The sequence below is a fragment of the Balaenoptera musculus genome, chromosome 5 (genome assembly GCF_009873245.2).
Source record: "Balaenoptera musculus isolate JJ_BM4_2016_0621 chromosome 5, mBalMus1.pri.v3, whole genome shotgun sequence".
In the NCBI taxonomy this organism is placed as follows: Eukaryota; Metazoa; Chordata; class Mammalia; order Artiodactyla; family Balaenopteridae; genus Balaenoptera; species Balaenoptera musculus.
The window spans coordinates 123,249,803-123,321,891 of NC_045789.1; the positions used below are offsets into that span (position 1 = coordinate 123,249,803).

General features: G+C 37.0%; 1 protein-coding gene across 9 annotated transcripts; it reads right to left on the reverse strand.

Annotated features, from left to right (window-relative positions):
• Positions 1–9,401: 9,401 nt before the first annotated feature.
• On the reverse strand, positions 9,402–53,424 carry ANKRD50 (ankyrin repeat domain 50). Of its 9 annotated transcripts, none has more exons than XM_036853076.1 (5): positions 53,289–53,424; positions 50,826–51,779; positions 24,185–24,414; positions 14,025–17,572; positions 9,402–12,485 (listed from the first exon to the last, which is right to left on the reverse strand). In XM_036853076.1, the coding sequence occupies exons 2-4, from the start codon at positions 51,335–51,337 to the stop codon at positions 14,028–14,030; spliced, it is 4,287 nt and encodes a 1,428-aa protein (XP_036708971.1). In that variant the 5' UTR covers positions 51,338–51,779; positions 53,289–53,424; the 3' UTR covers positions 9,402–12,485; positions 14,025–14,027. The 9 variants fall into 9 exon arrangements, with proteins under 9 accessions (XP_036708971.1, XP_036708973.1, XP_036708975.1 ...); XM_036853078.1 differs by having other exon boundaries at positions 50,826–52,103; positions 53,289–53,390; XM_036853080.1 differs by having other exon boundaries at positions 50,826–51,710; positions 53,289–53,381.
• Between the last annotated feature and the right edge of the window lie 18,665 nt (positions 53,425–72,089).

The window sequence follows — 72,089 nt, forward strand, 5'->3', positions numbered from 1 at the left end:
GGAGCTGGAGGAATCAGGCTTCTGGACTTCAGACTACACTACAAAGCTACAGTAATCAAGACAGTACGGTACTGGCCACAAAAACAGAAATATAGATTGATGGAACAGGATAGAAAGCCCAGAGATAAACCCATGCACATATGGTCACCATATCTTTGATAAAGGAGGCAAGAATATACAATGGAGAAAAGACAGCCTCTTCAATAAGTGGTGCTGGGAAAACTAGACAGCTACATGTAAAAGAATGAAATTAGAACATACTCTAACACCATACACAAAAATAAACTCAAATGGATTAAAGACCTAAATGTAAGGCCAGACACTACAAAACTCTTAGAGGAAAACATAGGCAGAACACTCTATGACATAAATCACAGTAATGTCCTTTTTGACCCACCTCCTAGAGCAAGGGAAATAAAAACAAAAAATAAACAAATGGGACCTAATGAAACTTAAAAGCTTTTGCACAGCAAAGGAAACCATAAACAAGTGGAAAAGACAACCCTCAGAATGGGAGAAAATATTTGCAAATGAAGCAACAGATAAAGGATTAATCTGCAAAATATACAAGCACCACATGCAGCTCCATATCACAAAAACAAACAACCCAATCCAAAAATGGGCAGAAGACCTAAATAGACATTTCTCCAAAGAAGACATACAGATGACCAACAAATACATAAAAAGATGCTCAACATCACTAATCATTAGAGAAATGCAAATCAAAACCACAATGAGGTATCACCTCACACTGGTCAGAATGGCCATCATCAAAAAATCTACAAACAATACATGTTGGACAGGGTGTGGAGAAAAGGGAACCCTCCTGCACTGTTGGTGGGAATGTAAATTGATACAGCCACTATGGAGAACAGTATGGAGGTTCCTTATAAAACTAAAAATAGATCTACCATATGACCCAGCAATCCCACTACTGGGCATATACCCTGCAAAAACCATAATTCAAAAAGAGTCATGTACCAAAATGTTCATTGCTGCTCTATTTACAATAGCCAGGACATGGAAGCAACCTAAATGTCCATTGACAGATGAATGGATAAAGGAGATGCGACACATATATACAATGGAATATTGCTCAGCCATAAAAAGAATTGAAATTGAGTTATTTGTAGTGAGGTGGATGGACCTAGAGTCTGTCATACAGAGTGAAGTAAGTCAGAAAGAGAAAAACAAATACCATATATTAACGCATATATATGGAATTTTAAAAAGCGGTTCTGATGAACCTAGTAGTAGGGCAGGAACAAAGACGCAGACATAGAGAACGGACTTGAGGGCATGTGGGGGAAGGGGAAACTGGGAAGAAGTGAGAGAGTGGCATGTACATATATACACTACCAAATGTAAAATAGATCGCTAGTGGGAAGGTGCTGCATAGCACCAGGAGATCAAGTCGCTGATTTGTGACCACCTAGAGGGATGGGATAGGGAGAGTGGGAGAGAGGGTCAAGGGGGGCGGATATGGGGACATATGTATATGTATAGCTGATTCACTTTGTTGCACAGCAGAAACTAACACAACATTGTAAAGCATTTATACTCCAATAAAGACGTGAAAAAAAAATAAAACATAAAGAGTGCTAGAAATGGTAAAAAATGGGTAAATATAAAGTTTTGGGGTTTTTTTAATCTTTAAAAATAGCTGAATGTCTAGAGCAAAAATAGTAAGAATACATTGTGGGGTTTAAGTCATGTGTAGATATAAAATATATGATAACAATAATGCAAAGTGTGGGAAAGAGAAAATCGAAACATATTATTATAAGGTTGTTAAACTATATGTAAAGTGTAATCTTATCTGAAGGAACACCGTGATAAGTTAATGATGTATACAGTAGACCCTAGAGCAATCATTAAAAAACAAAATTAAGAGCTATAAATAATAGCTAATAGTTGGAATAACATGGAACCATAAAATAATACTCCAAAATAAAACCGGAAAACAGAGAATAAAGGAACAAAGAACAAAGGAGACAAACATAACACAAGTAGCAAGACAGTAGACAAACTCAGTCATATTAGATATATTAAATGGAAATGGTCAAATGTTCCAATCAGAAGACAGATTGTTAATTGGATAAAAAGAAGCAAGGACCAACTACATACCATGTATAAGAAACCCACTTCAAATATAAAGAAATAAATAGGTTAAAAGTAAAGGAGATTAGGATTGACATATATACACTACCATGTGTAAAATAGATAGCTAGTGGGACCCTGCTGTATAGCAGAGGGAGCTCAGTTTGGTGCTCTGTGATGACCTAGAGGGGTGGGATGGTGGGAGAGATCCAAGAGGGAGGGGATATATGTATACATATAGCTGATTCACTTCATTGTACAGCAGAAACTAACACAACATTGTAAAGCAATTATACTCCAATAAAAAAAAGCAGAAAGTAAAAGGATGGAAGAATATACTAGGAAAAAAGACTTCAAAGAAAGTTGTAATGGCTGCATTAATATCAGACAAAAGAGACTTCAGAATAAGGAATTTTGCCAAGGATAAAGGGGTACATTGAATAAGGATAAAGGGGTCAATTCATCAAGAGGGCACAATGGTTCTAAATTCATTAACAAAATCTGAAAGATCTGAAACGAGAAAGACAAATCTGCAATTATAATTAAAGATTTTAGTACTCCTTGTTCATTCATCGATAGAACAAGTAAACAAGAAAACGTAAGAGCTGAACAATACTTAACCAACTTGACATAATTGACATATATATAACATTTCATCCAACAACAGCATAAGTGTTTTTTTCAACTGTACATACATGAAACATTACTAAGATAGGTGTATTCTGGGCCATGGAACAACCTCAACAAATGTAAAAAGATTGAAGTCATAAAAAGTATGTTCTCTAATGCCAATGGAATAGCCAAGAATGAATAATCAAAATGTATCTTTCTAGAAAAATCTGAAAGTATACCCAAATATTTAGAAAGCAAACAATACATATCTAAATACACTTGGGTCAAAAAGAGAAATCACAGGGTAATCAGAAGATACTTTTGACTGAATGCAAAAGAAAAAATATGCCATTTGTAGAATGTGGTTAAAGCAGTGCTTAGAGGAAAGTTTGTAGCATTAAATTATTATATTGGAAAGAAGATCTCAAATAAATAATCTAATGCAAATTTTTTTTCTGTAAATGGAAAGATAGTGAGTAATTTTGGCTTAATGGGTCATACATACAATCTCTGTTGCAACTATTTAACTATATTTTCATAGTGTGAGAGCAGCCATAAGGAATATGTAAAACATGGGTATGACTATGTTCCACCTTATTGGAATAGAAAGTTCTTTGTCAGCCTTTTAAAAAATTTTAGCCATTCTTGTGGATATATAGTTAAATCTCATTGTGATTTTAAATTGGTTTCTCCTACAGATTGATGTTGAGCCTCTTTTCACATGTTTATTTGCCATCTGTATATCTTCTTTAATTTAGTATCTTTGAATATTTTGCCCATTTTTTCAACTAGGATGAAATTAGGTTTTCTTATTATTGTGTAGTACAAGTTCTTTATTTTAGACACAAATGTTCATTTGATGAAAATACTATCCTTTCACTATTGAATTACTTTGGCATTTTGTTGAAAGTCAATGGAACAAATATGTGTAGATCTGTTCATTAACTCATTTCTGTTCCATTGATCTATCTCTATCATTATGCCAATACCATACTATCTTGATTACTTTTACAGTAAATCCAATTTTTTTCTTTTTTCAACGATATTTTGACTACCCTAAGTCCTTTGCATTTCCATGTAAATTTTCAAATCATTTTGTTAATATCCACACAAATACACTGCTGGGACCTTGATTATTATTTCACTGAATCTATAGATAATTTGGGGAGAATGCACTTCTTATGAATATTGAGTTCTCTGATTCATGAAGACAATATATCACTCTATTTCTCTCAGCAATGTTTTGTAGTTTTCAGTGTATATTTGTTGCACATATTTTGTTATATTTATCCCTAAGTATTTCAATTTTTTTCTGATGCTTTTGTAAATAGTATTTTAAAAATTTCTTTTTCCAATTGTTTGTTGCTAGTATAAATAATATTTTTGTGTTTGTGTACTGACCTTGTTAAATTCACTTAAATAAAAACGAGTGAATTCTGCAAGATTACCCATAAAAGTTAGTACACTAACAAAGAACATGTGTAAACTGAAATTAAAAGCTCAATCTGTAATTGCTTCAAAGAACATAAATTACTTAGATATATACTTAACCAAACATTTACAGGATCTGTAAATGAAAAATTACAAAAGCTGATGAAAGAAATCAAAGATCTAAATAAATTTACTTAGCTCTAGACTAGCTAAAATTTCCACTGAGAGACACAGGCGCTAGAAAATCTGAAAAAAGTAATATGGGAGGAATCATGATACTTTATATTAAGGCTTACTATATATCTACTGCAATCAAGATAGAGCAGTATTGGCAGAGTAAGAGACACACAGATCAAAAGAACAGAATAGAGAACCCAGAAATAGACCCACAAAAAGATGCTGAACTGATTTTTGACAAAGGTGCCAAAGCAAATCAGTGAAGGAAGAATAAACTTTTCAACAAAAGTTGCTGAAGTAATTGGACTTTCATAGCCAAGAAAAAAAATGAACTCAACCTAAACCTAAATGTAAAATGTAAAAACTGTAAAACATTTAGAATAAAAGGACAAAAGTCTTCGGGGTCTAGGGCTAAGAAAAGAGTTCTTAGGTTTGACAGAAAAAGCACAATCCATAATTTAAAAAATTTGATAAATTGGAGGGCACCAAAATTTAAAACTTTTGCTCTGTAAAAGAGTATATGAAAAAAATGAAGACAAGCTACTGACTGTGAGAAAATATTGCAAACCATGTATCTGACAAAGGATTAGTATCTAGAACAAATAAAAAACTCTAAAAACTCTACATTAAAAAACCCCAAAATATCCAATTGGAAAATAGGCAAACAACGCAAACATTTCACTGAACAGAATATATAGATGGCAAATAGACACATGAAGAGATGTTCCACATCATTAGTCATTAGAGAAATTCAAATTGAAACATGAGCTACTACTATATATTTATCAGAATGGCTGAAATAAAAAACAGTGACAACGAATTCTGGCAAGGATGTGAGGAAATTGGAGCACTCACACATTGCTGATGAAAATGTAAAATGATATAGTTACTCTGGAAAAGTGTGGCTGTTTCTTATAAAATTAAACATGCAATTACCATGTGACTCAGCAATTGAAGTCTGGGCATTTATTCTAGAGAAATGAAACCTTATATTCACAAAAAAAATCTATACACAGATATTGATAGCAGCTTTATTCATAACAGCTCAAAACTGGAAACAGTCCACATGCCCATCAATGGGTGAATCATCAAATAAACTGTGGCATGTACACACCATGAAATATTCAGCAGTAAAAAGAAAAACAACTACTGACACACGCAACTTAGATAAACCTCAAGGGAACTCTGCTGAGTGAGAAGCCAAGCCAAAAACATTACATACGCTATGATTCTATTTATTTAACAATTTTGAAATAATAAAATTATGAAAATGGAGACTGGATTAGTGGTTGCCAGGAATTAAGAATGGAGGGGCTGGATAGGAAGCAGGTGAGTGTAGTTACGAAAGCAACACAAGGGATCCTTGTAGGCACGGAACTGTTTTGTATTTTGACTGTTGTGTTGGATATAGGAACATACACAAATGATAAAACTGAACGGAAATAAATGTGTGCATGTGCGCGTGCACGCGCGCACAGATGAGAACATGTAAAACGGAAATTGGAATAAGATTGGTGGATATTATCAATGATAATATCTTGCTTGTGATATTGTTCTGTAGTTTCCCCAGATGCTACCATATGAGGAAATTAGAGAAAGGGTACATAGGGTATCTATTATTTCTTACAACCGCATGTGAGGCTACAGTCATCTCAATGAAAATTTCAATTAAAAAGACTGACAATTCCAAGTGTGGGTGAAAATGTGGAGACACTGGAAATCTCATCCACTGTTGGCGAGAATGCAAAATGGTAGAGCCACCTTGTAAAGGGTTTCATTAATTTCTTATAAATGTGAAGGTATACGTACCTTGCAACTCAGCAATCCCACTCCTAGATATTTACCCAAAACAAATGAAATCATATGTTGACACAAATATCTAAATGCAAATAAGATATTTCTAAAAAGGCAAAACTATTAAGAAATCAGACTAGTGGTTGTCAGAGGCTGGGGGTGAGAAGAGAGAATTGATTTCCAAAGGGCATGTACAAAGGAACTTTATGAAGTGATGGAAATATTCTATATCTCAATTGTGGTGGTGTTGATATTGTATACATTTGTCAAAACTCATCAAACTATCCTTAAAAAGGATGAATTTTATTGTATGTAAGTTATACCTCACATTAAAAAATTCAGCAAGACTTATGAATACATGATCAATATACTGAAACGATTTCTGTATATAACAAATAGAAAATGAAATAAAAATACCATTTACAACAGCATCAATGAGCAATAAATTATCTAGGAATACATCTAATAGATGCACATACCTCTACACAGAAAACTAAGAGACATTACTGAAAATAATGAAAGATACACAAGTTCATTGATTGGAAGACTAAATGTATAAACAGATCAATTCACCCAGCTCCAAATTGATCTGCAGATTCAATGCAATCTCAGTCAAAATCTCTTGGCAAGTTTCTTTTTGAAATGACAACTGAGAAGCTGATTTTAAAAGTTCTATGGAAATGCAAAACAGTGCTAAGAAGAGCCATGGCAATCTAGAAGAAAAGAGTGGGAGGATTCACACTACTAGATATTAAAACTTCTAAAGCCACAGTAATTAAGTGTGTCTGATATTGGCTCAAGGATGGACAAAAAAGATCCACCCTTATAAGAATACCTGATTTATGACAAAATGATACTAAAATACAATGAGAAAAAGATAATGCTGGATTAATTTGATAATTCATCAAGGTAAAACAAAAACCTATTAGAAGAAAACATAGGAGACTATCATCATGACCTTGGGCCAGGCAAATATTTATACAATAGGACACAAAAAAGCATAACTTCTAAAAAATATTAAATAAGAACCTCTATTAAAACATGCCATTATGAGAGTGAAAGGGCAAAGCACAGAATCAGAGAAGATATCTGCATTGTATATATTATAACAAGGATTTATATCCAAAACATAAAAGAATTTCTAAGAACCAAGAAAACCAAGGGGGAAAAGGGGCAAATTTCTTCACAAGTCAGCATATACGAATAGACAAAAATCATATGTAAAACGTCTAATTTCTTTAGTCATCTGGGAAATGCAAATTCAAACCTCAAATGCAATACTAGAATACAATCAAACAGAATGACAAAAAAGGAGAAAAGAAAAAAGAAGAAAATTAAACAATACCAAGTATTGACAAGGATGTAGAGCAATAAGAGACTAGTGTGTATGGCTGATGTGTGTAGAAATTGATACAATCACTTTGGAAAATTGTTTGACATTATTAAAGCTAATCATACACATACCATAAGATGCAGGAATTTCACTCATCATGAAAAAGAAATGTATACATATGGACACCAAAAATATGCACAAAAATGTAACTGCCTGCAGAATTTCCAAGAGCCCAAAACCAAAACAATCCAAATACCCATTAGTAGTAAAATGGATTTTTGAAAGTATGGTCAATTCACACAATGCAATATTATACAACAGTTTTAAAAGACAATACTATAGCAACGAAAAGGGGTACACCACTGTTACACATAGTGTGGATAATTTTAGAAACATAACATTAAGGGAAAGAAAATAGCACAAAAAGGACATATTGTTTGATTCCATTTCTATGAAGCTTAAATAAATAGTCAATACTAATCTATCATGAAGAAAGGCAGAATAGTGGTTTTCTTTGTTGGGGGTAATGTCTAGGAAGTGGCAAGGGAGGTTTCTGAGAGTATGATTACAGCCTACTTCTTGATCAGGGCGATGGTTAAACAGGTATGTTCACTTTATAAAAATGTATAGGACAGGAACTTAGGATTTGTGTTTCTTCCTGTGTATGTTATATTTCAACCTAAGTTTACAAACAAAATAGGAGTAACAGACACTCATTAAAACTGCAGCATCAGTTCTTTTGGGACATACCTTTGAATCAATTTAGAACAAGAATAAGTAGAAAGCTAGATGTACACAGGGGCTGTTTCTAAACATTAAAAATATATTCTTCTAAGAATACGGTCATTAGAATGTAGCTAAATTTTGCCAGTGTGGTAATGACAGTGTGTATTTAAGAGTAGAAATCTAAATATGCAGTAAATTTCAAATGACTCCATTTTAATATTGGATAATTCTAATTTTACTATATTAACAAGACAAGCAAGCAGAGACCCTATCTTAAAGATGAGATGAGTGCATATATTTGCATGATGAATAAAATTTTCCCAGAAATTCAGGAATCTATGCCTTTGATATGTATCTCACTACTATTAGTTGGATTCCCTCCAACTGTTAGGCCAAAGGAGTGAAAACATTAGTCATTGCCAAGTTCCCAGTGTATTTCCTTGGACCACCAGCTAGAAAATTCCATGTAAGTTTATTTAGTCAACCAGTCTGTTTTAAAATTCTTCTATGTACATCACCCATTTGTGTTTTAAAAAAAAATTATTAAAAATTTTTAGAGTAAGACTTTTATTATTCCAACAATTTTATAAAGAATGTGAGGTAATGACTATAGAACCCTGTAATTATTGTAAAATTACCTAACAGAACATGCCTTGTTGGCCCTTTTAGAAACCTCTATGGAGTACAGACACACACACACACACAATACTGTGTTCTGGTGGAAGAAGCAGAAGGTCTTGAAGAAGTGACTTAAGTTTACTGAGTGAAGCATACATAGAAAATTATTTAGAAAATGAATGACCATTGTTTGCAATAAAACCCCAAAATATCAAATTTAAGATGCCCATGATATTCTGAGGATCAAGGAGCACACACACATGCACACAATTTATTGGATTACTGCAATTTCAGAGGCAGGAAACCTGACATGGTGAGATACAGTATGTTTTTGGGGGTGGGGGGAGAATATTAAGTCCTTATAGAAACTTTAGGAAGATACTAAGGCTAGATCTTTTTGTTTTTCTACCTTCCTTTGAAAGGTTTTATATCTCATTTCTTTCTTTGTGAAATGTTTCCAAAATTCATTTGCTCAGTATGTACTTAAAAGAAGTTAACTTAAAACAACTAGCAGTTGTTTTTACTGCAAGCACGTTCATGGATTTTCTATTGGTTCAAGGATAAAATTAAAACAAGATATCCTCTGTAAAGCAAATATATTTATTATGCACTTTCATATACATAGGGATTTTTGCTTAATATAATACAAGGAATAAAATAAAACTTTTACAATGTGAAATTCAATGTACATTTTAGGCTATTTACATACCCCAAACCAAGGGAAAAATGAAAAAAAGAAAAAGCATTTGTCTGAAACTACATTTGCTGAGAAGTGTAAGTGGAGGACGTTAAAGTAAAACAAACATTTGCATAGGCAAACAACATTGGAAAAAGTACTTACTCCTGTTTTTTTAATCAGTGAACTATTATTGGTGAGGATCCCAGTAGGCATGGGGGTGAGGGTGAAGGACATAACATAACTGGCTGTACTTTGCAGGACATACTGAGTTCTGGTCAATTTTCCTTCCAAAACCTTTCCTACAAACATGGAGATTTTATTTTTCATTGCTGTATTTTTTATCACTTCCTTTATTATCAACTCATGACTGTTAGGGAAGGAGCACACATGGAATGGTATAAAACTGTTATAAGCACATGGCATCATGGTTGTGTTGTGGCATCAGGTGATTTACAAAATTTAAACATTTTTATTTTAAAAATAGCTATTTAGGAGTTTTATATTTGTGGGACTATTTTTACTCTCTTAATGAAGCAGAAGCTATTGTCGGTCATGGTATTAAATAAATCCCCACAGAAACAAATAAGCAAAGCAGGGCATCTTCAGCCCCCTTTTCATCCTTATTCTAACTGAAAGCCATTGCTGTTCTATTCCAAAACTTAATTAATATAAAAACATCCAGAGGAATATTTACTTTTGAAAATCATATTTTTCCAACAGGTTCTCTTCCTACCAACTGTTTCAAGTGTATACAGTATGGATATGAAAACATTTAGCTCTTCAGAAGACATAAATCCCTTATGTAATGAGTCATATCTTTGCCCTTTGGCCACAAGGTGCATTTTTGTAAAAACAATAAAATTAAATAAATACAATTCCAATAATTCAAGGTTTACTAGAAAAACTGGCAGCTTTCAGGGTTCTCTTTCTAAAGAAAAATATACCTAATAAGAAATTGGAGCTTCATCTTCTAAAATTACGTAAATGTACTGTATTTGAGATATGAGTAAAGTTGGTTATAATAATAGGATGTGTTCATATTTATTAACAGAATCATTAACACTTTTAAGGCTACTTTGCAAGAGTCCTATTAAGTGTATTTAATCAATGTCCCATAGGGACAAAAATTCAATACTTGAAACATTCACATTCGAGTAATCAATATTGCCATGTCACCTTAATATTAATTGAACTTATTTCCTATTCTTGATTATGACTTACTGATGACATAAACGCATGAGTTTTGCTGACTTTAAAAAACAGAAGCAAAAATAAAAGCCTCATAGGAAGATCAAGTGAAACATTTATCACAACCAATTATACATTTCTATTTCTGTGAACAATGTATCATGTATATGTCCTTCATATGTGAAGATGACATTACTGACCTCAGTTACTAAGACATTTTCTAAAGATTTTTTCCAGTAGTAGCAATGGTTTTGTGCTGAATCTCCAAATTCTCTTCCCTTATTCCTCCTATGCACATAGAAAGAACAGAATTTCTGGGTTTTGTAAGATCCCAGGGCTTTTTCAAAGATCAAACCTACAACCTTGGTTTCTAAACAATAAATTTTAATCTTTCCAGACATGCACACAACCCACTAAGCTAGCTCAACTGGTTTAGAGTCCACCCAGGAGGCTAAAGCTCTGGGTCACATGCTCATTTGAGTGGTCAACTTTGTTTTCCTTGGTTACAGACTTCACCCTTAACCCTGGCATCCATCATTCTGGAAGCGATTGTTCAAAGAGAAAAACAGGAAAGAGTATGTGGACAGAAAAGTGCAAATCCATCACTACCATTTATCAAATAGCAGTAAAAAAAAAAAAATACACCTGTGCTATGGCCGATAGGTTAGTGGTGTCATCAGTGAAGGAAAACATGTGTTATATTCATCAAGAATATTCATCCAACTAATCACTAAAATTGATCCAATTGATTCTGAGTGGGGGCTATTTTGGTCATGCAGTGATTTACAAAATAGAAACAACTGAGAGAGAAGCTAGCATCACAATTTACAGTGGTAGATATTTTATTTAACTGGATGGAAGAGAGAAGGGTAGTCAATGAATTGTTCAGGGATCAAAAATCTACCCTCAGATAGACAGGTGCATCTCCCTCTACACACATGCCACTGAGGCCTGGCTCTGTCCCTGAGAATTTTCATGCCTCAGGAATGATCATCTGTCTTCTTGAAGGTGGAATGACAAGTGAGTGGAAGGTGAAACTGCATCCCAGTGAATGAAGCAGAACTTTATTCTGCCTATAGTCTGTGTGTGTGTTTTCTTTTCTTTCTTTTTTCTTTTCTTTTGCTTTTTTCTTTTTTTTTGACACCTTTAGCCAAAGATTAGGAGGATTCTACCGGGAAATCCAAATATAAACTACTTGGAGCAGATCCCTAAAATACTAGACATTTTAAAAAGCTTTCATGAAACTATTTTTTCACCTCGATGTGGCATTAAATAGAAACACATTTTTAACCAGTGCTGAAGGTGTAGTGAACGTAAAATAGTTGCATGATTTATTTTATTGAGTGACATTTTTAAGGATACAGGAAACAAGCCATACACTACAACAAGGCAAATACAACTGAAACAGTAGGCTTAAGTTTTGTTTGCCACAGAAAGAAAAAAATAAATACAAAGAACACTGCCTTTTCATATATATTTGATCATGGCACATGCACATTTATCAAATCTTAACTTAAAATACTTTACTCAAAATCTTTTTCAGCTTTTATCAGGGAACTGCAGTATGTATCTGCATTTAAAAAAAAAAGTGCTTACGCTTGGGTAGTGAATACAAAGCACACAAAATGAGATTTTTTTAAGTACAGAGGGTTACACTGAGAAGGCAGCCTTACTATTTAGGCACATTACAGTATTTAAGGTAACTGTACTGCAGATATCACATTCTTCATTTTTTTTTTTCAGCAAATCAACAGGCATTTTATGTTTTCATCCAGTAGCTGAAGAGTCACTCCAATCACAATGTCTTCTGTTTCACAGAATAGGAAACTAATGCAAAAGTTAAAAAAAAAATTAATTTCTATATTATACTTATTATCTAACTACATCGTTTTAAAACCCTACAAAAGAATATATACATATATTTACTATGTAAAGCACAAAAGTAGACCTTTTAGAGATTCATTATTTAACATATAAATCACTTTTAAAGATTCCACAAAGTGTTTACCTTAATTCATATGTTTTACTGTATAATATATATCTACACTTAACCTTTACAAAAGATAGAATGAGTTGGAGGGCTGTACCATCAGAACTAAATATTTTTAAAATAAATCACATTGGAGAATATATTAACTACTTTTAGACAAATTATTGTTGAATGAGATTTGACTAGTCGTCTGTAGAATCACAGTGAAGGGTGTTTATTATTATAAGGTATAGGAAATGTATTTATAATAATGTTTTACCTAAAACATCCCTAAAAATATATCTCCAAAGACAAAAAAGCAAAAGAAAGATTTCAAGTTTGTTAAAGAAAAGAGTACAATTTTGTTAGAGGATGAAAAATGATTAAGCAAAGTGGGATAAATATACTTGTAGTATAAGTTAGCAAAAATTCCTAGTGAAATCTGAATTTATCTCGAATATGAGAAATGTATTTCCGAAAAAGTATCCATAATATAAAATTATGCATCTGTTTTCCCATTAACTTCCCCTATGTAATTACTGTAGCATCCACTGTAGTGAAAAGGAGGGAAAAAATGTTTTTATTTAATAAATATAACTTTATTTTGAGGTTTTAACATTTAATTCTTACGTCTAAATATACTGGGTCCTAAATACCCTCTTGCCAATACATCCATTTATCATCTTTCCACACCTATTCTTGATATGTGTAAATTTTACTTGGAAGATTCTTATGAGATTTGTCATAGTAAAAATTACCTTTCATGATTAAATCTTTTATTTCTTCCAGGGTGGAAAAAGGAAGGAAATTAACATTCACTAACTACCTACTAAGCACTATATACACTACCTTATTCAAACCCAAAAGGGAATATTACTGAAATAGCCCCTGCCTCTGTTACCATCAGAGAACTTTTAAGAGGGGAAATGACTGTATAGGAAGGAATTCTTAATCTGAGATCCATAAATAGCATATTCATTCACCCACTCATTCATTCATTCACTTACTCAACACATTTCTACTGAGAAACTACTATAGGTCCAAGCAGTATTCCAAGTACCTGGAATACAGTGGTGAACAAAAGAGATAAAAATCCCTGCTCTCACAAAGCTTACATTTCAGTAGAGAGGAGACAAATAATAAACATAATAATAAATAAAATATATAAAGCATGTTAAATAGTAAGTACTGTGTCTAATGTAAAGCAGGAAAGGGGGAAAGGGAGTGCTGGAGGTGGGAGAATTCAAATTCCAAAGAGTGATGAGGGAGGTTCTTGCTGAGAAGACGACAGGAATAGTGATGAGGTGGGGGAACTGGCCGTGTGGATTAGGGAAGAGTATTCTAAGTAGAGAGAACTACACTTTGGACATTTATTCTTTATGTTGATGAAATGTTACCTTTTATAATGGTGTTTCCTTTTTATAGTTGAAGCTTGGGTCAGAACCCTCAATCTGAAGCTTCAGGGCTTGTTTAAGGCTTAATTCCGTCTCCGAGGAAGGATATCCTTCCAGCACTTCCTGATGCCCTCTATCCTGTACTGTTCGTGGGACTGAAACCCTACCAAGAAAAACCTGGTTGCTCTGAAGATGATAATTTGGATTTGTCATTATTCCGTTTCTCTTCTTCTGTTCCCCACTTTGTTGGTGAATAAGAAACTGCTGTTGCGATCGACCAATTTCTTGCTGAGCTGAAGGTATAATTTTGCACTGCGATTCTGCTGGCATCTGTTTAGATGGTGCACTAGTCCCAGATTTGGCTGTAGGTCCTCTTTTATCAAACTGAGTCATTTCATATTCTAGAACCTTTGGCTGTGAAGAATTATTTTGTTTAGCTTTTTTCCCAGCTGACCCAGATTTGCTGGCATTTTCTGATTTCCCCCCTTTATTTGTTTTAGTTGACTTCAAACTGGGCTTTACTTGACTCCACTCAAACTCACTGCTTGGTGAATGATGGCTCTGTCCCAAGGACTGTGTTGTGGAAGACGGGGAAACAATTGACTGTCGACTTCTACTGCGCGGCAACGAATGCTGCTGAATTTGTTCTGTAAATGACAAGCTGTGAAAGCTGTCAATTGGCACTGTTTGAGCCGTTGCTGTAGATGAAGTAGTTCTCAAAGATGAATTTTTTGAGCTTTTCAGGGAATTATTTGACAATGACGACTTCTGCCGATCAACTGTCGAGTCTGGCGATTCTGAAGGAGAACTGAATGCGTGAGCTGGCCCATTCGGTAACCCACGCAGCGAAGGCTGCACGTCCCCTCCACCAGTACTGCCAGAGCTATTTGATTTAATTGTTAATGACTGCATTTTTGAAGACACTGACTGTAGAGGCTTTTGCTCCATTGTGTGGACAGGGGATGGAGAACAGCCATTCAAACTGGATGCACCATATTTTTCTAATAATTTAATTATTTGAGAATGTCCATTTTTGGCTGCAACACGCATAGCAGTGCGTCCAAATTGATCAGCATGGTTTGGATCAGCACCGTGCTCTAATAAAACCTGCACGACATCAATGTGCCCTTCCTGGGCCGCAATGCAGAGCGCAGTTGCACCTTGATTACAGGTATGGTCCACCATGGCGCCATGCTCGATCAGAAGCTGCACCACTTTTACATGGCCCTGCCAGGCTGCAGACTGCAGAGCAGAGCGCTTTTCATTGTCTGCAGCGTTGACGTCAGCATGGTAGGTGATCAGAACCTGCACCATTTCCAAATGGCCTTGCCAGCAGGAAACATGAAGTGCTGTCCTTCCTTCAGCATCACTTGCTTCTACATTTGCACCATTTTCTAAAAAATATTCAGCCATTGTAAGTTGGTTTTCTAAGGCCAAAATATAAAGTGTAGGCCTACCATCAGCATCTTTGTAGTTCACATCAGCTCCGTGGCTAAAAAGTAATTCAACAATGTCCCTGTGTCCTTCTAATGCAGCAACCCGCAGTGCATTTCTTCCATCATAACCTCTGTGATCAATGTTGGATTTGTTTTCCAATAACACTTGAACACAATCATAATGACCCTCTTGCGAAGCTAATATGAAAGGTATCCGCCCATCATTATCGATTTCATTTGTTCTAGCACCTTGTTCAATAAGTGCTTCACATATTAATCTGTGACCTTCAAAAGCTGCCATGTGCAAAGGTGTCCATCCAGCATCATCCCTGTGATTTTCATCTAACCCCCTATCCAGTAGAGTACGTACTACTTCAACATTTCCTTGGGCTGAAGCTATGCTGAGGACTGTCCTCCCTTCACTGTCAATGCTGTCCACAGCTGCACCCCAAAACAGAAGTGTGTTTACAACCGAAGCATGACCCATAGAAGCTGCTGCTAACAGGGGTGTACGACCATTGTTATCTGTGTGGTCGACATCTGCTCCCCCCTCTAGAAGCAAGTCAACCACATCAACGTGTCCTTCATAGGCAGCCACCAGCAGTGGAGTCATGCCATCTTTATCACAATGATCCACTTCAGCACCTCGATCGATTAAAAGGCTAACAACCGATGCATGTCCTTTACTTGCAGGAACACAAAGTGCAGCCACAGAGAGTGCAGTCCTGCCATCGACATCCTCGTGATTCACTTCTGCTCCATGGTCCAGTAGGTGTTCCACAATCTCTCTATGTCCCATGTAGGCTGCTGCTATCAAAGCAGTTCGACCTTCATTATCAGCTTTGTTGACTTCAGCACCATGTTGTAGCAAGTTCAGTACAATATCCTCATGTCCTCCCCAGGCTGCTGCTCTCAAAGCTGTTCGGCTATCAGCATCTGCACAATCCACTTTGACGCCAGCATAAAGTAGTGCAGAAACGACCTCAGTATGACCACCCCAAGCAGCAGATCTTAATGCTGTCCAGCCATCCTGATCAGTATGATTAATATTTGCTCCACAACCAATCAAACAATTAACCACCTTGGTATGTCCTTGTCTAGCAGCTAGGGTAAGTGGTGTGTGCCCATGAGCATCTTCTATCTCTAAATCTGCTCCCCTAGAGACGAGTAAATTCACTACATCAAGGTTGCCACTGTAAGCAGCATTAGCCAGTAATGTTCTCCCATTTGAATCACACTGATTTACTGATGCTCCATTATCTAATAATGTCCGAATGGAATCCTCTCTTTCTAAGGCTTGTCGGACTATGCATGACGTGCGATCATCTTCACTGTTGACATGAGCACCAGCTTTCACCAACAGCTGTAGCACTTCTTGCTCCTTGGGTATTAGTGTAGACAGGGAGTCTCTGACAGGTGTACCATTCCATATCATCCACAGAGCTAACTCAGCTGTCTCTAACTGTAAGTTTGAATTAATTAAGTGCAATGCAAATTCTTGTGCTTCCAATGGTGTTAAATTCTTGGCTTGACAGGTATAACTCATAGCCAACATTCGGTGTCCTTCTGCTGCATTGCATAAATACTTCTGAGTGCAGTGTTTCACATCCAGAAGCCACTCTGCAAAACTATAGTGAAACAGTATTTTAGTATCTCCTAGTCCATCAACAAGAAGTTTGGAGAGGACATCTAACTTGCGCTGAAAGTCTTCCAAGCTTAATGACATACTTTTGGTCCATACTGCATGATATAATTCCGTTATGGTCAGAGGTCGGCAGGCTGCAAGAATCACATTCAAAATAGGCTGAACCTTTGCAAACTGTTTTCTTACGAAAAGTCTCTGACACAGCCAGAGATACAGACCATTTAGAGTTCCTGGGATGTCACGAATCTCTCTTAACATAATAAAATTTTCTACAACTCCATCGAGAACTCGTTCTAGATAAAGAAAGCATCCGCTGCTCTTAATGTGCAGTTGATTTAACATCTCTGCAGTTTCTTTTGTGAGGTGTTGTCGCAAAGCTTCTTCTTGATCTAAGCGATGAAGAATGTACTGCTGAACATCCTTAACAATATATGCCTTCCGAAGGTCATCTAAACTTATTTTTCGAAAACCTAAGGACAAAAAAGTAGATGTCAATTGAAAATGATTATCAAAGTTGCCATATATTCAAAGAGAATATCTTCAACATGTGACAAACTGAGAAGCAAATAAATCAATAATAAGTCAATTAACACTAATAAACCAGTCAATAGATATCTAGAAGTATATGAATCAGTTTTCTTTTCCTTCTGGAAAAACACACTGATGGCAGATAAATGATTTCATTTTCCTATCCACAAATGGAACTATTTCTTATTCGTTTAGTGGCTCAGTGCTCCTCTCAACTTCCATGATAAGAGATACTAAACTGAGCATTAGACATCTTACATACATAGCCAAGCACATCGGGAAGATTTTCTGATTCCCCCAAATGATTAGGAAAAAAAGTTGCAGGAGACATAAATAAGGTTTGTTTGTTTTTGTAAGCTGATCTTTTCCATGTGAAAAATTTACATATTTCTATCCACATAACTGAAGGTACACTAGTCTTAATTATGGAATTGAATATTTGCATATAGTTAGAATATCACCTGTCGCTGCCTTTAAATTACATTATTTTACATGTTACCAAGTTAAAATAATTAAATCTTAGATTGTCAATAAACAGCTTGAATCTGAAGATGCAACTTGGTCAAATTATGCTAACAAAATTTCAGCACTGTGATAATATAGCAACTTAATAAACTTCAAACCAACCTAAAACCATACTAGTTACAGCTATTCAAAACTCACTTTAAGTTCTTTAAAGGAAACCATAATATCATCTTCCGAAGGGAGATGGTATCCTGTTTTATAGACATGGATAGACTAGACAACTGTGTAATTCATCTTCCAGAAGAAAAAACTGCTAAGTGAATGAACTCTCTTAAGAGGAATAAATCTAGAAATTCAGCAAAGATTAGTGATGGTCAATTAATACTGAGTAAAATACTCTACTCAATTGAATAAAGCAAATGTATATATCACCTACTATATGCCGGGTACTATGTGAGGAGATGAGACTTTCACTTTGTGGTTAGAAGTCAGTGAGGACCAAGGCAGATCCGCATTCTGAAAGACTATTCTAACATCACTAAAGACGAACAGGTGGAGTCAACACTAGAGGCAAAACCTCTTACGGAGGCTGTGATAAAGTCTACATAGGAATCACTAGGACTTCTCTGGTGGCGCAGTGGTTAAGAATCAGCCTGCCAATGCAGGGGACACGGGTTTGAGCCCTGGTCCAGGAAGATCCCACATGCCGTGGAGCAACTAAGCCCGTGCACCACAACTACTGAGCCTGCGCTCTAGAGCCCATGTGCCACAACTACTGAAGCCCGCGCACCTAGAGCCTGTGCTCTGCAACAAGAGAAGCCACCGCAATGAGAAGCCCGCGCACCGCAACAAAGAGTAGCCCCCTCTCACCACAACTAGAGAAAGCCCATGTGCAGCAACGAAGACCCAATGCAGACAAAAAATAAGTAAATAAATAAATTAATTAATTAATTTTTTAAAAAAGGGGTGGTGGTGGTGAGATGAATTGGGAGATTGGGACTGACATATATACACTAATATGTATAAAATAGATAACTAATAAGAGCCTGCTGTATAAAAAAATAATAATAAAATAAAATTCAAAAAACAAAAAAGAATCACTGAAAACCTCAACAACCAAAGCAGTAGCAGCAACAGATAAAAATAAAAGTTGGATCTGGAAATTACTAGTAAGAGCTAGATTACGTAGAGCTTAGTAAGTGTGGAGAAGGAAAGAGAACAGGAGTCAAAGTTGACATTCATTTGTGGTGTGGCCAAAAGCATGGAAAAAGAGACCACTAAAGGACAAGTAACAGGTTTGGAGAGAAAGTTGATAAATTCAGTTTTGTGACACTAATCTTGAATTACTTAGATGAAATGGACAAATTTACTGAAAAACACAACCTAACAAGAATGACACATGAAGAAATAACACATTTGCATACCTCTAAATCTATACAAAATGGAATCTGTAATTATATATATTTACATACATTCAATTGATTGATTAAACATATAACTGATTAGTCTCAACAGAATTAATTTCAAATGATAAATTTTAATTACGAAAAAAGACACTCCTGATCTGAAGAATTTAAAACATGCCTAGAAGTGTATAACATTCTACATTTATCAGTGATATGAGATAACTTGCCTCCAAACCTTTTTTGTGTGTTCATTTGCTTTTGACTTTATAAATTCATTAAAACAATTTAAGCTGGAAAACACCTGGCATGTTGCTAATAAAAAGGATTTTAAAAAATAATAACTACCACCTTACGTTGTACAGTGTTTTAAAGTTTCCGAAGTGATCTTGTAGATAATGATTGGCATGAAAGATCATATTGCCTATTATGAATAAATATCTGTAATTTAAACCTACGTAACTAAGATAGCATGATTGAAACTTGAGGTAATTAAGACAGAATCTAGGCTAACCCTCCACAGTAACAGGTTTGGTTCTTGGTTTGGTTCTGAAAGAAATATAAGAGATCAACATTTATTGAGAGTCAATTATTTTTAAAGCAGCACTTCCAGTACTTATCATACATAACACTTCTTATGTCAAGCCTGTGAGATAAGTTGCACCTGCCAATTCTAATTTGGAATGCATACATCGCAATTCAAAATCCATATATTTCATTAAAACATCAGTAGAAAGCAGAAACATGTAGGACATAATATAAGGAATGCTGAAAAAATTTTTTAATAAGTGAAAAAAATGCTATGTTCATGGACAGAATGAAAGCATATTTTAAATGTCAAACTTTTCCTAAATTTTAACTAAATGTAATAATTTTTTGTTTACATCATTGGTAGTTATAATTTTTAAAAAGCTGTTCAAGTCAATCTAGTGGAATAAAAGTTAAAACACATATTTTAGAATAATATTGATGGCAAAGATGACTGGGAAGTAACTGTACAAGAAAATTAAAAAAAAATTTTTTAATTAATTTATTTATTTATTTTTGGCTGTGTTGGGTCTTTTGTTTCTGTGCGAGGGCTTTCTCTAGTTGTGGCAAGTGGGGGCCACTCTTCATTGCGGTGCGCGGGCCTCTCACTATCGCGGCCTTCTCTTGTTGCGGAGCACAGGCTCCAGACGCACAGGCTCAGTAGTTGTGGCTCATGGGCCTAGTTGCTCCGCGGCATCTGGGCTCTTCCCAGACCAGGGCTCGAACCCGTGCCCCCTGCATTGGCAGGCAGATTCTCAACCACTGCGCCACCAGGGAAGCCCAGAAAATTTAAAATATTAAACCAATGTGACAGTTGCATAAAAATGCCAACAGACAGTTTAGAAGAGCAGACAGATGGTTTAGAAATACATCAATAACACACACACACATATATGCACATATGCCTACACTTAAGGTAAAAGAAGCACTGACAACTAGTGGTACAGGGAGTTAATAAACAGTGCTGAGAAGATCTGTGATTTGATAAAGTATCCAGGTTAGAGTCTTATTTCACACCATTCGGTAGAATATATAAGAATAAAAATCACTAAATGTAAAAATAAGAATATACAATAGTAAAGGACAATACATTAGAGTGAATATAATGGACTTCAAAAGAATTACTACAGTTTTAAGAAGCTGAAGAAAATAGTTGCAAAGAATAAAAAAAATATGAAATAAAAGCCCTCTTAATAATCAATAAGAATATCACTAACTTCCTGGAGGAAACCTAGGTAAAGGTGAGAAAGTAATAATTCAAAGGAAAAAAAAGAGACAAATTGATAAATTAAGCATAAGGGAAGGATTCAATAGTAAATAAGAAGTATAAATAAAAATGAGATACTATTTTTCACACACTAAATCTGCAAATATGAAAATATAATTCAATACTGGTGGAAGTTCCGAGAAACCAACACTCTCAGGTAGAAATATGTAACATATATCTTTTGAAAGCAACTTGAAAATATGTATTCATAACTTTAGTAATATTCTTCAATGTTTACTCCCAAATTCCAAACCTATCATCAATGGAGATGTGATCTGATGCTTATTACAGCTCAGCATTTTTAATAATCAACAACATTTGAGAAGAAGGAGTATGGTAAGAGAACAAGACCATATTCAGTTCCTCCTTACTCCTTCTTGGTTCACTGCTTTTTCCACCAAGACATAGTTCAAAGAAACACAAATTCATTTATTTGCTTTGTTCCAAGCTCTGATCTAGATGTTGAGGAGATACAGTGGTGGACAAGACAAGCAACTTTCCTGTTCTTATGGAGGCTGTATCTTAGTGGAGGAGACACCCAAGTAAGAAAACATATGTAAAATGTAAACAGCTTTAAACAGTAATAAGACATAGGAAGAAAAGTGTGTGACTAAGTAGTTGAGGTGGCAAAAATAGAAATCGGATAGAAAAATACAGAGAAGGCTGCAGGAGACTGGTATTTGAGAAGAGATAGAAATGTTAAGACAGTAAGAAGTTCAGGAGAAGGTCATTCCAGTCAGAGGGAACATCAAGCACAAGCCCCTAAAGCAGAAAATGCAGATCTGAAAATAACAAATGTGAACTGACGAAAACATAGAGAAAAAGGGAAATCTCATGTGTTGCTGGCAGGAGCATAAATTATTTCAAGCACACTAGATAGCAATTTGGCAAAATTAACTAAAGCTCAAAATGTACACACTCTATCCTCTAGTAATTCTGTCTAGGTTTGTAATGTAAACCTTTAGCACACGCGCACAAGATGTGTTCGAGTACGTTCATGAAGCATTTTTTGTAATATGAAAAACTGAAATAATTAAATGTCCATGAATAGGATAATGGAAAAACTGGAGATTTATTCATGGGAAGGAATAATATACAGCAGTTAAAACCAATGAACTGGGTTTATAAGTAGTAATAGGAATAGGGCTCAAAAATAATGCTATAAAACAAAAGGATATAGTGATAATAATAATAATAGCAGCAATACACTTATGAAGCACTTATTATGTACTAGGCATTGTTCTAAGTGCTTCACATGTAATTTGTCATTTAGACTCACAAAAACTCTGTGGGGAAAGTAATAGGAATGTGTAATCCTCATTTTATAGATAAGGGCACTGAGGCACAGGTCATATTGGTAAGCTGCATAAGGTCACATAGCCAGTAAATGGGAATAGCTAGGATGGTGTATGCAGTGTTTCATTTATGTGAACTATAAAAATATAATATACAGAATATAAATATGAGTTGAAAGGACAGAAAATAAACTAATAATACTGGTTGTCTCAAATGAAGAAGGGAAAGAAATGGGATGACATAGACCAAAAGGGGCTTTAACTTTATCTGGACCTGACATACTAAGAGCTACATTAAGTATTAGCTGTTATCCTGTTAATCCCCCAACTTTTATCAACTAGATTTTCAATAACAACAGAACAGAATAGTATAATGGAAATCAAATCAAAAGTGCTGTTATTAGTAGCAAGGGAATCTAAAAGAGGGAATAAATCTGGTTAAAGGAAACCATTTTAACAAATTAGTAGGGTTTCACCATTCTGTAAAATGTATAGAACTATTTACAAGTGATATGGCTAATTAACCAATAACTTAATTATCTCTCCAATTACACTATAAATCCTGTGAGTGGTCCTTGTTTTATGCTTTTATTTCCCATAGCACAAAGAAAAAAAGGGCTTTACATAATCTAATAGGAGTAACCACAACTTTATTGTGGTAGTAAAAAGAGAAGAAAAAGTAGAGTCGGGAAACAAGAAAAGTAAAGGAAAAAAACCTGATCAGGTACTTTTATACATTGTATAGATTGTTTTCTCACACATCAGAAAAGGGTTAAAAAATGGATCTACTTCAAGAGGTATCCTAAATGGCTGTTGACTCTGTCTCTCCTCTTAAACCAGGAAAAACGTCTTAGAGAAACTGCCACTGATTTTTAAATAGGCATATTCACTACTCTCAGTCTAGTTAGAAGAAATATCATAAGCTGATCAGGACACATCAGCATAAAAAATGCAGCCCTACAGATATAAAGCAGCTAATATGGCATGAAATACTCGTAACCTTTACTAAAGATGTTAGATAAAGAATCTTGAAAAAAACAAAAGGTACTATTAAATGATCTTAAAATATTCTATGGCTTGTTTTTAATACAACCTTTAAAAAGTACAGTTGAAAACAGCTGATAGAACAGATAGAACAGCTGACAGAATAGCAGAAGCAATGACCAGATTTTCAACTGAGTACTCTCCTCTAAGAAAGAAACACATGTATTTTTTTTTTAAATCCTAATGTGATTTTTTTTTTGTTTTTTTAATTAATTAATTAATTTATTTATGGCTGTGTTGGGTCTTCGTTTCTGTGCGAGGGCTTTCTCTAGTTGTGGCAAGCGGGGGCCACTCTTCACCGCGGTGCGCGGGCCTCTCACTATCGCGGCCCCTCTTGTTGTGGAGCACAGGCTCCAGACGCGCAGGCTCAGCAATTGTGGCTCACGGGCCTAGTTGCTCCGCGGCATGTGGGATCCTCCCAGACCAGGGCTCGAACTCGTGTCCCCTGCATCGGCAGGCGGATTCTCAACCACTGCGCCCCCAGGGAAGCCCCACATGTATTATTTAGTTCATCAATGAAAAACATTTGAAGACGGCAGGAATTACGCTTACCGGTAAACATTTTAGTAACAGCTTTGCTCTGTTTTCGGGCAGAACAGAGAAGTAATAGCCATGGTGGAAAGAACTCGTGGTGACCAGCTAAAAGCTCTGCCACAGTCCCAGATAAGCTGGTAGATGTCTGTTCACCTTCGGTAACATTACACCCTTCATCCACAGAATCCACAAGCAGATAGAGGCTTTGCTGGGGAGGCTTCATTCCCAAAAGAGGGAGCAGGACACACCTGTAAAACACATCCATATGAGCATTTTGAATGTTATTGGCTATGATATTAAGGTTTATTATCCAAACACTAGAATTACAGGTTATAAATATTGTTTTAAGAAAAAAATTAATGTTTTAGAATAAAACTATTGTACAAGTTTCAATTCCTTACTTTAATGAGAATACTGTTCCTAAATAGTTCACATTTCCAATAACATTTTCCACAATAAAGTGTGTGTGTGTGTATTATTGATTCAGTATTCTTAAGAAGGGCAGTAGGAACCTGAAACAAGATTTCACTATTCCTTTCCTGAAATTTTTATCAATAATAAAAGCTTGAATTGTTTATAACGAAGCTAAAATGTATTGAAAGGAAAAAGAAACTGGGGATCACTTCAGTAATAGAAAAGATATCAAGAGTTCTCTAGAATTTAGAAGATTTTATCATCATGTCTCTCACAAAATGACTGCACTTCATCTAGTTTGTCATAAACAAGTTGTATTTTAAAAGACTTTTCAAAGATAAACTACAGTCTAGATTCCATTTGATGTATGTTCAAATTTCAATGTAAAGAATAAATTATTAGGTTTAATCCCACTGCAGAACACATTTCCTACTCAGATAATTTATACTGAAGTTGAATGCAACTTTTTCATAACTGAAACAATACTCATTCATTTTCAACAAATATTTACATGAGCATTCCATGTGCTGAATGAGGTACCGAAAGACACAACGGTGAAGAGGACAGAATCCATCTAATTATGAACACCAGAAATGTACAGATAATCCTTTCTACAACTCTCTTCTTAATCTTTCAATCCTGATAGCAACCAAGATCCAATGTATCACTAAGTCCTGTCAATACTTCTTTATAAAAGTCTTCAAACCCACCCTGGTCTGTATCATCACCCTACTCCAAACTGCTGTCGTCTCGTTCACCCAGGAACCACACTAATCTACATGCCTCCAGCCACTCCCTCCAGAGCTCCTACTGCAGCAGATCAAACTTTGCACAATGTTCCTCCAGCCATACTAGCTTTTTCCATGACTTTTACTAGATACAATTACACAAGGGCCTTTTGGTTTGCAGTCTCCTCTGCCTGGTCTGTGCTTCCCTTCTCTCTTCATGTGATTAACTCCTCCTTGGTCTTCAATGGTAAGCTTGAGAGTCACTTTCTCAAAACCGAGACCCTATAATGTGCTTTCACAACATCAAGTATTTCTCTTTCACAGCATTATCAAGTTTGTAATGTTAAACTTACTTAATGTCATTAATTCTTATTTCTCTCTTTAGAAATTAAGCATCAAAAGAACAGGGACTATGTCAGTCTTGCTCATGAGTATAACCCCAGAACCTAGGATAGTGTTGTACCCATAGGAGATCCCATAGGAAGTAAAGACTTCACACTGTTGTAGCCTAGAATGGAAAAACAAATAACTTCAATGTAGGCTGCTCAGTGCTACCAAAAAAAGCAGAAACAAAAATTACTAACACAGTGGATAAGAAATGATCAACTCAAGGGAAGTAGATAAGAAAGGCAGAAAATGTCAGGGAAACGTTCAAACATTAGGTGCTCAGGATGAACTAAGTTTTGAAGGATCAATTAAAATTCTCCAGGAATAGTAATAAATTTGCAATAAATTTTACAATAAAGGGAAGGCAGGGCCATCCTGGCAGAAGGAATGTTATAAATTTAGGAAAATTTACTTTATTGTACCTTATGTATATAGTTCCTCTACTATGAGAACAAAGAAGATTGACGAAAAACCAGTGCTATATATTTACCTACATATATAGTACATATATACATATACAGTATATATATATTTCTATATATAGTACATATAAAGTATACTATCATAATATACTATAGTAATATCCTATAATCAGTGCCACTTGAGAGAGACCATAACCTTAACCACTTTTTTTTTTAATTTTATTAATTTTATTTATTTATTTATTTTTGGCTGCGTTGGGTCTCCGTTGCTATGCACGGGCTTTCTCTAGTTGCGGCAAGTGGGGGCTACTCTTCGTTGCAGTGTGCAGGCTTCTCATTTCAGTGGCTTCTCTTGTTGCAAAGCACAGGCTCTAGGTGTGCAGGCTTCAGTAGTTGCAGCACGTGGGCTCAGTAGTTGTGGCGCACAGGCTTAGTTGCTCCACGGCATGTGGGATCTTCCCGGACCAGGGCTCGAACCCATGTCCCCAACATTGGCAGGTGGATTCTTAACCACTGCGCCACCAGGGAAGCCCTCACCTAACCTATTTTTGATCAGGATAGGGTAGGGGGAGAGGTCAGCAAAGTTAGGAGAGGAGCTTAGTCAGGAGAAAGTTCTAGAGTAAGGCAACAGACACAGGAAAAAAAAATCTAATTAAGGCAATAGGACATGGACAGGCTGGGGGAAGAGAAAGACCAGTGAACAACATACCGAAGAAAATTACTGAAAGAGTAAATGCTGGGCCTTACAAACTTTATTTTGAAATGTGAACTCTGACCTAAGGGTATTAAGGAGCCAGTGAAGTACTTTAAGCACGGAACTGATATGTTTATATCTGTGTTTAGAACGATAACTGACTACAGTTGAAGGAAAGCCTGAAACAGAGTAAGTCTAGAAGGAAAGAGTGCGATAGGAGGCCACTGCTCAGAATTTAAGGGGAAAAAAAAGAAAAAACAATCTCCATCCTGAACTACTGTTACCAAGGCCATCACTGCTAACTTTAATTCAGTGCTGTACTGCATTTAAGTACTTCACATTTGCATCAACTCACTTGATTCTCACATTAAGTCTTTAAGATGGGTACTACTGTAATACCCATTTCCAGATGAGGAAAACAAGGCACACGAGGAGAAGTCACTTATCCAAAGCTCAAGGAAGGGACTGAAGTTCAGGGTCTGGCTCTAGAACCTACACAAGGGTAGACCATTCAGCCTGGTTTGCCGAGGACTTTACCAGTTTTAAGCACCAAGTGCTGAGAACCAGCCATTCCTCCTCCCTGTCCATGCTCCCCACGCCCCACTCCTGGGCAAACCAGGATGGTCAGTCACCCCCTAATCTACACTCTTATCCACGACGGTCTACTGTCTATCTAAAACCAATGTTATAAATAAGGTAGTAAGCAGCAGGGTCAGAATGAAGTGGACAGATCTTAGGGAAATTTGGTGGGTGAAATTGATAGGATTTGATGATTATTTCCATTCTTTTGCTTACTCCAGGTTGTGTGTTCTTTTCCTAGTTCCGTATAATACAAACTGAAATCATTGTTTCATACTTCTAATATAATCCTTTAATGTCATGAATTTCCCTCAAGTATTCTCACTATCATCCAATTCAAAATAATTTCCCTTTGATTTCTTCTTTGAAACAGGTTACTGAGAAGTGAGTGGTATAGTTTTTAAATATTTGGGGACCTCCCAGGTATTTTATGTTCCTGTGTTACCATTATTTAAATTCAATTGTGATCAGATAACATACTTTGTATAACTTGCACACCTTTAAACTTATTAAGCGTTGTTCTATGGTCCAGAATGTCTAACTTAGTAAACGTGTGAGCATTTGAAAAGACTGTGTGTGCTATTGTTGGATGGACTATTCTATAAATGTCAATTAGGTCAAGTGGTGATAGTGTTGTTCAATTGTTCTATATACAATTGACCCTTGAGCAACTTGGGGGTTAGGGGCACCGAGCCCCTGTGCAGTTAAAAATCAGCATACTGCTTGGAGAGGGTGTGGAGAAAAGGGAACCCTCTTGCACTGTTGGTGGGAATGTAAATTGATACAGCCACTGTGGAGAACAGTATGGAGGTTCCTTAAAAAACTAAAAATAGAATTAACATACGATCCAGCAATCCCACTACTGGGCATATACCCAGAGAAAACCATAATTCAAAAAGACACATGCACCCCAATGTTCATTGCAGCACTATTTACAATAGCCAGGACATGGAAGCAACCTAAATGCCCATCAACAGACGAATGGATAAAGAAGATGTGGTACATATATACAATGGAATATTACTCAGCCATAAAAAGGAATGAAATTGGGTCATTTGCAGAGACGTGGATGGATCTAGAGACTGTCGTACAGAGTGAAGTAAGAAAGAGAAGAACAAATATCGTATATTAACGCATATATGTGGAACCTAGAAAAATGGTACAGATGAATTGGTTTGCAGGGCAGAAATAGAGACACAGATGTAGAGAACAAACATATGGACACCAAGGGGGGAAAGTGGCGGGGAGTGAGGGTGGTGGTGTGATGAACTGGACGATTGGGATTGATATATATACACTAATATGTATAAAATGGATAACTAATAAGAACCTGCTGTATAAAAAAATATATAATAAAATTAAAAACAAAAAATCAGCATACTGCTATCTCTGCCTCAAAAACAAAGGAACCCAAGGGCAGTAAGCTAAAACAGTCAGGTATATATTTTTTCATTTTTTAAAAATTAAGCTATATGTCTCTTTATATGTATTTGTCTTAGGCAACATATAATTAGATCTTGCATTTTTATCTAATCAGACAAACTGCCATTTATATTAGGGTATTTACCATTTACATTTAATGTGATTATTCATATGATTCAGTTTAAATTTACTATATTCTTATACATACCATTTTAAAATATACAAGTGTATCTGTAGGATATATTATTAGGATTAGAGTTGCTAGGTTAAGGGGCATATCTGGGTATATCTTCACAGATATTGTCAAAATACCCTCTAGAAATTATATAAATATACCCTCCCAACAGTTGCGTAAGAGTGACTGTTTCCCTAGCCCCTCCATTATAGCAATTAACGTTATTTTCCACAGATATGCAGAAAATGGCATCATTATGCTTTTAATTGACATTTCCTTATCATGAGGTCAATCTTATTTACAAATGTCTAGGAGTTATATTTCTTTTTCTTTAAACTGTGTCTTCATATCCTTTATCCATTTTCCAAAAGATTAATGTTTCTCTTTTTTGGAGAGTATTAAGAAAATGATTTTGTTGCTAATATTTTCCATCATTTGTTACTTTTCTTTTGACTTTTTAAGTGGTTTTTTTTTGAAATGTACAATTTCTCTGTTGTTTTACTTTTATATAACATATCAGTCTTTTTTCTTTTATGAATTCTGAGTTTTATATGTTTCATTTCTGAGGGGACTTCCCTACTCTAAAGGTTTAAAAAAACATTTCCTCATGTTTTCTTCAAAAGCTTTGAAAATTTTATTTTTTAATCACATTAGTTTTGACATAAGATGTGAACTAGGTTTCCAATTTTTTTTCCCCACATGGTTCCACAGTTATCCCCAAACTATTTACTAAATTATCTTTCTCTTATTGACTTGATTTGAAATGTCTCTCTTTTCACAGAGTAAATCCCCATATATATTTTGGCTAAGTTTCATCTCATTCTGTTGTCTCACCATCTCTTTTCCAAGCATTTATATCTCTGCTTCATGCAACTGTTTAAGTCAGGCAATTGCTCATTAATTATGTTTTCATTTAAGACAATATGTTTGGCTACGGTTTTCTTTTTGTTCCATGGCAATATTTTTCTGGTGAGCATTTCTGGTGCTGTTTTTTTTTTTTTTTTTTTTTTTTTTTGGGGTGAGAGGAAGAGTAAAATGTAGAGCTTTATTATGCCTTCAAACTTAAATTGTTATTCACTTAAAATAGACTGTTAAGATTTTTTTTTACTAGATCTTTATTAGAGTATAATTGCTTCACAATACTGTGTTAGTTTCTGATGCACAACAAAGCAAATCAGCCATGTGCATACACATGTCACCATGTCCCCTCCCTCTTGAGTCTCCCTCCCATCCTCCCTATCCCACCCCTCTAGGTCATTGCAAAACACCAAGCCAATTTCCATGTACTACGCTGCTGCTTCCCACCAGCCAACTATTTTACATTCGGTAGTGTATATATGTCGATGCTACTCTCACTTCACCCCAGCTTCGCCCTCCCACCCCACGTCCTTAAGTCCATTCTCTATGTCTACCTCTTTATTCCTGCCCTGCAACTAGGTTCATCAGTACCATTTTTTTTTTAATTCCATATATATGTGTTAGCATATGGTATTTGTTTTTCTCTTTCTGACTTACTTCACTCTGTACGACAGACTCTAGGTTCATCCACCTCATTACAAATAACTCAATTTCATTTCTTTTTATGGCTGAGTAACATTCCATCGTATATATGTGCCTTCTTTATCCATTACCAAAACCAGAAAAAGATATCACAAAAAAAGAAAATTATAGACCAATATCACTGATGAACATAGATGCAAAAATCCTGAACAAAACACTAGCAAACAGAAGCCAACTGCACATTAAAAGGATCATACACCATGATCAAGTGGGATTTATCCCAGGGATGCAAGGATTCTTCAATATACACAAATCAATCAATGTGATACACCATATTAACAAATTAAGGAATAAAAACCATATGATCATCTCAATAGATGCAGAAAAAGCTTTTGACACAATTCAACACCCATTTATGATAAAAACTCTCCAGAAAATGGGCAATAGAGGGAACTACCTCAACATAATAAAGGCCATATATGACAAACCCACAGCAAGCATCATACTCAATGGTGAAAAACCAAAAGCATTTCCACTAAGATCAGGAACAAGACAAGGATGTCCACTCTTGCCACTATTATTCAACATAGTTTTGGAAGTCCTAGTCTGATGCTGTTTTTAGATGCCTTCTCCCTACTGTTTTTGAGATATATTTTTACGTATCTTGTGACAGCTCTTCAGTAAGATAACTTCTTTCTGGATCAGCAATTGCAGGTTACTGTGTCCAGTGTCCAGGCTTCTAAGAATCTCCTTATGACTCAAGAGTTATGGGAATGAACAACTTCTTTGCGCTTCTACTTCTCCCCAACCAATTAAGATGAGAAGCTGTGGGGATGTACACAAGGAGGCCTTTCTCACCACAACCCCCTCGCCATTACCCCCAAATGTCTGACTCTTGCACATAGCTCATGTGGGTGACTCATTCTTCCCAGCCCTCTTTGTTCTTCCTTTCTGCTTAACTGGGTCCAGGGAAACTTCTAGCATAAGTCTATAACCTGTCTCCATGGTTCCAAATGAGGGTCTTTATGCTCTTGATGATGTTCAGCATATACATTTATTTCAAAGAATAAATGTGTCAGTTTTGTCTGCATCTCAGTTTGATATTAACTTCCACATTTAACTTGAGGCTGGGGTTTACAGGTCTCTCATAGTTTCACTTTCTTGCTATTAGACTATTTCCCAGGCCTTAGTCAGTTATGTTAAAACCAGAAGCCAAACTATGGCTTTAAAAATGTTGAGTAATTTTTTCTAGCCTTGACCTCACCTCTAAACTCCAAACTGTCTACTACCATCTCCATGTGGATGTCGTACAGGCATCTCAAATTTAACATGTTTAAAGAAGCATTCTCTCTCAATTTACCCCCCAAATAAGTTCCTCACCACCTGTCTTCCCCATGTCAATTAGTGGTATCCCATCACCCCCCTAGTTTCTTAAGTCAAAATCCTAGGACTAATTCCTGAGTCCTCCCTTTTATTCCAGCCACTGTCCCTCTTTCAGTCCTAACCCCAAGCTTTCCTCCAGTCAGGGCCTATGTACTTGGTACTCCCTCTGCCTAGAAAGCTCCCCCAGGCCGAACTTCTCTTCCTTCAGATTTCAACACAAAGTTTATCCCTGAAGAGGTTTTCCTTGGTCACCGTGTCTTAAATGGCCTTCATCGTCTATTACTGTTCCTCTAACAAGTCATCCTGTTTTCTTTGTAGTGTTGATCCCATCCTCAAAGTAATTTATTGCATTATCTCATGTACTGCATTCACTGTAAGGCTGGGGTTAAGCTCCTCCACTTCCATGCTGCCTCCCCCGGGATGGCGCCCGTCCTGTGCACTGCTAGATTCCCAGCACTCAAAACCATTATTTGCACATCACAAACAGTAAAATTTGCTTCATGAATGAATGGTAATTAATAGGAAAATTGCTACTCTGAAACACTAGATAAAAAATTTTCTAGACTCAGAATTCCCATATTCAGTTCCCTTTCATTTATTCCAACAAAAGCACCATATGGGGATACCTACACCACCAAGTGACACACAGATCCATATCTCTACCAGATTACATTTTATCATTTTATAAATGACAATCCCATCAAAGTATACACACACAAAGCAAGAGTGCTTTAGAAGTCTAAAACAGATTTTCCTGTTTGTGAATATGTATGTATATATTATCTTCAAAATGAGATAATGTAATAGTATTAGATTATCACATTCATACAAAGATAACCACCGTCTTTAAAAACAGCAGTGTGCCACAGGGTTTTACCTTTGTAGATACATGTAATTAAATGTGTTACATTTCTTAGGTACATTATTAAAATTCAGGCAATATATATTACATTCTTAATACTTTTATGAATTTAAAGTCCTTGAGCTAGCTTTCCCCCCATTTTCAATTCTATGTTGAAAATAAGCACCGGCAGCATCATGCTTCTGTAGCTGGCCTTCTGATTTTCAGGCAGAAAGGCAGCTAAAAGACCATTAGGGCAATTCTGAAATGAAATCCATTCTTTTTTTTTTTTTTTTTAATACAGTGAATTTACTTACTGCCTCTTTCTCAAGAGGCTAATTAACTTTTTTTTTTTTTTGAGGGGTGCTCTAGATCAGTACTTTTTTTTTTTTAATTTTATTTATTTATTTATTTATTTATTTATTTATTTATTTATGGCTGTGCTGGGTCTTCGTTTCTGTGTGAGGGCTTTCTCTAGTTGCGGCGAGCGGGGGCCACTCTTCATCGCGGTGCGCGGGCCTCTCACTGTTGCAGCCTCTCTTGTTGCGGAGCACAAGCTCCAGACACGCAGGCTCAGTAGTTGTGGCTCACGGGCCTAGTTGTTCCGCGGCATGTGGGATCTTCCCAGACCAGGGCTCGAACCAGTGTCCCCTGTATTGGCAGGCAGATTCTCAACCACTGCGCCACCAGGGAAGCCCGAGGCTAATTAACTTTTAAAAGCTCCTAGAAGTATTATAAGGAGTATACTATTAGACAGATACTACATGTACAATAGTTTCTTAAGGTTTTCACTGTTGAACATTGAGTTTCATCTCATTCTCTGGCTCACACCCTCAGGTGTAGAGAACTAGTTAAGAGTCTCCCTCCCAGTCTTACAACAAAATAAGCCAGGCAAACTGCAAGTTCAAGACTTTTCATGAACCCATGAGAGTGCTTAGGTCACAGGGCAACCAACTAGCCCAAAATCTAAGGTGACACAGACATCTGCAGGCAGACACAGAACGCAAGCACTTACTTACCTGGGGCAGATGCACCTGGACACTGGAAAACAAACTGAATAAAAAATAGGCAAAAGACCTGAACAGACACCTCACCAAAGAAGCTACAGATGGCAGGTAAGCATATGAAAAGAAGTTCAACATCGTATGTCATTAGGGAATTGCAAATTAAGACAAGCTGCTACATATAAGCTAGAATGGCCAAAATCCAAGCACTGACAACACCAAATACTGGCAAGGATGTGGAGCAACAGGAACTCTCATTCGTTGCTGGTGGGAATGCAAAATGGTATACAGCAAGTTTGGAAGACAGTTTGGCAGTTTCACAGAAAACTACACATACTCTTCCCATACAAAACAGCAGTTGTGTCCCTGGTATTTACCTAAATGAACTGAAAAGGTATGTCCATGAAAACACCTGCACACATGGTGTATATAACAGCTTTATTCAAAACTGCCAAACTTTGGAAGCAACCAAGATGTCCTTCAGTAGGTGAATGTTAATAAACTATGGTACATCCAGACAATGGAAAATCATTCAGCACTAAAAAGAAATGAGCTATCAGGCCATGAAAAGACATGGAGGAATCAAATGTATATTATCCAGTGAAAAAAGCCAATATGAAAAGGCTACATACTGTATGATTCTGATTGTCAAACATTCTTAAGGCAAAACTATGGAAATGGTAAAAGATCAGTGGTTGCCCGAGGTTACGAGGAGGGAGTGATGAATAGGCAGAGCATAGAGGATTTTTAGGGCAGTAAAACTACTGTGTATGATACAATAATAGTGGATACATGTTATTATATATTTCTTAAAACCCATAGGATGTACACCACCAAGAGAGAACACTAATGTCAACTATGGACTTTGGGTGATAATGATGTGTCAGTGCAGGTTCATCAGTTATAACAAATGCACCACTGTGATGCAGGATGTCGATAGTGGAGGAGGCTGTGTGTGTGCAGGGATGGGAATAAATGGAAACTCTCTACACGTTCCCCTTAAGAGCAGTGAACCTAAAAAAATAAAGTCTGTAAATTAAAAAAAATAGTATGGTATTTGCAAAAGACAGACACATGAAAGTCTAGAAACAGACCAGTATAAATACAGGAAGCTAATTTTTCACAAAGTTGCAAAGGGAATTCAATTGAGAAAGTTTTTTCAAACAAACAAAAAAAATTATATGTAATATTACCAGATTACCCACTTTGAATTCTGCAGTCTAAAATCTCACTACTATCTAGTGAAATTTAGCATCAAAATATTATACATTTGAAGTTTACCTAGAAGGGTAATCCTAAATACCTAGCACTTTCCAAAACCATGTGGAAGTACAATGCTGACAAACTGGCCCGTCATTTTATTAATGAAATGATTAAATTCTTTTGAAAGGCTATGCTTTAAAATAAAAGTTAGCATAAAACTAAATCACTAATAATACTTACTTAATATATTTTGTCTTAGGAAAACAAACACAGGTTTTACTTTTCTCTTTTTCTCCCGTTTCATTAAGATATATAATTGACATATTACATTGTATTAAGTTTAAGGTATACAACACATATATGTCCATATTGTAAAATGTTACCACAATAAGCTTAGTTAATATCCATCATCTCACAGTTAATAATTTTTTTCCTTGTGAAGAGAACTTTTAAGATCTAGTCTCCTAGCACCCTTCAAATATACAATACAGTATTGCTAACTATAGTTGCCATGCTGTACATTACACCTCTTATAACTGGAAGTTTGTACCTTTTGACCACCTTTACCTAATGCCCCCACCTCCTAACCCCTGCCTCTGGGAACTGCAAAGCTGATCTCCATTTCAATGAGTTGGGTTTTTTAGATTCCAAACACAAGTGAAATCATACAGCATTTGTCTTTCTATGTCTGACTTATTTCACTCAGCATAATGCCCTCAAGATCCATCCATGTTGCCACAAATGGCAGAATTTCCTTCTTTTACTATGGCTGAATTATGTGTATATATGCGTATCAAAATTTCTTTATCAATTTACCTAAGTCAATGGACACTTAGGTTGTTTCCCTATTTTCTTTTCTTAGGAATGAAATTACCCTCCAGTAAATTAAAGCATGTAAAAATGTGGAACAGGGTATAAGATACCTCAAACCAGTTAGGGATCAAATTTATATACTCAATAAAAAAAACCTAATAAGTACAATTGATAATTAAAATCAGGTCAGGAGCTTGGCCAAAATGTAGGGTAAAATTTCTCTCTAAACTTCGACCAAGATATTGGTGTAACTTCATGCTTTTATGAACTGTTTCCCCTTTGCTAAAATATAGCAGGGAATGATGGAATATAAAAACAAAATGAAATAAGAAAAACATAACTAGAGTCAAAGATAAAATAAACATTTCAAAGTATCAGAAACAGAAAAGAAGCATAATGCTGTGAGTGAACCAAAAACTTCAGCTTGTCAAACAAGTCTGCAATGGCAGCCTGGGGATTAGATGGTGGAAGTAAAAGGGACGAGGTAGTAGTCCTGCCTCTACTAATAGGACTCAGATTCACTGTTTGAAACTAGGGGCTGGAACAGGGGCTCTCCTTATTACTAATGAAAGAAGGAAACAAAAAGCACAGACTACCACCTAGGGCTATGGCTTTTAAGAAGCAGCAGGGAGGGCAAAAAATCAGCCTCCATGGAGACAGGAACTGAACCTAAAATGATCATGGGTCAGTGACTAAATCTACAAAATCACTTGTATCGGCTTGGAGTGCGAGCTTCGTATCTCAATTATTGGCCCTCATCCTAGACTGCACTGAGGGTGGGGAGTGGTGGAAGCAATCGGCAATCAGAGCAAGGAGAGCAGAGGTAGAAGTGGTGAACCAAACAGGAGAGTGAAAAAAAAATTACAAAATTCATAGCGCTCAGAGAGAAAGCAGCAAACTCAACAATCAGAATACGTGTTCATGTCCAAATGAAAGTAACTTATAAAACTGCCAAAGAATGTGAAGAAAATGTAGTTGTGATATTCAGATAAATAAAAGAGGGAATAAAATCCATTTTTTAAGAAAGGAATTATTTAACAAGCAAAGCCACAAATCAAATAAAACAGGAGAGAACCAGAGAAATCTTCCTCATCGGGACTTCCACTGCCAGATAAAATGCAGTAGGTGGCAGCAGCCCAAAACTCCCGCTGCAATAGCTAGAAAAAAAATGTTATCCGTTACAAAATTTACATTTTTAAAGATATGAGAAAGCTGTTGAAGCAAGAGAACAAAATGAATTAGAACTCCAGAGGATGGGAGTTGATCCAAAATGAGCAAAACAAAAATAAAAAACCAAACCACCTGCTGCTTTCTCCTCAGGGGTCATTTGCTGATTTGAGGCATATAGTGATTTTAAGTATAGACTGAGAATCAGGCTTGGGCCACCCTGAGGGACTCTACCAGAGGAATAAAATCAGCACAACTTTCAGAGGTCAGCTATGTCTCTTTCAGAGAAAGTGCAAATCTGAGGTGTCCCTAACAAGAGGCTGATTTTCTCCAAGGTACATTTGCTAAATTCTGGGTTGTATTTAAAAAGCTGGGGAACTAGGATGAGTGTGTCTAAAAGCCAGCATGAAATCTCCCATAGTCTGTATGTTGAAGACAAAATTCTGCTAATGGGAGGGTACTTGCTTTAAACACAAAACCCATCCTCTTCAAGACATTTGTTAGAATTTGAAGGTATAAAGGGCAGGAAGTCAAAGGACTAAATAAATATTTCTTGGGGAAGAACTGAATTATCAAGTCCTTTCGGAACTCTCAATCAAAAGCTTAGAAGGTCCACACCAAAATAATAGAAATAAACTAGCAGTCTTACTAAGACTACAAAGGAGCCCCAGCCCACCTCCATCCCTGATTTTATCAGCCCCTCACTCTCTCTGACCAAATGAGAAAAACGAAAACCTTCTCTGATGAAAGATATTATCTGGAACTCTAGTCATTTAACACACTGTCTGACATACAATCAAAAATTATCAGACAGAAAAAGGGCAGAAATACGTGGTTGGTAATCTAGAGGAAAAAGAGACAATAAATACAGACTTAAATAATCTAGATATTATTGTTAGCATGATATTCATGGATTAAGAGATTCAACACTGAATTAGGAGATATATTCATAGATTAGGAGATTCAACAGTGAATTAGGAGATATATTCATGGGTTAGGAGATTCAACACTGCAAACACGTCAATTTCCACAAATTAATCTAAAGATTCAATGCAACCCTAATCAAAATCTCAGCCAGAATATTTGTGCACTCAATCTCTCATGTGGCCTCCACTATACCCTCAAAAGAGAACAAGAGTGAAAAAACAAATACTGTGTTATGTGTTAGTATTATTTTAAAAATAATTTTGACCTTGCAGGGGCCTACACCACACTTGGAGAAACACTAAACCATCCATGCCCCACTTGCCTAGATGATATTTTACACTTCGTTCTTCTCAAACTTCCATGATTTCCTTGCTCCCCATATTCACTTGCATCTATTGACCTTGTTTCCTAGATAATAAAAAATTATTTAAATAAGTATAAGTAACATTTAATATATAAATGTGTGCATGCACACACACACACACACACACACCCTTCTAGGCATATATAATTAGAAGAGAACTTCCACAAACTCATTGGAACATCTACTCTCCCAACCCACCTGCACTTATATCTACATACACTGCCTCCCCTCCTCTAACTATGGATGAACCATCTGTGCTCCTATCCCATACACTCTAATAACAGATCCTTCTTATCTTACCTTCTCAATGATTTACTTCCAGCACTTTGCCCTTTCTCTCTCGAATCATCAATCTCATCTCTTCTTTATCACCCTCAAACACATATCCTTCTCCAGCTATTATTCAACTTTGCTGCTCCCCTTCTTTACAGCAAAATGCCTCAAAAATTCTGCCGATATTTACTGCCTATTTACTCCTCTCACTTACTCATGATCTTATTATAATCAAGGTTTATTTTCCACTCCACCTATACCCCAAGACCTCCATGTTACTAAAATCAATCCTCAACTCAGCAAATACCTGACTTAGCTTATCACTTCCTCCTTCTAATGACACTGTCTTCACTTTGTCACCTGGCTTTCTGCTCCTTTCATATTAGCTACTTTTTCTTCATATATTCTCAACCTTTGAATTCTGAAGTACACTAAGGTTCAGATCTTGGATCTTCTGTCTTCTCTATTTACATTCATTCCTTACATAAGCTACTTAATGCTCTTAAATACCATCTATATTCCATTGAAACCAAATTGATATATAGAGACAGCACCTCTCTTTTGAATCTAGCCTTGTAAATCTAACTGCTTACCTAACTTCAGACGTCTAATGTTGAACATACGCAAAACTAAACTTCTGACCTCAAACTCCATCTTGCTCCTGTTAGTCTTCTTCTTTTCAGTAAAAGACAACTTCATCCTTACAATTTCTCAAGCCAAGTATCTTAGAACCAAGTATCCTTGGTTCTAAGTATCCTATCTAAGTACTTGGTTCTAAGTATCTAACCAAGTATCCTATCTCAAGCCAAGTATCCTTTACTCCTCTATTTTTCTCATATTCCACCATCCAATGTGCTATCAGGTCAATCTTAAAAATAATAAGAATACAACACTTCTCACCACCTCCACCGCTTCACCTTAGTCCAAGTATACTGTCTCTCACCTTAAATGCTGCACTGGCCACTTACTGGTTTCCTTGCTTCCACATTTACCACCCCAGTTCTCAACACAGTAGCTAGTGTGATCCTTTAAAATCATGTCATATGATGTTTCACTACTCTGTTTAAATGACTTAATGGCTTCCAATCTCCTCAAAGTAAAAATCAATGTCCTTATAGTGGCCTCCAAGTCCATACATTATGTGGCTCCTAACTACATCTCTACTTGTCTCATCTACTCAACTACTTGCTCACTCTGTTCCAGCCACACAGGCTCCCCCTTGTTTCTCTTGGATAATATTAAGCCAACTCCCACCTCAAGACTTTGTACTTGATATATCCTCAGTCTGGATACTTCCTTCAGGATGCCCTAACCTCCCCTATATAAATAGCAACACTCCTCCCCCAACCTACTCAGCACATCACTCCTACCATCCTTACTCTGCTTTGATTTTCCACGTAGCACTTATTGTGTAGTGATATGCTATGCATTATATACTATCTTCTTAACTTTTCATTTTTCTACTAACCACCCACCCCAACCCTCAAAATGTAAGCTCCATAAACACAGATGATATTTGCCACTTCTTTTTTACTAATATATCTCAGTATTAAGAATGGCATCTGGTGCATTCCTGGTATCTAATACATATTTGATAAATCAATGAATGAATGAATAAACCAAAGTAAAATAGAGAACTCAGAAATACATGCATGTGTATGTATGTGTGTGTGTGTATCTCACCGCAGTGGTATTACAAATCAATAGTGAAAGATGAGCCATTCAACAAATGCTGCTAGAACAATCAAGTAGAAAACAAGTTTTTAAATATTAAGACCCAAAAAGGCCAAAGTGTAAAGGAAATCATAAAAAGAAAAGATTGAGGGACTTCCCTGGTGGTGCAGTGGTTAAGAATCCACCTGCCAATGCAGGGGACACGGGTTCGATCCCTGGTCCAGGAAGATCCCACATGCCGTGGAGCAACTAAGCCTGTGCGCCACAACTACTGAGCCTGTGCTCTAGAGCCCGTGAGCCACAACTACTGAGCCTGCGTGCCACAAGTGCGCCTAGAGCCTGTGCTCCGTAACAAGAGAAGCCACCACAAAGAGAAGCCCGCGCACCACAATGAAGAGCAGCCCCCACTCGGCGCAACTAGGGAAAGCCCGCGCACAGCAACGAAGACCCAACACAGCCAAAAATAAATAAAATAAATAAATTTATAAAATTAATGAATAAATAAAATTATTAAAGTTATGAGAACTAGAACAATTTTAAAAAAAGAAAAGATATATTTGACTATATTCTTTTTTGTACATTTCAAAACAAAAATTTCACAAGCAAAATGACAAGCCACAGGATCAAGGATATTTAAAATAAGGTACCATTTCACATTCACTTTCCAGAACATAAAGAACTCTGACATTATGGCAAGTATTGGTGACCTAGTAGAGTAATGGAAACTCAAATTACACAGTACTACAAGAGGATAAACTGATGTAATTTTAAAGGGTAGTTGGTACTATCTCCTCAGAGTTGAAGATGGATATACACACCTTATGATCCAAAATTTCACTTCTAAGTATTCAACCTGGAATCACCCTTCATTACTATATTCCTAGTATAAGCACACCAGAATACCCAAGAATGTTTGTAACTGTTTTGTAAAGTTGAAAAAGTTGAATACATCTTAAATGAGTATCAACATGACAACAAATGAATTATAGTATAAAGAATGAAATTATATACTGTATGGTAAAGTGAATCATGTAGATCCACATATAAAAACTTGGCCAAACATAAAAAAAAAATGTTACACAGAAAATGTTGCAGAATAGTGCTAGCAACACAGTACTATTTATACAGAACAATGGTTTTCAAAGTGTAGTCTGGGGATCCCTAGAAGTCCCCTATTTGGGGTCATAATAAAACTAAGATGTCATTTGCCTTTTTCACTCTTGTTCTCACTCAAGGATAAAGTGGAGTTTTCTAGAGACTGCATGCAGAAACAGAACCATGATAATCCAGCTGTCTTTTATTAAGCCTAATATTAAAAAGATTTGCAAAACAATGTAAAACAACGCCCCTCTTTAAGTGTTTTTTTTTTGGTCTTGGACAGTATAGTTATTCTTTCATTAAAATGTTATTTATGTTAATAGATAAAGATTTAATAATATTAAATATATTAATACATATTTAAATATTAGTTTAAATTTTAAATAAACAAATATTTATAAATACAACCCACATAAACAAATTCTTTAGTGTCCGCAACAATTTTCAAGAGTATAAAGGGGACCTAGAATAAAAAAGTTTGAGAATTGCTGATGTGGAATCAAAAATGTACAGAACTAGAGCATGTAACAAGTATGTGTATATACATATATATCTATCTCCCTATGTATATAAACTGGTCAAACTGCATAGGCATAAAATGTAAATTCACAGGAGGGGTCACCTACAGGGTGTGAGTAGATCAGACTTAATGGGATACCTGGGTGGCTTCAAATGTGGATTATTTTTTCTTTAAAACAGAAACAGGAAACTCAGATTTAGAGCAAATATGGCAAAATGAGGAAGTACATGCATCTTTGTTTTTCTATTTTATTAACTTTCCTGTATAACTGAACCTTTGGGGGTAGGAGCAATCTATCATTTCCTCTGTAAATTTATTTTCTACAATTTCTTCCCCTTTAGTACCATTATTTTTTCCCTTTCAATTCCTGTGAAGTCCTCCGTTTGCAAGTTGCTTCTCTCCCTAAAGTAGCAATTTAACAAACACATTAGCTGAGATTTAAGCTACAAAAGTTTTTTCTCCTTTCTAAGTGAATATGAAATTTAAATGACAATGGCTGAAAGAATGATAAGAATTCTACAGATGAAACTATGGATTTATGACCTCATATGACTCACATCACATAACATATATCTGATGCTATTAAAAAGATTTTCCATTGATAAAAATTAATTTCAATATGAATTGTTGACACTGATGAAATCATCAAAAATACTGGTTTTAAATACTTTTCATCTATAACTATATAATCTACATGTATAGTATTATTCCACAGGAAAACAGAATATTTCAAAGCTGAATATGGTTAGAGCAATACAAATTATCAATGTGACAAAATTATAACATTTTAAAGTAAAATACAGTTACTCATTAATTCAGGAAATACTGAGTCTCTGCTATATTCTAAGCCCTGGAGATATAAAGACACAAGACAGACAAGTACTCTGCTCATTCCAGAAGGCAGACAGAAAGTCAAAGTGAACAAATGCACAAAATAATTCCCAATCATGATAGACACTGAAAATTAAGAAATAAAGAAAACAAAGTGAGATGTTGTGATTTAAGAAAATGACTGGGTGGGGAGACTTCTAAAGATTCAGTGGACAAGGGAAGATCTCAGAGGACGTAACATTAAAGCTGGTACACTAAGTGATACCAGAGCAAGTAGCCATACAAAAATCTGTTGGCCAGAATGTGACCTATTTCAGAACAATAATAACAATGTGGATGAAGAACCAATGAACAAGGCTGAAAACAGTACAGGCTGAAGTCAAAGGCTAGGTAAGGGCTAGACCATGTAAAGCTTAGATTTTATTCGGAAGGTAGTGAGAAGCTATCTGCAGGTTTTATGCAGAGAGTTATTAACAAGATCTGATTATCCTTAACTGCTTTGTGAAGATAAGAGGGACAACAATAGCAACAAGAAGACCAGTTAGGACACCACTGAAAGGGATAATGGGAGTGGCGGCAATGGAGATGAAGAAAAGTTGAGGTATTTGTTTTATCTTGGAAACAGAACAAAAGTACCTGACGGATTTGAGTGTAGGGGGTGAGTGAAATTGAGGAATCAATGAGGACTCCTAGATTTTTGATGAAAATTAATGATTTCCTATTTGAAATATTATTTCCTTAAGTTTTGTATTGTTAGCTATTTCCACAACAGTGATATACCACAACCACCCTAAAACCCAGTGGCTTGAAATAACAATCATTTATACTTTCTCCTGTGTCTATGAGTTCGTTGTACTCCAGGCTTGGAGTCAAGCTTCAGGTTGGGTCTGGTTTACTCCACATCTCCCTCATCCTCTTTGGACCAACAAGCTCACCAGAACATGTTCTTCTGAAGGTAATGAGACACAAAAAGGACAAGCCCAATCACTCACGCACATGTTAAGCCTCTGTTTGGGTAATGTCTACTAACATCCCACTGGCCAAAGCAAATCACATGGCTGAGCCAAAATCAAAAGGCAGAGAAGTACACTTCTCTAGCAGAAGGACTGCAATATCACATGGCAAAGACCAAGGATACATGGAGAGAAGAAGAACAAAAGCAAATAATTCAATCCACACCAGTTTCTATATATTCAAATCATGATTCACAACTGTAAAAGGTCACCAGTTTTTGGAATGTTCCAAATCATTTCTCAAGATAACCACAATTAAGATATAATTAGTTCTCTTAATTAATACCTATTTTTATTAAGTAATTACATGAACATTTTCAAATTCTACTTTATTACCAAAGACTATATTTAGCTACACTACATGTGTTGTAGAAAAAAAATGACATTAGGGATATTTCTGAGATTAAGATAACATGAAAGAAAGAAACTGGTTTGAAATTTAAAACAATTGTATAGTATGGTCAAAGACATCACTAGAACAACTAGAGAGGAAAGACAGGCAACCAATCAGAATACACTTCAAAGATTTTTTGAAGGGGAGAAAAATAAGTATTTACTTATTTTACTTCATAAAATCAAACCATTACATTGTATAGAAGCCATTATACTTCATAAGATATTTTCTAAAAAGCAAAATTGCTAAAAACAAAGTTAAGGGCTAAAAAACAAACTAAAAAAAAATCTGCAAAATATATAACAAACAAAAGGTCCATATCCTTACTATGTATATCAAGTTCTTACTAAACACTAAGAAAAATAAGGCTATTCTTATTCATATCTCTTGTCGACTTTAACATTGTCTCATATGCTTAAAAATATTTCTTGAAAGAATAAATGAGCTTAATGTGTTCTGGTGAAGTCTGGAAACATGATACATACTTTAGATGGAAGAGAACCAAATTACGAAGAGCTTTTGAAGCCAAGCAGAGAAATTTAATTTGTTGTAGAGGTTATCACAGGCTCAGAGGAATGGCCTAAAGAAAGCACTGTTATACTATGGTTAATTGGCCAACTGTTACCAAAATGAAATACATATAGAGAGGCTAAGATTAAGTAGAACATCCAGGAGGTGATGAACAAAAATTCTAGATTAGGGGAAAAGAATTCAAGAACCATTCCAAGAAAAAGATTAAATACCGTAGACTAGAGAAATATAATAGAAAATAGTCAAAGAAAATTCTAGAATCTAGCCTGGGCAGTGCTTCTCAAACTTCAATGTGCACAGAATTCACTTAGGAATCTTGTTAAAAGGCAGATTCAGTTCAGTAGATTCGAGATTCTGCATTTATAGTAACCTCCCAGGTGGTGCCACTATTGTTGCTCTTAAGATCATACTTTTAAGTAGAAAGGGTCTAGGAAATAAGAGTAATTATGGAACAACTTAGATAAGAGAGTCAGTTTTCCCAGAAGCCAAGACAACGATCAAGCCTCATATTACATGCTTTCTTATCAGCCTGTGTCCCTCCTTCTTAGCACTTACCAAAGCTCCATTTTTACATTTATTTTTGTGATTATTTGTTCAATGTATTTCCCCCCACTGAGCTCAGTGTCCTGTTTGGCTCACCACTTCAGTCCTGTTATCTGGACATTGGCACACATCTGGCACATAGCAGGTGCTGGTTATTTGTTTAAGAAATGAATGGGGCTTCCCTGATGGCGCAGTGGTTAAGAATCTGCCTGCCAGTGCAGGGGACACGGGTTCGAGCCCTGGTCCAGGAAGATCCCACATGCCGTGGGGCAACTAAGCCCGTGTGCCACAACTACTGAGCCTGTGCTCTAGAGCCTGCGAGGCACAACTACTGAGCCCGCGTGCCACAACTACTCAAGCCCACACGCCTAGAGCCTGTTCTCCACAACAAGAGAAGCCACTGCAATGAGAAGCCCGCGCACCGCAACGAAGAGTAGCCCCCACTCACTGCAACTAGAGAAAGCCGCGCACAGCAACAAGGAACCAAAGTAGCCGAAAATAAATAAATAAAATAATAAATAAATTTATAAAAAAAAAAAAAGGAATGAATGAGTCAACGAAGAGAAATGCTAAGAGATGCTGGATTGAACAGAGGAAGGTAAGTGAGAGACACTCCAGTGAAAAGATACATGTTGATCAGAATGAAGACAAAGGCTGTTGATGTAGATCTGATTGCTATCATATTAGACATGAGCATCGGTAGCCATGTAAGTAAATAAAATTACTGAAGGAGTGTATATACAAAGAGAGAAGATCTAAGGAAGCTTTGTTGGACAAACAGCCAGAGAGAACCTAGAGGAAGGGCCACCAAAGGATACAGTCAGACAGGAGATTCTGAATGCGAGAAAGCACAAATAATGAAGAAAGTTCTAACATATATCATCTAAGGCTAAAGATCGACTGAGTAGTGGATTCAGAAAAGCTATTATGCTTAAACATCTTTCTGTAAATATGTAGACGTAGAAGTCAGATTTTAGCACGTTAAGAAAAAATGAGGTGATAGGGAAGAAGTAGTAGTACTTGCATGTACAAATTCAAGATAATATAGTAGCAAATTTGGGGGGAGATAAAAATTATAGTGTTTCTCTACTCAGAGGAATGGAAAACATGTTCATGTTTGAAAATGCCCACAGGAGCCAGGCTGGCATATATAAACAAACGAAGTAGTCTTGGGATAGAATAATAGAGAGTGGAGGAGACGGAATCAAATTAGAATGTGTAGGCCCCACATAAAGACAGCAGCTAACACAGTGCCACCAGATTATTGCTTCAAAAAAAATGAAAAGCTAATAGTGTCAAAATTTCCAATTTTTTTTTTCAAGAAAACCCCCAAATCTGGATAGGTGTGTGAAATTTCCTGAATTGGATAAAAAATATATTCAACCTATAGGGCACTACTTTACTTCACTCTTTCTGATCCAAAATAAAATCTGAGTTATCAAGAAGTAAATAAAAAAATGGCCAAGCAGAATTAAGAACGCGGCTAATGTTAAACAGTATAAATATGGAGCAATATGTTATGCCACTACAGAACTGATTAAATGTTGAGGACTAGTTCAGCAAATGACAAAGGTACCAGGAACCAAAGGAAGCAGCACTTAGACATGAAGTATAAAAGAGAGAGAAAGCCCGTCTAGGGTAAAAGGAAAAGATTTTAGGAAGGGAAAGTGCGAGGGTTTGAATGCATGGAAGTCCATATCAAAGTCAAAATAACATAAGAGTTGGAAGCAACAGACAATTCAGTGGAAAGTGACACTATTACACTAAAAGAAATGTAGAATTTTGATTATGAAAATTATATTTTCATTTATTTTATTCAAAATGTGAACTGTAAAGACACTTTTACAAGATCTTTTAATCCGACAATATTTAAGAATAGATAATGATGGTTATCTTAAATAGTCTTAGATATTCAAGACAGATAATGGAAAGGAAATATTTTGCCTTGAACATACCCCACAACTGAGGGTAAGAAGGAAGCACACGCTCCAGTCCCATTCTGTTCTTTGCCCCTTTGTTGAGTTTGCCAAAAATACTTGGAGCCAGTTAAGACAGAAGACAGACATCTGGCCACGTAAAACTATCTGGACCAATCCACATTCATACATACTAAAGAGCAGACAGCAGGTTAATAAATTAATAATCACTATACCAGTCTGGTCTGCATTTAAAACTGACCTAAATGATATAACATTTCAATTTCCTTTCTTATGCAAGCACTTCAGCTGTCCTTCAATCAGGTTCAAGCACATTCTAGATAGGTAAGTAGTATTATTCACTCCTTCAAATGATAATCATTCAGCACTTACTATATGCAAAGTGCTCTTCAAAGCGCTATGGTAAACATAAAATATTAATCAGTCATGAATAATGTCACGAAGAAACATATGCCTAATAGAGGAGATTACAGAACATGTATGCATAAATAATTACAAAAGAAGTTAAAAATCTAAAGAGATACCAGTGAAGAACTATAAAATGTTCAAGAGGGAGATAAAAAGATTAGAAAGAAAATTTCACCATTCAAGGATTCTTAGTCAACATAAAAATAAAGGTCACAGTCTAGTCTTCTAGCTCCCAATCCTTTTCTAACAAGCCATTGTTATCTTTCACCACTTCTCACACGACTTTTCTACTAAACTCTCAAAGTTTAGAGTCGTTCATCCTTAATTCTTCATCACGATTTTATTCCATTTACACTTAATTTGTGGTACCACTGAAGATGTTTAATTAATTCCTATCAACATTACACAGAACAAAATCTTTTTACTCGACTCCAAAAAATTGACATCACACACAGAATTGACTCACACCTGGCCTTGCAGATTGTTAACCAGAAATAAAAGAGAATGATATCCACGAGGAACAAAGCTTTGTACTTCTACTCCACATCCATCTAACTCTCCAAAAAAGACCCTTGGGGGTTCAAGGACCATGATAGTAAAGTTCAGAAAGAAGTTTCTGGTTGAAAAAATAACCATCTTCAGTTGTGCTTCTAAACCAATCACAGGATCTAAAACCACTAGCCCTTCCCTCATTCCATAACTTAGATGCCTTGATCCTTCTGTCAAAAACAACTGGAATTTGTTTTACAGTTAGAGGACTACTAGGAAACTCTACCTCTAACACTAATTCTAGAAAAGACAATTCAACACAAAAGGCAAAGTTTTGCAATAAAAGCCTGAAGCGGGAGGCAGAATGAAAGAAATCAGCATTTGGTTCTCAAAACAAGTAAAAATGTAATTGTCATCAACTTAGTTCCACCAACAGAAACAGATAAAATATATATATTCTAAATGTAGTAACAATAGCTTTTCACTTTAACCAGTGAAGAAAAATGGAGAAGAACAAAAATAAGAAATTAATGTCTTCATTCATCATTCTCTTCAACAGATAATCTAATTCCATTCGTGTTAAAATGTTCATGTGCTGCATCTACAGTAAGTATCTATATATTGATACCTGAAGTATCAATATTATTTCTTTTTATAGAAATAAGATAAATATTAGCATAAGAACTTAAAGCTCCATGAAGACGGTATTTTGTCTGTTCGGTTCACTGATTTATCCACATCTGAATACCTAACACACAGACAGTTCTCAATAAATATCTCCAGCTGAACTGTGCTTAAAACACAAAAGGCTCTCAATAAACATTTGCTGTAAGAATGAATGAATGGATGTCAGAAGAAATTTCTTGACAACTAAATCTCAGAATCAACAGACTATACTCTACCATGTCAGAAGGAAAAGAAGTAGCAATATTTAACATGAAGTTTAAGATTAACATGAAGTTTCTTTTTTTAATTATCGTGAAGAAAATGTGATTTCAAAAAACTGGTAATTAACAAGTTACCACTTAGCTATGTGACTTCATGTAAGAAGTTAGCTTGCAGCACTACATACTGTATCTAGTATCATTAAGGGTAAAAAAATAGGGATAAAAAATTAGGACGTAAAACTGAAGAAAAGCAGATAAAAAGCATTAATTACTGAATCACTCTGAAATTTCCCCAACTTTGTGGATCTGTGAAGAACTAAGATTTATCTTTATCAATTTTCTATTTCTATTAAATTGTTTCACACATGAATATATAAAGCCATCAATATTATCCAGTGTTAGATGTTAAGAAAGTAACAATACACAAACTGGTTTGGGAGGTTGTTTTTGTCAAAAATGAAAAAAAAAAACAAAACAAACTTTTCTTTGTTTATATTTCATCTCCCATCATGTTATAATTACCTCCAGCTCTGTCTCCCTCAAAATATTGCAACTCTTTGAAAATAATTATCTTTTGTTCCATTGTCTACTTGTTGAATTACATCTAACCCTGCCTAAATAAAATTCCTATCAAAAATACATTCCTATCAAAATTCTCTAAAGGACTTATCTAACAAGTCAATCAGTCACTAATAAAACCCACAATGAAATCTTAACTATTTGTCCAAAAGCAGAGGCCTAGATCATCTAATGCCATAGACTATGTAAAAATATTTCTTTTTAATTTTTGTGTTCTCATGTCTGCATTCGACTATGGTCATTTTACTGCTTCACAGTCTTGAAGGAAATGTAGCTCTGTGAATTATCAGAAACAGCTTTTCCAATATCAAAGTTACCTAATTTATTTAATGATTCATTACTTTAATGAAAAAGAAAGTGACCCAAGTTTTTGAAAGATCCAGTGGAAGATTAATAAGAGCACCAAAATGGTCCAAGTGGAAAGACTAGGCTTTCCCTAACCAAGTACAGACCGGGAATACAAAGTGATTAGCTCCTTCTGTCAACCAGAAAATCAATACTGGTGTGGTTTTTACACACAGCTCTATTGGCTTCTTATTCCCCTTCAATGAGTAACTAAAACTCACAGGAAAAAAAATTACAGAAAATCCATCTGAGTAGAAGGATCTTTTTCAAGAAAATCTCTGACACTATAGGGAAAGATTTGCTTAGAATCAGAATATATCAAAAATATAGTTATCAGACTTGATTTTAAATATTTAAAGGTATTAGAAATTTACATAGCTAATTCCAATAAAACAAATTGCATAATTACATAATTTAGTTAGACTAAGTTCAACTTAGACTATAAGCTCTTTGAAACATTTCCTAAGGTGTCAATAAATGCAGTTTATGAAATTACTTATAAGAAATGAAAACTCAGCTCTTCAACTAGTGATAGTATCTCCAGAAAAAGCAGTAAGTCAAGAGGAAAAGAGCTGTTTATGGTCAGAGACTTAAGTCTCTTAAAAGTTAAGTTTAATATTAAAGACTGCATTATTGATTCCATACACAGTGATTCCATATTGAACACTGTCTATCAAACCTGGCATCTCATACTTGTGATACAGGTATTGCCTAACCTATTTCCTCATTAATTTAAGAATGATATAACAATTCTAACGCTGATTTTGATGGCTAACAGCAGAAGATAACAGATTTGCCCTGAGTTTTACTGGATGGCACTTACACATTAAAAAGTCTGCAAGAATATCACACCTCTCAAATTAAGTTTCTTCAGTGCTTCACGTTCTGTTATTAAACAAGTAAAAGATATACTTTTAATCCATATCCTTACAATACAAAGCTTAAATTTTATTTCCTTCAACAAAGTAAACAGGTGTATTCATAACCCCAGGTTATCCCCAAATATACAGTGGTAGTAAAAGCACTGGCAAAGTTAAGAAACAAACAAAAAAAAAACGAAAAAAACTTTAATTTTTGCACAGAAACCAGAACACCATGACATTCTTATTGTTACCTTTTAAATGCTTCAGCTGGGTTTCTCTCACATTCCCCGGGCTGTAGGAGGCTTTGAACTGCTGGATCCCTTAGCTTGTCCTCATATCCTTGGAGAAGTCCACTGCGGCAGATCTGGGCAACCAGACCTCTAATAAACCCTCCAACACACAAAGTATCAGAGTCCTGGGCTTTGCAGAAATGAAAGGCCAAAGCCTGGCGATGTAAGCCTCTCTGCAAGCTTGTAGGTGAACTTGGCCACAAGAGCTCAGTGCATAAGGCTGTCTTGCCACTGCCAGGCCCTCCTACCAATAACACGCCCCAGGCAGCTCCTTTGCCAGAGACAACACTAGCGTTATTCCCAGAATTCATTACAAGGGGCGGTGTGTTGACAGCACTGTTGCAGCAGTTAGTTTTCTCCTGGAGGCAATGCTGAAGCTTGTGGAAAGCCCACTCCCTACAGTAAAACTGCTTCCCCTGCAGTAAACTCGTTTGAGCCATTTTGCAGACTTTCTCTTCCCAAGGATTAGTCATAATAGGTTTCTTAGAGTCAACATTTGCTAGAATCTGGGTACGTCAACACAGGTCTTTACATCCATTAGGACATAACTTGCATATTAAGTTGACTTTGAATGACAAGAGTAACCAGTTACAGTAAAATTCAACAGCCACATAGTCCGTCTGCCAACAGAATGTGCATGACTTTATTTGGCTCTTTATTCCTGATAATCAGCAGAGAATATAATAGTTTATATTAATTGTTGAACTGATGGAAAACTGCCTGGTCCCGAACCTTGGCCAACACTTTTCCTATATCTTGATGGGTCGCAAAACTCCATGGTTACATCTGGAGTTCATGTGATTGTGGATGTTTCAAGTATGCAGATGAGACAATACATCTGGAAAACTGAAGAGAAAGCCCAATCTTTCAATTTGTACAAAATGCTTTTCCAGATCACAAGCGTTAAGTCTGTATCTGAAAATTAGATGCAGAAAAGGTGTCCATTATAGTAAATGCTACCAAAGAGATTACATTTATACAGTAGATTGTCAGTGCTCTACTCCTTGTTGAAGGATAGTCACTCAGAGTACGAGACCCTGCCAGTTTTAAGTATATGGGCAACTGCCAGGGAAGGAACTGTTTCAGATTACTGTCTCTTATGTGGCAAAAATGGCAAACCACTGTTAACACCTTCTTAATTCAAAGCATTCATAAAACGCATTTTTCAAGATGCTAATGAACCTGTTCACAGGCTTCTCGGTTTAAGATGTCCAGGTAATCAATAATTCCCACCAGTAACTAAAATAAAACAAAAATATCTCAGTGCAAAATATCACATGCTAAAAGCTTACTTATCAAAGAATACAATTTACCAGTTACAGTAATCTCAAAAATCCATACACTTCATCTTCGGCACTTTCAAAAAGTTGGACAACTACCCCAAAATCATAATTACATTTTCCTTTCTGTATTTTTCTTCCTCTATAGTTAGGCTTCCCAAACAGCTACATTTTAATCAAGTTACCCTGGATTTTTAAAGCCTCACTGTAGAAAGGAGAGAAAAAAAAGACTTTAGGCACATGCAGTAACATCCTTAACTCTAGCCAAAAAGGTCTTTCCGACCAGCTTGGTAGAACAGCGCCAGTTCAGGAAGCTCCATTAACTTGCACAGCCCAGCCAGTCAAGGGCTCTGTTTACGCGACTAGCCACACTTCTTTGTTGATAGTTTGCAAAACCTAGGGGATGATTATCAGGGTTGTGGCTAGATGGGAATGGGTTGGAAAGAAAAAAAGGCGGGTGAGCTTACATGAATGATAAATCCGAACACAAGTACTATGGGAATGCTTCCTTCCTCTGAGCCGAAGGGGGGAACGTTTCGGAGGGGGGTTAGGAATGAAATCTACTACTGTGGCCGCAGAAAAGGCTGCGGGGCAGAGTGCCTTCCAGGCAGGAAAGGGATAAGGAGCGGAGGGCTTCAGGACCGGTGGGTGTTCGCCTACAGTTCCGGCCTCTAGTTTCAGCTGATAGACAAAAGGAACTCCGGGATTCCCAGCGACGGGAACCACCTTTGGTTTCAACAGCCCCAAGGAGCCACAGGGGGGCCACCTTGGAGAGGCCACGGACGGAGGTGCAGCCTCCACACCGAGGTCTTCCTTCCAGAAGGCTGGGAACGCCTCGGCACCCCGCCCCGCCCCGAGATCGGGGTGTGTCTTTTGAAGGGGGAGGGGGTGCCCGACGTCCTTGCCAATCCTTGAGGAGGGGTCGCCTCCGGGCGGCGTCCAGCTCCGCGTCCCTACCCCGGGCGCCGCTCCCGTCCCCGCCCGGCCCGCGGCGGAACGACGGGAGAAGTCGGGTCTGGGGCCGGAGGCAGGACAGGGTGGCTGGGTGGGTGGGTCAGGTCGTAGCCCCCGGCACATGCCCCCAAGAATCCGACCTGAGCGTGGGGCCTCGCTTCCACCGCCGCCGCCGCCGCCCCTCGGTTACCTCGGTCCCGGCCGCCGCCGCCGCCGCCGCCGCCGAGGACTCTCAGCTTCAGACACTTGCTTCGCTGAGAAGCCGCCGCCGCCGCCGCCGCCGCCAGCGCTCTCCGGTCTCCAACTGCAGCCGCCTCCTCCGCCCGGCCCGGAGCACGCTCCGGGTTCCAGATCCTCCTCTTGGCCCCCGGCAACTGCCAGTTCCAGCTGCCCCAGCAGCCTTGGCTGTGCTCCTCCCAACCCCCACTGGCCAACCGCCGCCGCCGCCGCCGCCGCAGCCGCCGTCGTCAGGGCAGTGACTGTCTCAGGCAGCCCCGGATCGGCCGGCTCCGCCCCGCCCCGCAGCCCCGCCCCCTCGGCACAAGCCCCGCCCCTCCCGGCCGCAAGGCCTTTCTTCGGCCGCCGGCTCCGCCCCCTTGCCTCGCCCCTCCCCCACCGGGCCGTCCAGTCGCCGCCCGTGCCTGGGCGTGTGCAACCGCCTGGGACCCGTTGCCTGCGCCGCGGGGAGACCATTCTGGGGGCGGCTTCGGGGCTCCGCCTTTCTCGGGGACGGGGGCGGAGAAAGGGGCGGGGGCTGCGTTCTCGCGTCCCCGAGCTCACGCGAGTCGCTGCCCCCCCTTCAGCACTCAGCCCTGAGCCTTCCTTTGTCTTCCAGGCTGAGGGACTCCGCTGGCTTTGGGGGCCGTGTCCGATGCTAGGAGGGGCAGTTGAGCTGGGAGAGTTGCCCCTTGCCACTCCCTTAACCCTCTTGTCCCCAAAGGCCACTCCGGGCCCGTTGTATTCCTCAGTCATCCGGGTCCCCTTTCAATCTATTAAATTCTGGTGATGCTTTAACTTTCTCAGTCTGGGGCTAAGAGAAGCAAGTAAAGACCGGGTAGAAGGTTGTAAAACTAAAAATCGTAGGGGTGTGGGGCGATGTTCCCACCTGCCTCATGTGAAGGACATGGCCAGATGGAGGTAGAAAGTAATCACGATTGGGTCTCAGGCCCCTGCCCTTCTGGACCGATTGATTACCCACAGAGGCCACTCTATGAGAAAAAGACCATGGTCGAGGTCAGAATGCAGAATAACATGAACTGCCCTAGAGGACCTGATCACAGGGCAGTTACTTTTGAACTAGACAAGCCAGTTGTTTGCATTCACGTGGACCTGGATTAGATTCCAAATTTCTGCTGGGAAAGTACTGTCAACTGATGGAGTAGGAAATGTATCTTTATTATTTATGCTAAAACCATGAGCTTTCCTCCCATTCTCCATTAATTTAAATGTGCTTATTTCTTAAATGTTGAGCCAGTCTCCCATCTGTTTTTAGGAATTCCAAAGTTTAGCTATCACTCTTAACCAGAAAAATGGATTGTGCTTTTGCTTACTCTTGCATTCTGTTTATTCCCTGGCTATCCATGGCATTTGAAGTTTGTTGATCTTAATCTTTAACTTTAACACATTTGTTGCAAATTCTGAGGTTCTTTTCCAAAACACAAGCAAAAAAGGCAGAAGAGTATAAATCCTCAAGAATTCGAGTGAGGAAAATTGATTTTTTAAAAGATATAATTTTGATATTCGTTTGCTTAAGCAATTTTAATTACCACTTAACTTGTTTGCCATACATTATTGTCATTGGAAAAGTTGACTCCTTCAGTTTCATGGTTGTAAAATTACATGTTTAGAGAAAATTTTAAATAAGAAATATGTACATCATATAATCATTTCCATTAAACTATTTGCTAATACAATAATTAAAATAATTTCTGCCCAATAGGGAGAGAAGTTACAGAAACTTTTGATTTAGTGAGCCTATTTTTTTAAGGTAACTAACCATCACGGAATGCTGTTCTAAATAACTTTAGCAATAACTAAGCTGTAATTAATCATCAGACCCATTTAGAATTTTTTTTACATTAAAGTTTATTTCACGTTTCATTTTTATGGCTTTTTGCTTTCCCTAATAGAAAAACTTCTGAAAAGCAGGGACTATGCTCTCCACACCCCTGTAGGTATGTAACAAGTTTCCTTGCCTGTAAAGCATGTCTGTTCCTTTTTGTCACACTCACTTACTTAGAGACTTGCTACAGGTATGGTATTATGCTGGGCATAGTGCTAGGTTATAAAGATGGATGGACACAGATGGCAAAGGAAACTTGGGACTGCTCTAACCATTGTTTCTTTTCAGAATATCCATTTATCTCACCAGTTTTTGATATGAAGCAATGATGTTTTTTAAGCCCTTTCCAACTCCTCTCGGCCAAATTACTGTCTCTCTCACCAAAAGTCTGAAATCTCCACTGTTAAAAAAAAAAAAAAAGTCTGGCTTAGTGGGCCTATTTATTGACCAAACCAGGGCATTTTTGAGAACAAAAAGGAGACAATAAGAACAATTAAAATTGTATAATTCTTAGATATACTTATTTATTGACTGAAAACTTGGTTCTATTGTATTTGACAGAGATATTCTATTTAAACATTATTTTTCAAAAAATACAATAAAATATATATTAAAACATAAATATATATTTACATACCAAATTTTACAAAACATCTTTTTACCAATTACCTGAATGCTAAAAATGACATAGGCAGAGTATTTACGTATTTACTCTCAGTGCATTTTCACATACTTTAATCAATTTCTTAGCATATTTTCTCCACCATCAATTACTGGTATTTTTCTAAAGAATGCATTTTCTTAAATATGATTTTCCTTATTTTTAATTTGTTCATAAAATTGCCTGAAATCTTCACAATTGCATAAATTTGAATTTTTTTTTCTTTTTTTTTTAAACGTTGGCTTTTAAAAAATTTATTTATTTATTTATTTATTTATTGGCTGTTTTGGGTCTTCGTTTCTGTGCGAGGGCTTTTTCTAGTTGCGGCACTAGTTGCGGCAAGCAGGGGCCCCTCCTCATCGCGGTGCGCGGGCCTCTCACTATCGCGGCCTCTCTTGTTGCGGAGCACAGGCTCCAGACGCGCAGGCTCAGTAGTTGTGGCTCACGGGTCTAGTTGCTCCGCGGCACGCGGGATCCTCCCAGACCAGGGCTCGAACCCGTGTCCCCTGCATTGGCAGGCGGATTCTCAACCACTGCGCCACCAGGGAAGCCCCTAAATTTGAAATTATTGACACCTTCAACTAATGCTTCTTGGTGGACCATAATAATTCTAATTGAAAAATTTTCCTGTAAGTACTGAGGTACCTAGTAAGTTCAAAGCAAACTCTGATAAAGAAAATATATTCTTATAAAATACATTCTAACTTCTTCTTTTCAGCTCAAATGTACAATTTTTTCAGCTCAAATCTTTTTTGACGTGTGTGTTTTTTAAAACAGAGTAACATCTTTCAACAAATATTTTTACAAAACAAAGCTCCTCGTATAAATTTTCTTTATATATGTTTATGTTGACGGTTTCAATTAAATTTAGATACCGCAAAATTATATGTCTTCTGATTTTTAACCCATTTGGATACAAAATATAATTTTATCCAATTAAAAACAGCAGCTCCATCAAGATTCTCCCCACAAGTTGAGATATTCCAAAGCCCAATTATAAATTTGAAAACGGGGTCTTTTATAATATTTGTACTGTCATCAAGTAATACATTTAATTCCTTCTTTGATTGGTAGAGATAAATTTCAGTATCTTACTCTTTGAAACCTTTGTTTTCAGTAATTACGATACTTTAAAAAGCTGCAGAAGACGAACACTTTGATTTTGGAGTTTCAGTGATTCTAAATGAAATGCTGTGAAAATTTAGAGGACTCATTTTAGTCCTCTGGTTTAACTAGTGTAGGTCACTCAGGTTTATTTACAGAGTAATTCATCTTTTTTAATTGAAGTAGAGTTGATTTACAATATTATATTAGTTTAGGTGTACAACATTCAGTATTTTTTATAGATTATACTTCATTTAAAGTTATTACACAACAATGGCTATGTTTCCCTGTGCTGTACAGTATATCCTTGTTACTTATCTATTTTTTACATAGTAGTTTGTGACAAAGTAATTCTTTAAGTAGTTATCACTGGCAGTCTTTCAGATTATGTCACAAATTTAAAAGAACGCTGTTCATTGTAAAAGCATTCAGCCTACTTGATATACGCTCTATTACAGGGTGACTCAGCCTCTGTTTCATGTATTTCAGATATACCTTACCTTTCATTTTCTGCGTTTGCCACTGATTCTCAGAAGTGGCAGCCTGGTGAGTTCATGCATGTCAAAGGTAGCAGCAGCAGGCCAGGGCACACCTGACTAGCACACCAAGTACCTGGTAGGATCAGCTTGAAAGCTTGAAAGTTTCACTGAATACTACCAAGACCAGGAGTTGGCTATACCTAGCCTCTCATATCAAGCTGAATTTTGTTTTTTCAACTAGTATCCTGCACACCATCCTTGAGAGGAAGGGGTTAGTTACTTTGCATCTGGAAAGAGTCCAGAAAAGAGTTATTGCTGGCAGTCTTTCAGATTTCCCCGCAAATTTAAAGAACTCTGTTCATTGCTAATGTATCTCACACACTATTAAACACGACCACGGTAGAAGCTGGAAATAAATATGAAGGAAGGTCTACTAAACCTATTCCAGATTATTTTAATACTACTAATAGTAACAGTGCTTGGTTTACACAGACATGCACAAGTTATGTTAGTCATGTTAATTGGACTTGATGTGGTCCTAGACTATAGAAAGCCTTTGATTGACAGAGTAAGCATAATGATAGGAACATCCAGCTGTGGCTGCCCTCTTAAATACCCTTTTCAAAAGAATGCTTATTTAAACCTTACATATTAAAATTACTGTTGCCAGCTGTATTTGTTCCTGTTCTTGAAGACAAGCCTAAAAAGAGTTTTTTACTTACAAAATGTGTAAGGTATAGGCCTTTCCTTCAAAGAATTAAACAAACTCCAAAATAAGATCTATTTTGCAGAATTACCAGCCAAGGGGAATTCAGACACACGAGCTGTGGTTACTGAGTAGCTGCTCACAAGGCTCCACCGTATCCTACAAGCTTTTAGAACAAAAACTCTCAATAGACTCCAAAATTACACCTACGGTACACGTGACAGAATGAATCCGGAATTCGTCTTCTGGTCCACCTCTCAAATACAGCAAGGAATTTAAAGAAGCAGATTAGGATCCTCTAAAATATGTCCCTCCCATGGATTCTTATAATTGCATTTTCCTACTTTTTCTTCTATAAGCCCATACCCAACCACAGAGTCGCCATATCCGTTTATCAAATCTTTCATCCTAGTAAAGGTCATTCGTGAAGTAGTCTCTGAACCTCATTTTAAACATCTGAGGACAGCCGAAACTGATTTAGCAATATTACCTTCCTGACTCCTAGGTCACATGGTTATATGTAAAAAAAATAGCAATAATTAGATATAATTATAGTAACTTGAAACTAGTGCTAAATGTCATTGATCAAAGTAGACTTGCATAACTTTATTATGTCCACTATGTCTTCTTTGACCAAATTACAGTGAAATATTAACATAATTAATCTCTTGATTTGCTGTACATAGTTATTAACTTGATAGGTTCCCAGAGAAATGAGAGATATTATTGTCCTCAGTCTCTCTGCTCTTCTAGAAGCATTCCTTATTTTGTCTTTTTCCAGGTCTGTTACTCACTAGGCCAACCTGCCTTGGTATTAGCAAGCTCTGGGAGATAGGTTTGTATTAATTTGGAAGATAAGTATTATATACTAGAAAGCATAAAAATAAGCTGAACGAAGTGTCTGTGGGAGTAACTCATCTTGGAAGGCATTTTTCTAAGGTCACAGAGGCTCCTGGGAATCCCACGCTTCCCCTCCCACACACGTTGCCAGGGAACTCGTTTATATTAATGGTGATGGTGCAGGCAGAGACAGTTGTACAATATAGCAGCACCAAGAGGCCCATGGCAGGGCAGTTAACTCCTCAGAAAGCTCGTTTGTTTTATTGTTTCTCCATTAAGCTAGATGTCAAATGACCTCCAAAAGGTAATTGATAATTTCCTTAATAGTCAGTTTTATCTGGGTGCCTATATTTCTTATTAGCACTCTTCAGTTAGCCTAAAATGTGATCATTCCTTTAGCTCGTCCCTTACGTGTTCATTTAATTGTGAGTAAGCCCTCTCTGTTTTTAAAAATTCTTCTGACTGAAAAATGTGACTAAAATCCCAAGTCTGGAACTGAATTGTTTGAGGTCCGCCATCTGCCAAGTCTTTTAACCATGAAACACAGCAAGCAACCTATCAGAGATGATCGCTATTCTAGAACCATACTGAAAATACCATCCCAAATTATTTTCTGAAAGGCACATGTATAGATCTCCATGCTCCTGAAAAAGGAAGCAATGTTTTTATGCTTTTCTTCCAACTGTTAATGCGACCAGTCCGGAGTATGTAGGACAGAGACACTCCCAAGGAACCATACCTGATGAAATTTACACGCTTAAGCAGATGTCTCACCACTGTACCTGGTCTGACCTGTGACTTGCATTAACCAATGGAATGTGGCAGAAGTGATGTTATATTCACTCCAGACCTAGATCTGAAGAGGACTGACAGCTTCTGTGTCCCATCTTGGAATGCTCAACTTTGGGAATCACTATTGAAGAAGTCTGGCTACCCTGCTGAAGAGACCATGCGGAGAGACCACACAAGAAGGCCACATGGAGAGGACTTGAGGTCAGATGGAGATGTGGAGAGGTCCAGCCAGCCCAGCATCTTAGTTGGGCCTCCTGATGACTCCAGCCCCAGCTACCACTAACTGCAACCTCACGAAGAACCCCAGGTGAGCCCACTGGCAGCATTGTCCAGCTGAGCCCGGTCGAACCACAGAACCATAAGAGATGTCAAAATGATTGCTATTTTAAACCTCTAAGTTGTGGAGTCATTTGTTATATAGTCATAAATAACTAAAACACTACCTGATGGAAATAAGAAATATCCTAGTGTTCTGCAATTATTACGTTATTTCTCTGTCTCTCTCTTCATCTAGTCTTTTGGGCAATTGAAATAGTTCTGAAGAACTGAAACATTATTTATACCATCCTAGTTTTCTATCCATTTGAGAACTAGAGAAATGAGACAGAAGTGAACTTTTAAAAATTTTATAGACTGAATGAGAATTTATATTTATTTCCAAGTTTCTTTTCTCCCCACTGCATATTTCTTATCATATTAGAAACCTTTACTCAACAAGAACATCTCTGATTCTAGCCTGCCAGACAGCCATATGATATTTTCAAACAAAAAACATCTGGTTCTAGCAAAGTGCCTTAAAATAAATGAGAATCAGAAGCTGCCCTCTCAATTTGCCAACATAGTTTTATATATAACTGGGATGGTATGTCAGGGGGTAATCTAAATCAGAAGCACATAATCTCAATAATGTTGATTTAATTTCTGAATGCCTAGAGATTGACTACTTCAAGATTTAAAAAGAATAAAACATTTTGGTTTAGCATTAGCCTTAAGTAATAAAAAAGTTTTGTTTCATTTCTGTTTCTTTTTTCTTAGGAGATTCTATATTTTGCTAAGAACACATAATTAAGAAACTTACGCAGATAAAAGATAGATCTAAATTTTGGGTGAACAAACTCATTAAAAATCAAAATGTTACTTTTAATACTAGAATATCTAACATGGGGACAAACTGGTTTACCCAAGGATCATACCTTGATGTGAGAATCTCATCAAATTGGTTGTTATAATCAAAAAAGGATAATAAAACTGAATATTTTTCAATCAAATCAGGTGAACCGAGAGCCCAGAGGAGGTGGGAAGAGAAGTGACCAACTTTATCCTGGGAGAGGTACACTTTGAGAAGTAATCCTTTTTTCTAAGAGTTCACATGGAAGAAAGAAAGGGAAACGGTTTGGAGATATTTTGAGAAGGAGTGTATCTGAAAAACAGCATTGTCTGTAAGATCAAATCATGGTTGAAACGTTAGGAGGTTCATGGCTTTAGGGAAGTATAGTTTGGGTAAGGGTCACCACATACAGCTGCATAGGCTGTTCACTGCACAACTGCAGGTTACACCATTCAAATGGACTATGGTCCACTTCAAACGGACCAGATTGTATGAAGGTAGTGAGTGCAGTTAGAGATTGTGTTTGAGCACGTGTAACAGAACCCACATCCAATGGTTTAATACATAAGGGCTTGTTTCTCTTGTGTAATAAAAAGCCTGATGGCATGGCTTAGATAGTAGCTCAACAGAACTCGGGAAGCCCCCTTCATCTTTCTCTCTGCCATCCTAAGTATCTTTCATTTCATTGTCAGCTCATGGTAGGATGACCAACTTGTCCTGGTTTTAAAACTGAAAGTAACACACTGAGACACCTCCTTAGTCCCTGGTAAACCAGGACAGTTGGTGACCCTACACAGTCTCAAGATGACATTCTACCTCCAGCTTCTCATATCCATTGGGGCCAGGAAGAAGATGAGGGAAGAATTAGGGAATAAGAAATGGGTGGCACCTGTATCAGGAAAGTAAAACTTTCCCAGTCATTCTCAGCACACATCTAATTTACCAGAACTACAGAAAGTAGGCTGGGAAATAAATTGTATTAGCTAGACACATTGCTGCCCTGAAAAAAAATCAGGGTTCTATTTTAAGAAGTAGATACAGTTCATTGTGAAGACACTTAGCAATATCTGAATAGCTTTGTGACTTTCTCTAGGAATGCTCAGCATCCTTGGAGCAAGAATGAAGGAAGCAGACAAGGAGGGCAAACCAGGGCTGGGGATTGTCAAAGAAAAATAGCAGAAGGCTAAGGAAACACATTATTTTGGTATATGCATGTCATTATTGAAATGGCCCATTATGCAGTGCATACTGGGGAAGAAGTTCAAGAAAGCTAGGAAGGATGTCACCTATTAAGAAAAATGATAGAAGACTAGAAGTTTATAATAAAATATCAAGATTCTTTTTAAATCCTAGGAAAAAAATTGACATGAGAAAGTCAATAATTTCTTTCATTTTATTGGCATCAGATTATTTCCCTTCAACTTAATATTCACCAAGTAGTTCTATTTTATTTATTTTAACATTCTGAACCTTAGGGAGGAAATTTTACTTGAATTTGCCTTAAAATTATAATATTTCTGTTATACTGATAATAAATCAATAAAGACATTAACAATGAAAATCTAATATAAAAACAGGTGGTGAGTTGATAACTGAAAGATTTTTTAAAATTTTATTTTAATGAAAATGCATGTGGAAATCTAAGCATTTTAATGTCACATGACAATTGAATAAATCATGGATTGAAGAGCAGTGTCATTTATCTGTAAACCATCAGTGGCAAGTGAATTGAGATCACCTTCTATTTAAGTTAGACCACATTTCAATTCATATTATATGCATTCATTCAGATAGGGAATAAACAGGTCAAAGAAGATATGGAATAAATGATCTAAATATATAATTATTTTTGAGTCAAGATAGTGAATGTAAAGTGATCAATTTCTCAGAGGGAGAATTCTCCCCTGAGAGAGCTTTTAAAAGTTCAAATTGGAGATTCTATATGTTTGCATAAAGAAGGTCAAGAAATTCCACTGACAATGTTGTAAGAATTTGCGCTGAAGAAAAATAATAAGGTAAGCTTACTAGGCCCTTAAAGAAAGCAATTGCCCGTCAATGTAATAGGCGTATCGCGGTGTGCGATCTGCTGAGGCTGGTAACCCTTTTGCTTCTCAATCTAGAGAACAAGATTTCCTAGATTTGCGCTCTATTTCCTACATTGGCATAGATCAATTTTACCCCCACAGGATTTCTTACTTCTCTGTGCCAAGGAGGAAAAATCAAGAAAAAAAAAAAAAATCAGGGAATAATAGGGCAGAGCAAATATTACCTGCAAAAGTGGCTACCTAACCCTGAGAAGCTGAATATGAATTTAGGCCTGTGAACTCTTGTATTGATAAAATAATCCTGGAAACTTTGACTTCTTCAAAGGAAACAAAATCTATACATAATTTTTACTTAATAAAAATTTATTTTTAAAATATATATATATATATATTTTGCAAAGGAAGGAAGGAAGGAAGGAAAGAAGGAAAAAAGAGGGCCATTGTTGAGAACAAGTGATTTCTGACCATAATCTACTCCATTATTTATTTCCAATATGGGCAGTAGGGTGGTTTCCATTTCCCATTAAATATATTTTTATTACAATATATTGTAAAATAATACATTTTTCTGAAACTCAATGTTAAGTCCTTTTGACTTAGAGAGCAGAAGAGAAATATCATCAAATGTTGATAAATAGTCCCCTTTTTTAACACATTTGTCCAAAAGGCTCTGTAGTAAAGGGAAAAGTATTTCAAGGTGAACTTGCTTTTTGTCTCTCAACCAGTTTTTTGTGGAGTGTTAGATTTTTACTTAACAGTTATCTGTTGCTACATCACATACCCTAACCTAAAAGGTGGCTTAAAACCACACTAATTTATTATTTCTCACAGTTCTCTGGATCAGCTGGGTGGTTCCTCTGCTGGTCTGCCCTGGGCTCCCTCATTTAGGTGCATTCAGCTGATTTCACTCCCATGTTTCGGTCATCATTCTTTGGCTGCAAAGAATGAGGTGGCCTTCTCCCCAGGCTTCTTCATAGCAAGGTGGCCTTGGAGTACAGTGACAGCTAAGGCAGAATCTGGAAAGCCTCTGAGGCCTTGCTCTGGAACTCACCCAGCATCACTTGTGCCAAATTTTATAGGTCAAAGAAATTCACAAGGACTGATTCAAGAGGGGGGAAAGACTCTACCTGTTGATGGGATGGTCCTGTTTCTTTAAGTATGACAAATAGAAATCTTTAAGAATTTGACAAATGACATAAACTCTCCACCAGAAGAAAAAAAATGTACACATACACAAAGTCTGTGTTAATTTTAAAGGAATGATACCCTTCTGTGTCCTAGGACTCCAGATTAAGAAACTAAGAAATTCTGATTTAAACATCTTCCCCTAAATTCAGTGTGCCACCTAACAGGAATAAACAGGAATACAGTCAAAAAAAAATTTTTAAAGTATGTCCATCTGCACTGACATTTTTCTCAGTGTTAGGTTTTGTATTTATAAAAAATTATGTTTTTACTCAACAGGACTTTGAGGAGTTAAAGCTCAGAAAACGTGAATATTATAGTTGAACAGAGACTGATAATTTGTTTGAGTTTGAATGGAATATCACTTATATAAATTAATACATAACAAAAGACAATATTTTCTTTCCTAGTTCTATAAAGATGTTCTTATTTTAATCAACTTGTCATTCTATCTCTAACTTCTTTTACTCTAAAAATGTTAAAAGCAACTTAATTTTATCTTCTTTAGTCATTGGTGGTTGAAGGAAGTTCCCTCAAACAGGAAAGTGAAGTAGAATTTTTGCTTAGTATCAGTCTTTGCTTAGTTTTAGTTAATTATTAAACAATTAACTGGTGTGTGTTAAAAGATACATCAACATGAATATTTTTCAAAAATAACTTCACACTTAGTAACTGGCATCAGCAATATCTTCTCAAGATACTGAGAAATATTTCTTATTTAACATAACCTTTGTAATGTTAACAACTATTATAATACATGGTAGTTTAATTTGGCTAACTTCCAACTAAAGTGAATAAAGAATATTTTATTTTTTACTTGTATTTGTTTGTGTACATTCATTATTTGCTTCCAGAATAATTTAGAAATGTTACATAAGTACGTACCTGGCATTCAGTCTATAATCTGTAATTGATAAGATAAAAGCAAGACTTTCAGATAGGTACACAGTTTACATAAAGGAAATTCTCACACAGTTCCTGAAATTCAAGAGGAACAAGGTGCTGTTATTTGATAACAAGAGTTAAGAGGTTGGAGAGAAGAACGTATTTTAATCAAGGTATGTTCTCAGGCCAAGGCAGAAATGATTATTGAAAAGTTCACGTGGGGAGGTTACATTAGAACTAAAGTCCACAAATTATACACTAAATAGAAATGAAACATCACAGTTGTAGCCTCACAGTAGAACTAAACCCAACCATAGGTGATAATTTTAAGGTAGAATCTTTTCTTTTTTTTTTTGATACAAAAAGATTGAAGTAGAAAAGGATTTAATACACGATTGTTGCCTTTGGAGTTGGACAGGGCCGTGTTCAAGGATTAGAGAGTGGCTGCAAGGAGCTGAGAGTGACTCCTGGCCAACTGCCAACAAAGAAATGGGGATCTTAGTCCTATAAGTGCAAGGAACTGCATTCTGCCAATAACAAGAAGGAGGCTGGAGGAGAACTTTGAATTCCAGATGAAAACACAGCCAACTCGACATCTTGAGTTAAGCCTTGAATTCCTGGAACCAACTTGAGCCTGCCTGGACTTCTCATGTACAGAAATTGTGAGGTAATAAGTGTATGCTGTTTTAAGCTCCTAAGTTTGTGATCATTTATTTTGGAGCAATCGAAAACTAATACAGATTTTGGTACCAAGGGTGCCACCGTAACAAATGCCCAAAAGTGTGGAAGGGGTTTTGGAAGCAGGCAGTGAACTGAGGCTGTTAGAATTGTGAGGAGCATGAGAGAAAAAGCCTAGATTGCTTGAAAAGACTGTTAGTCTTGTGGACACTAAAAACGCTGCTGGTGAGGGCTCAGCAGAGAACGAGGAACGCGTTACTGGAAACTGGAGGAAAGGAGATCCTTGTTATATAGTAGTGGGAAGTTTAGGAAAATTGTTTCCTGCAGTTATATAGAAAGCAGAACTCGTAAATAATAAACTTGGATATGGAATTGAGATTGTTAAGCAAAAAGGAACCAGGACATGCTGATTTAGGACATTCTAAACCTATAGAGATGGCAAAAGATACTAAAATTAAGAGGTTACTCCTGAAAGTGTGTACAGAGTAAAAACTGTAGGTGTGGCTATACAACCTTTTGCTGCAACCCTGAAAAGATCAAAAGTTCAGGTTGTTCAATCACCAGAGGTTAAAGGTGTGCTTCATAGATCTCAATCAAACCAGAAGACCTCTAAGAAGCTTATTGGCAGTGTCCTTCAGCAATCTCAGCTGAAGCCAAAAATAGAAAAGAATTATCTCAGGAAAAAAATCTGTGGATGAGCCTTTTGTCTAATGGAGTGATCCCCCAGAAATCCACATAAAGCCACAAGGTACTTGGGAATATTTTATCAGCAGGAGCACTGCCAACTGAGACTGTAAGGGACAGAAAGAGTGTGAAACAAAAGGAGACTCTCAGCATCCCCAAATTCTCCTGGCAGGAAGCAGGGTTACTACTCAGCTGCAAATAGGATCTATCTTTCATGAAAAAGGAAGGATGACTCAGAGCTAAGATCTCAGAAGGCAGGGAGGAAAGCCACTGAGGATATTCCCGGGCCTTGAAACCTAATGGAGCCTTCCAAGCAAGACTGATTCCATTTTCCCTAATTGGGGGGCAGAATGTTTATAACTGTATTAGTTTTCTATAGCCATGTAACAAATTACCTCTAATGCTGTAACCTAAAAAACTCAAATCTATTGTCTCCCAGTTCTCTAGGTCAGAAGTTTGGTATGGCTATTCCGGTCTAGCTTCTTAGAGTCTCACAAAGACAAAATCAAGATGTCAGCCAGGCTTGCTCATGTAGAGCTCTGAGGAAGAATCTGCTTTCAAGCTCCTTCAGATGGTGGGCTGACTTCAGTTCCTTGCAGGCCCTCATTTCCTTGCTAGCTGTCAGCTGGGGCCCTGTCTTATCTCCTAAAGACCACCCACATTCCTCTGTGTATGACCCGCTCTTGCTTCAGAGCCAGCAAAGACACATCACATCCTCCTTGTGCTTTGAATCTCTGTGCCTTCCTCTCCTTGATTGCAAATTTTGTCCTGTTATCTGAGTGTAGGAGCCCATTTTAATTGTAAGCAATCAGAAGCTCTCAATACTTCAATGATACATGTAAAATCTGTCCCCTCAGTTGAAGTCCAGAGCACAAGCCAATACCTCTGCAGGAACCACCCTTTGATTTTGTGTGTCCTTTCCTACAGACACACCTTCTTTACTTTACTGAATGTAATCGGAAGAGAATTGATGAAATAAAATGGCATAGTTAAGTTGTAGTCTCTTTTATTGGCCACTCAGATAAAATTGTTGGATTCTCTGAGAGAGCAAGGCCTATCAGAAGAGTAAACTAGAAATCCAGAGGGCAGGTTTCTACTTCTAATCTTGGGCAAATCAAATTAGTTATCGGATTCATTTTTCATCCTAGGATTCTTTTTTCATAATAAAAGCCTTAGAAAAAATTATTACTAAATAGAGGCAAAGCAATGTATTATTACTAATTATTATTTCTGTAACACTGCTGCTGTAGCCTTTTTTGATATAAAAGTAGTTTCCACATTTTTTAAAGATCTCTTTCATGATGACCCCACTGGTATTCTCCGTCTCACCTGTTATGTATTGAATATACACTACCTGAAATTCCCTTGACAGGCCGTTTGCTCTCACGCCTCCTGACCTTTTTACTCTGCCCTAACCTACAATATCATCTTTTTTTCATCTGCACTTTTCAGCCTTTGGATATCAGATCACTAAATCTCTGACACTTCAACTTAATATTAGGTGCTCTTCTATGTGCTTTTTATAGACTAACTGTGTCTCTCCTCCCCTCCCCAAATTCATATGCTGGAGTTTTCATCCCCAATGTGACTTTATTTGAAAATAGGGCCTTTAAGGAGGTAATTAAGGTTAAATGAGGTCATATGGATGAAGCCTTAATCTGGTAAGACTAGTGTCCTTATAAGAGGAGGAAACACCAGGGATGTCTAAGAACAGAAGAGAGGCCATGTGAGAACACAGCAAGAAGGCAGCCATCTGTCAGCAAGGCAAGGAGGGAGATGTCACTAGGAACCAGCCCTGCCTGCCAGCACCTTGATCTTGGACTTCCAGCCTCCACAATGGTGAGCAAATATATTAATGTTGTTTAAGCCCTATTCTGTGGTAGTCTGTTACAGTAGCCCTAGCAGACTGATACAGACTGTGTAGCTTCCTGTGCATAGCTTATCAGTTTTTTTCCAGTAGCAAAACCAAAACTAAACAACAGCAACAATATCCACTTGTAAGCACAACTAGGTGGAATTTTTGACTTGTGTCCTTAATTTCAAACTTCTGGAAATGTTAGGACAGATTCAATGTTTCCAGTTTCTTACCTTCCATTTTCTCTGAAACTTCTAGTCATCTAGCTTTGACTTTCACAACTCTGCCCAAACTGTTTCTGGCTATGTCATTAATCACCTTCTACTGAGCCGCTCCCCACTCTTCATTTAATCAATCCTACTGTGTCAGGACAACACAGTTGAACATTCCCTTATTTCTGAGTTAAGGCTCTGTTGTTTTTTTCTCATAAACCTTTGGCTGTCTCTTCCAGTCTTCTTTTGCTTGTTTATTTTCATTTGTTTCCTTTAAACATGGACACTCCCCAGGGTTCTATTCATTGTCCTCTTCTCCCTTTACATATTCCCATTCAAACCTTCAACTTCTGCTATGGTCTGTATGTAAAGGATCCCCCAACAGATATGCACAGTCAATCTCTCTTCTCTGAGCACGCTCTCTACTGCACATTTCCACTTGGATTTCACACAGGATTTCAAATTCAATATGTTCAAAATGGAATGCCAATCATAATTTTTTTTTTTTGGCCGTGATGCACAGCTTATGGGATCTTAGTTCCTCCACCAGGGGTTGAAATGTCCCCTAACTCCCACGCCACCCCCCCCCACAAGAAGTGCAGAGTCCTAAGCACTGAACCGCCAGGGAATTCCCCAATCATAATTTTAAAAAAGAGGAAATTGTGCGCAGTAAATATGGGAGATAATGTAGATCTCACAGTAAATATTTTTCCAGTGCAACTTTGTTAGAGATAGAAAAAGCTAGAGCAAAAGACAGCAAAGCTCTCAAGTCTGCAGTTCTGAGGGAGAATTGGGAGGGTCGGATGACTGTCAGTTAAGGTGATCTCTAGATTTTGTTATGCTGTTGTTATCAGGGGCAGAACTAAAACTTTGAAACCTTTTATTATGAGACAGGTCAGAGAAGACACCCTTGAGTGTTTTCAAGTAAACTGTAATGTAAGTTGTTTAGATCAGTCACTTACATGTGTTTTTATCCTCCAAATCATTTGTGTCAGTTCTTGGGATTTTTTTTGTCTTAGGATACCTTCACACTTTTAATAATTTCTGAAGCAGCTAAAGAACTGTGTTTATGTAGATTATATCTATAGATATTTACTATATAAGAAATTAAAATGGAATATGTAAATATACTATGTTTAAATAACTACCATAAACCCATTACATTGAAATAGAAATGATTTTATAAAAATAAGTATAATTTCCAAAAAAATTTGAGGTACAGGTCAATGTTTTACATTTTGCAAATTTCTTTAACGTTTGGCTTAATAAAAGCGGCTGGATTCTCCCGTCTGCCTGTGCATGCACTCTATTGTGATACGCTATTTTGGTCAAAGTATGTAAAAATAATCCTGCCTCCCACAAATAAGTAGTGGGAAAAGAGAAAGTATTTTAATAGTCTTTTCAGATGTTTAATATTCTCTTTTACACAATACCAAAACTCATCAAGTGGTGACAACTTAAAGCTTTAGTTTCAATATGGAATCTGAATCCATATCAGTGAACTTTTCATACTCTAACAAATTTAATTGGTGTCTTAGTCTGTTTGGGATGCTGTAACTGTAGCATAAAACACCAGAGACTGGGTGGCTTAGAAACGACAGAAATTTCCTATTCATAGTTCTGGAGCATGGGAAGTCCAAGATCAAAGCACCTGCAGTTTTGGTGTCTGGTGAGAGCCTACTCCCTGGTTCACAGACAGCAATCTTTTCTCTGTGTCCTTATATGTCCTAAGGGGCAAAGGAGCTCCTGGGGTCTCTTTTATAAGGGCTAATAACCCATAGAGTTGACCTAATCATCTCCCAAATCCCTCACTTCCAGACACCATCACACTGGGGATTAGGTTTCAACATATCAGTTTTGGGGACACAAACATTCAGTCTATAGCAATTGGTCTATCTTGATCTTTTATTCATACGTGATATTATAACATCATGCACTGATCATTTTGAAAATATTAACACACTGAGTTATGCAAACACGTTTCATTATACAACATCATAAAAACCACATTTGTTAATGTCACCACAAGTCACATCAGAAAAGTTGGTCAAGTTCACAGAGGTGGAAACTAGTAGTCCAAAATTCTAATTTCGGTTTGAAAGCTTAAATTTTGTCCTTGGCAATGAATACGTTCACCTAGTTTCCCTAAAGCAACAGGCTCACTTCATTCATTTTTGAAAAAACATCTGCCAAATATCCATATCTAAATAACCCTAGTTTGTCTGTCAGTTGTTCTTTCAATTAAAAATGGTATTCCATGAAAAAGAGTGGCCAGTTCAACTTGCAACTCATACCACACACAAGTGTTTCTCATTGAGTTAACTATCATAATTTGGTATGTGGTAGAACGTGTACTCACCCACGAGATTTAATGAAAAATAATATTTTTTACTGCTCAATCACAAATATTCTTACGTGAAACCGGCTGTTTTTTCTTGTCTTTTCTTCTTTTTTTTAAACTATGAGTTGTGGCAGTGAAAATGCAATGATTACTAGAACCGTTTGGTGCCATTGCCTTTTTTTTTTAAAATTAATTAATTTATGTATTTTTGGCTGTGTTAGGTCTTTGTTTCTGTGCGAGGGCTTTCTCTAGTTGCGGCAAGCGGGGGCCACTCTTCATCGCGGTGCGCGGGCCTCTCACTGTCGCGGCCTCTCTTGTTGCAGAGCACAAGCTCTAGACGCGCAGGCTCAGTAGTTGTGGCTCACGGGGCCCAGTTGCTCCGTGGCATGTGGGATCTTCCCAGAAAAGAGCTCGAACCCGTGTCCCCTGCATTAGCAGGCAGATTCTCAACCACTGTGCCACCAGGGAAACCCTGGTGCCATTGCCCTTGAATCACGTTAAGGTGCCAGCAGTTTACTCACTATTACTTTTGGACCTACCAGTGCAAATGTCAACAAAGTGAAAAAGTCAAGAGATTCTTAGTATTTTTATGAAAGTAATTTTGACCAAGACAATCCCCTGCAAGGGTCTTAGGGACCCTTAGCAGTCCAAAGACCATATTTGAGAATGGCTGAACTATACCACTCTTGTGTCTTCAGAGATTAGATGATACTAGAAGGTAGGTATAGAGATTGTACTCATTATATTTTTCTCTAAACTGGCTCCTCTGCCCATAATCCCTGTCTTATTTCGTGGTACCATTGATCAATTAAGGTCCTGGCAGGAAAAAGGATGACATATCAAACTGGGTGATCTAAAGATCATAATAAAGAGGCTAAACAGAAATGTGTAGGCAAGATTTATGGAAACCAAGAAAGGACAGTGCAGCACCCTGAGGTTAACAATGGCGGAAAGTGTTATCTCCCTGGGCCGGAAGGGACAGGTAGAGAGAGTAGTTACTGGAACCTGGAGGCGGCAGCATAGGAAGATGCATGACTCAAGCTGGCTCTTAGTTAGAGGGCAGAGCCAGCCTATGGTGAGCCCGAAGGAAAAGAGCTGGAAGAGTATCCTGACCTCCCGTTCCTCCCTTCTCCCATCTCCTTTCCCTCCCTCCTACTTGCCTAACTCAGTATGAAACCAGAGGGCAAGGGTAGAGTCCAGACAGATTATCAACTGGATGTGTCTTTTGTTCTAGTAATTTCTTTTATCCATATAGCCTATTTTCTATTCAAAGTAGACAGTGAGTGTCAATTGCCTCAAAGGAGGAATGATTCCACCAAAAATGAGAAAAAAAGTTGTTTTCATTTCTGAAGCA

Coding starts and splice junctions, on each gene's coding strand:
- ANKRD50 (XM_036853076.1), bottom strand. CDS start 51,337: ATGACTAATCCTTGGGAAGAGAAAGTCTGCAAAATGGCTCAAACGAGT. Junction 24,415..50,825: donor CCAGCTGAAGCATTTAAAAG/GTAACAATAAGA, acceptor TGTGTTTTACAG/GTGTGTCCTGCTCCCTCTTT. Junction 17,573..24,184: donor TGTTACTAAAATGTTTACCG/GTAAGCGTAATT, acceptor TTTTGTCCTTAG/GTTTTCGAAAAATAAGTTTA.